At 30.1% G+C, this 60,948-nt stretch overlaps 1 protein-coding gene and 2 long non-coding RNA genes across 3 annotated transcripts; 1 reads left to right on the top strand and 2 right to left on the bottom strand.

Annotated features, from left to right (window-relative positions):
- Positions 1–2,150: 2,150 nt before the first annotated feature.
- LOC147806672 (uncharacterized) lies at positions 2,151–7,307 on the bottom strand. The gene is made up of 3 exons (XR_015428495.1): positions 7,034–7,307; positions 3,955–4,101; positions 2,151–2,254 (listed from the first exon to the last, which is right to left on the bottom strand). It is a non-coding gene; the product is annotated as an uncharacterized LOC147806672 (long non-coding RNA).
- A 7,565-nt stretch (positions 7,308–14,872) lies between these two features.
- Positions 14,873–37,346, top strand: LOC147806671 (uncharacterized). The gene is made up of 10 exons (XR_015428475.1): positions 14,873–15,000; positions 15,118–15,355; positions 18,444–18,690; positions 20,419–20,538; positions 21,042–21,112; positions 23,213–23,301; positions 23,378–23,554; positions 34,149–34,339; positions 34,426–34,499; positions 36,909–37,346. It is a non-coding gene; the product is annotated as an uncharacterized LOC147806671 (long non-coding RNA).
- An 8,863-nt stretch (positions 37,347–46,209) lies between these two features.
- LOC147806670 (uncharacterized) lies at positions 46,210–46,758 on the bottom strand. Its single transcript, XM_087149700.1, has one exon. The coding sequence runs from the start codon at positions 46,756–46,758 to the stop codon at positions 46,210–46,212; it is 549 nt and encodes a 182-aa protein (XP_087005826.1).
- Between the last annotated feature and the right edge of the window lie 14,190 nt (positions 46,759–60,948).

Genomic DNA, 60,948 nt, shown 5'->3' with positions numbered 1-60,948 from the left:
CGAAAGTATTCGGCCACGAAAAGACGGAGGGCATCGTTAAAAATATTCAGTTGGCAGATCCTGAAGTCCTAAATAACAAGCGAAAATTCTCACGAAAAAGTAAACTCGTTATTTTAATGGTCTTTTAGACAGACTTCGGAACCCTTTGATGTACTTACTAAGTTTACCTGGTAGTTTTTTAGAACAAAGTTCACTTGAACTAATAAATATAACTTAATTTGCCTGAGGTGCAAAAAAAATAGTATTCATTATTATTTATTTCTTATGCTTTCAAATTTTATGTATGAGTTCCTAAGTAAGATTTTACTCTGTTTTTCTCTTTTAGTCCTTGTTGGAGGAAATTTCGGCCCTGCAAAGTAACTTATCTACCGTTGAGTCCCAAAATGTAAGATTTTTTTACTGCTTCTTGAAACTAGAAACTTTGTTAACTGTCAGGACAAAAGTATTCGGGCACCCCAACTAAGTCATTATTTCGTGGTGCTGGTATTTCTTATGCCATTTGCCAATACACCAGCAAGCCTGGTTGATGAAACCAAGGGAATTTGAGGCAGTTGTGGAATTTCTTGTTTTTCAGTGGCGCCATCTATGGCCGAGAATACGACTTCAGCCACACATACAGCCTGGTTTAGAAGGCTTCATCCACAGACCGTAATTCTGACCTGAACCAGAGATATCTTCAATTCATTTGTCATGGAAACTTGTGGACGATCTACCATCAACCAGGCTATTTTTAGTGGTATACTATTTCGCGGTTCGGCCACTGATATTATTTGTTAACTGCATGATGGAACAATGTAGGCCTATTTCTCTTAAAGCAGTCTACATTAAAACATCAAGACATGAGGTTTGACGAAAGGGTTGCTGGAGTAGTTTTCTGTTGGACTAACTTTTTTAGAGTGCTCGGATACTTTTGGCCAGATATATTTTAAACAATTATTTTTGTATCATATCTTGAAAGAAGGTAATATATTGTTTTATAAATGAATTATTTTGAAGTGATGTATTAAATATTTTGTCATTATGCGGAATTTTTCCATTGTGTTGAAACATTTAAGTTAAACATTCAGTTTTATATTCCCAAGTAGCACAATTCACAAAAACGATATCGTAAAAACTTAGCTTTGAACATTGTACAATATCGTAACGAAATATTGTACTATATAAAAATGGACCCCTTTTATAACGTATATTCAATATTGCAAAACAATATTGTTCGATATTGTAAAAACGTTGGGGAACGTCGATCGACATCTCTCTGCATTTACAAACGTTGTACTATGCCGCCCGACATCGTCAACACGATATTCAAAAAACAAATGCTGCGGAATGCCGACTATCGCCAAAATTACGTTATTTTAGAAAATAAAAATTAGTTTTTGAAATTATTCATGCCTGCTTGTAACCTGAAAAAAGCTGATAACAAAACCGTTCTAGCTTGTTTAAAATTAAATTATTTGTTATTACCAAAACTTATAGAATTTTAAAATCTGCAGCTTAGTTATTAATATTTAATAAGTTTCGGTAGGCAGGTATATTTTATTATTATTCTAGAAAATAAACTAGAAAGTAAATAGTTTTGTTAAGATATTTTTTCTCTTTTTCAGGGTACAAGCAGCCATTTATACTGTGAAATAATTTTAATATTTTAAGTGATTTGTGCAATAATTTTTACAGCATCTATATTTTACTATGTAGATTAAAATTACAATATGTTTAATTTAAAACTATAAACTTTTTTGCTGTGACGTTTTAGTATTATATAATCTGTATTTTACTAAAATAGTATGTATGGAAAACAAAATTCCTTATCTTCACAGCATCATGTTCGATTTTAAGAAATCTGATTAAAAAGATTAAAAAAAAAGCAATATTTACACTGATGTTGTCATAATAAAATAACAGGAGTCACTTCCTCAGATTTCTGATTTAAAAAAGGGTAAGCATGGTAGAATAAGCTGCGATTTATTTACTTATAGCCTTTGTCCATTAAAGTGTAGCCAAAATATCTATTAGGGCATGAACGGTTGTCAAATGAGTAAATGAAATATAATTTTTATTAAACAGTAAAGAATAATATACTAATTTCTATAATTTATTGTTTTCTTTAATACAACCAATTGTTTCTAAAACAAAACTGCGTCAGTAGAGGCAAACTTAGTCTTCTTGCCTTCCCGGTCGTTGACGGTGGCAAGAACTTCAAATTTTTCAGCTTTTTCTAGTTTGCAAGTTTCTTTAAACAGTCTGAAGGTAGTAGCTGAAAAAAAATAACACATGAACTGTGGTTAATTTTAATATTTTTAAATTAAAAGACAAATAGTTATATTGAAAACATTACATGAACTAAAGTAGACATAAGTATAACCCAAGTACTACTAGCAGCGTTTATGCTAATCCCTAGGTTGATAATTCTTTTGTATACAATCAGAGCAGTTTTCATGTTTTCAGGAGCACTGGGCCTGTTTTTATATGGGAGCCCTTTACGAGTAAGTTTATAACATATGGAAAATATTATATTTTATAATATAATAGATGGAAAAAAAATTTTCCTTGAATAATTTTTAAAAATTATTTGGTCACCTTTCGATGCCGGGTTCCAATCCCAGTATCGGCTGGGATTGGAACCCAGCTAGTCAATACAAATTCCACATCTAACATGTGCTTACCACAGTGCTGATTCAGATAGAGTGAAGTATTTTGTAAAGGTACTGCTAAGTGGTAATAAATTTGACTTGGACACAGATCCCTGTTCTTTAACTATTAAAACAAAGTTTCAATTAGCAAACCATAATTTTAATGAAAAAGTGAGATTTTTTTCTCTTGATTTTTAATAAGACAAAATAAATGCAACAGACTGTGTTTATAAATGTAGTCATTCATCAATAAATAAATAAATATTTAATCTATATATTTTTATATTAAAATATTCATTTTTAATCTTATATCAAAATAAATAAGTTAAGCTAAAAAATTTTTTTAAAAAATCTATGTACTTATTGGAACTTTTTTGCCACAAAATTTCCTAATAGAAAATATGATAACGTCAAAGATAGTATAAACATATTATGAGAGAAAAAATTCCAGTTACCAGTTAAGAACTCTCTACTGCCTCAAATAGACTTTGAAAGGGAAGAATGACACTATATCAGGAAAAAAACATCTGAATTCATCAGCCCCCCTTTTTCCCCTTCTATTTTTGACATATTAGGGTAATTTCCTTCTAATATAACCTCAAGCTTTAGAAATATTTTTCCACTAATAAAATATAATGTAGATTTTAATTTCATGCTTTTTCAATCAAAAGGAAGAATTTAAATTAACATTATTTGAATTTTTTTTTTGAAAAAATTCATATTTATTAATTACTTTCTACAGCTATGCAAGTCTATATTAAGACAGCATTAAATGTGTACTTTAATCTGTACACATTTAATGCTATCCAATCAATCTCAAGAATCAAAAAGATTGTTATAAATGTAATTTCAAATGTGTTGGAATTTAACACACACCAAGAAAGAAAGTAATTTCAATAACTGAAATTAATTAATGCAGCAGTTTATTTAAAATAAATTTTAGAACTAAGAAAAGAAAACAATAAAGTATCAATAATTTAAAGCACCGTTTAATTTTCAAAATCAATGATTTTTTAAAAAAAAAATCATTTGATTTAAATCATGTATTAAATTATGATTTAAATCAACAAACCCTGATAGCTAGTAGTTGAGAAAAGACGCCATGAAAAACATTACAAAACTTTAAGAGTGGCTAACTTTTGTACTTTGAAACATACAATGCTGTAAAATGTAAAAGTATTAGAGTTTAGAATACAAACTAAGCAAAATAAAACAGGAAGGACCAGGGTAATTAATTTAAGGAATAACTGATCCATTTCAGTGCAAGATAATGAAAAAGTAAAGTCTTTATACAAATTTTAAAATTCTATGTCTATAAAATTACCCAAGATGGCGTTTGTAACAGCTGAGAGGCTTTCAAAACACTGTTTCCCTTTTCATTCTAATTTACAATACGTCATCGCCAATTCCAAGATGGTGCTGAAGTAAAAGAGCATAGATAACCTTTACAGATGGTTTCAAAATAACATATCTGAAAGAAGGGAAAAAAAAAATATATATATGCTTTTATAACCATTACAAAATGTATCTCATATTTTATCCTCAATTAAGACCATACAAGTAACACGGGCATGGGATTGCTGAAGGAAGGAATTATCTAAATTTTTCATTTTTATAATATATTATTTATGACTTCAGTCACTTTTCACTAAAAGAGTTCTTGCATTAGTTCTTTACTTTGTATATGAGAAGCTTTCAAAGCAATTGCCTTTGAATAAATATATTAAACATTGCAGTATCAGCATGTTTACAAATCCAATTATCACAAATTCTAAGTATAAATTGTGTGCGGAGAAATACCTATACCATCAAAACACTTCTCACAGTCATATTTGACTTAAGAATCACATAAGTTAAAATATGTTGCAAAGTTGGGACATATTCAGCTATGGATTGCTTTTCATTATGTACGGGGTATCTGCGACATTTAAGATTTTCAAATCCCTGACTTTCCATCAATAATTCCAAGAAGCTGTCATGACTTACCGAAGTTACTATTTTCTCCGACAAAATCACAACAATAAATTTAAAAAGGCAATATAATAACATTAATTGAAATGATAGGTATAACCAAAGCTGTTATACTCTGAATCCCTGAGGCAGAATTTTTTCGAGCTATCTGCGACAAAACTCTCTACAGTGTTCTCATCTCAGAAAAAAAATGGGTGAGAATTTCTCACCCTTTCTCAAAAAAAGGGTGAGATTTCAAAAAGTTAAGTGAGATTTCAAAAATTAAAAAAAAAAAAAAAAAAAAAAACACCAAGAGACTCGAAAAAAAATCATTTCTTTAATTATAATGCATTTTTAACATCGTCTAATTTTTAAAGCATTGAATATTTTTGCTGCATCATCATATGCAAAATGTTCTACATCTACTTTTTCATCAGCTATTCTCATTATGTTGCTCAAATGCGTATTTGTTTCGTTTTGATCGTTTCTATCCACATTTGTTTCATTTTCATTTATCCGTTTCGAAGTAGAAGATATTGGCTTTACAAGGTATTTGTCCATCTTGCATTAACGAGCAAAAAATTTGAACATCTTACATTAGGAAATGGTAAACACGTGATTGCAGAGAAATGCGTTCTGAAAGAGGTTCCGTGGGATGGTGTTCTGTTGTTCTTATAGGTTCTGAACAATACTGGTAAATAGGGAAGCTAGATAACGGGGCAGATGTTGAAAATAATAAAAGATCCAGGAAGAAAAGTGAAACGGATTTTATTCTAAATGGCGCAAATGAGAAATTTTTTACAAAATGCGAGAAATTCGCGAATTTTGAAATTGGTTTATAGAATGCGCGAATTTCTCGCGGTAATCATTTTTTTAATGCGAGAATATAAAAAAAAATATGCGAGATTCTCTCGTTCTCGCGCTGTAGTGAAAACACTGCTAGCACTAATATCCTTCTGCAAGATACCTTTCATAATGATAAACATGTATGCTGCTAATTTAAAATAACAAAAGCTAATTTAGAAAAAAAAAAAAAACTACATATAACTTTTTTTAAATTGAATGTGTAATTTTGATTATAACATTACATGTAACATTTCTGCATTTTGTTGGGAGGCGGGGGACACAGAAATTATTTCCTTCACCTTTTATAACTAATAATCACAATAAAAAAAATTGCAAATCATTAAATACGCGGTAGTACTTGGCAAAAAAAAAAATATTGACGAAAATTCACACGAATCGGTCGCCTCAAATGAGTGTTTCGTTTCTAGATTAGGCTGTTGTATAAAAATATCGTATAAAATATATCAGATTTAAAAACTATGGAGAAATCAGCAGCAATAACTGATAAAATTCAACACAATTATTGACTTAGAAAGTAAATACCCAAATACAAGATTCCAATTTTTCAGGTTGTTTATCGGGATATTTAAAATCAACGTGAAAATCAACATCAATAACTGACGAAAATACAACAGAAAAAATACATCAATTTACGCTACTATCAGCGTATATTGAGCATGTCAAAAAGTTATTATTTAAAGGCATGATTAAAATATAACTGGTAAATTTCTGTCAAAAAATAAATAAAGGTAATTTTAGTCATTTTTCAAGTCTTTTAGACATTTTTTTAGTCCGAGAGGAGCAGACAAATTGTTATAGTGCACAGAACCAATAAAAGTAAACAAGATCTTTGGGAATATCAGAATTGAATAATGTGATATAATTTAATAGTTAACAAACCTGGACTAAAAAAAAAAGAAGAGGAAATTGGCGTAATTCTAGCAAATATATATACACATATCAAAACCCCGTCCGAAATTATTCATTACTTGATTAATGAGCTATTCGGTTTGGTAAGTAAGATGTAGACACATAGAATTTTCATGATTCAATTCTTATTTTTGTAATTTAAACATTACATATATATATATATATTAATTTAATACATTAAACATAATAATAATTAAACATATATATATAGCTGAAAACTTGTACGGTTGAGAAAAAAACTTCTTACTAGCAGCAATATTAGAGATCTTATTAAATCTTCAGTAGACATATTAAATCAATCTAGTAGACATACTAAATCATCAATTTAAAATTTCGAAAAAAAAAACATTTCAATCTACCATGACAAATTAATAATTAAAAAATATGCAAATATGATCTATTTGTTAGCTCGCCTGGCTCTTACATTTTTAATTAGTTTAAGTATTAAAAAATATTTTTCATCGAACGTACAAGTTGCAGGTGTGAAAAAATATAAACATAAGCATGTCAGAAGGCTTAACACCTCCAAACATACTATAAAATTTCGCCACTGTTTGTGAATATGAGAATTGAATAATGTGATATAATTAAATAGTTAAGCAGCCTGGACATGAAAAAGGAGGAAATCAATGTAATTCTTGCAATATATAATTATACATATTAAAAACAGAACATACCTGCCAAGATCAGAGAATTCGCTCACTTCAACAAGGTGCATTAATTCTCCTTCATCTTCAACTGGTTTGAGTTTTCGGGCTCGCTAAATCGAAATCATTTTAATTCCACTTACATTATGCGCTAAGATATAAATCTTATGAGACGAAATTAGATTTAAATATAAGAAGACAAAGATAAATAGACGGCAGGTGTAGCGGAAAATGATAAACAGCATCTTAACGGGTTACGGTTCCGAGTGGTGAATATCACAGATTTCAGTATTTAGTGAAAACGATCGATGACGCGACAAAAACACGATTACAATATTGATATCAAATATTGTCCGTTTTTGTTCGGATATCTCTAAATTTATATTTTAAATTTATTTTTTGGAATTATAACAATTTGACGTCATTTTTTGTCTTTTAAATGATTAATTTTGATTTAAGAACACAATAAAGTTTTAAATGAAAATTTTACAAACAGATTTTTAATGTGAAATCGACGGGAATCGTACAATATCGTACACACAATTTCGGTTTTCGCCAATATTGACAATGTCGGTTGATGTAGACCAAAGCTGTTACAATATCCCTGTGCTACTTGGGTTATGATACAATTCTACTTACCAGAAATGTATCTATTCAAATAATGAGGAAAGTATTTCATAATTTATTTGTGATTAGCGTAGTCACTGCCATGTATTTAAGGATGTTTTTCAACTCCAAAGACTATTTTAAATACATAATTTAGATGCGACATAAGGGAAAAAAACCTTCATTTTAAACTCAATAAGACACATAAAACTTTCCTTTTTTGAATGAACACTTTTTACACCGCAAAATGTGGCAACTATGGTTCTAGTAAGGAAAACAGTAAAAAATACCTTAATCGTTATAATCGTTGTCTCTAAAAATATTAAAAGTGAATTAAGCAACTTTTGTACTTTTTATTATTTAATTTGTTTTGAAAAAGAAGTAAGATAGAAAATTTATTTCTTTATTTCAAATTATGTTATTCTAAATGTTCAAAATTTAAAAGATATTGGTTAGACAAAAGAAATTAAGCGTTTTGAATTGTTTCTTCCAAAGCTAAAATTAATGCATGAATTAAACCTTTTAACCTGTTTCATTACCATTCCTCTCAGTCAAAAATTCAATGAAATCGATTTGCGAACCCAAATCGCTTTTTTCATTCACTACTCTTCGACTACTTTGGCCTTAATAATTGGCCTTAAATAACTCGAATGAGAAATTTCAGCAGTTTTAATCATTTACATTTTGCAATGTAATAGGATTTGCATATTGATTAGACACAGAATAATGTATTAAAATGTATCTGTAACATAACTACACTATAAACTTTGCGTATTATTGATATAATATTTCCGTTATTATGACAAATTTTTCAAAACACCCTCAAAAGACAGAAATGAAAGATAAAATTTTATTTATTTATAAATAGGAAAAAAAATTGCTGGTCTTCCTCTATTGTGAAAATGTTTCGGAGCAAATTAATATTTATACTGTATAAATTAGCAATGCTCAACGAAGAATTATAACTTTTTTACGTCTGTTATTAATACAGAATTATAGTGAAGAGAATTGCATTACTTCATCTTATCCTTTGTTGATTGTAAAGCAAACCGGTCACCTCCTGTTAAGTTATTCTTCGTGTTTACTAAAGAAAAAAAATCCTCTATATTTTTATTATTATTACCCATGTATCAAAAGACATTTGATGACTACTTTCGGAATGGTACATTCGAGATTTTAATTAATTACTATATGCATTATACGTGTTTATGCCAATCATCCTGCCCGTCAATTGTTACAACAGATTGTCAAACAGTTTAAGAACAACAAATGCTATTAAATAATTTGATGGCTGTTGAACATGATGCCTTTTGATGTAGTTTTTGAAATTGTTTACTACTCATTTTTACTTTAAGTGTTTTCTATTTTTATGTCACGCAGCAAGACTTAACTAACCGGTTGAGTGAATCTCAGCAAGAAAATCAAAGGCTGGCTGAAGAGAATGCCAGGCTACGAGCGATGCTTGCAGATGAAAATGAGCAGGTAGGCTAATGTTTTACACTATTATACACTATTTAAACATGATGTATGGCATTTAAAAATAGTGGAAGCTCTTTTTTAATATTTTTACCTGATAAATAATAGTTTTAAATTTATTTTTGCTGGCTACGAATATTTTTTTCCTTACTCAATTGTGTCAATGTTTTTGACTTCCGTCATATTAATGCACTTAGAGAACTTTTCACTGGATTTAATTATAGGTTTAAAAAAAATAATATTTTTCGTAATCAACTCTATTTAAATATTTTTTTATTTTGATTTTGGATCAAAAAGACCCATTCTGCGGTTCTAGTGTTAAATCAATAGTCAAATAATCACACAAAAATTATGAACAAATAGCAAACGTAATTTCTTTAGGTTCCCGCTACTTCACCGCCTGCTCCTGCTACTCTACCGCCTGCTCCTGCTACACCACCGCCGGCTCCTGCTACACCACCGCTGGCTCCTGCTTCACCACCGCTGGCTCCTGCTTCACCACCGCTGGCTCCTGCTTCACCACCGCTGGCTCCTGCTTCACCACCGCTGGCTCCTGCTACACCACCGCTGGCTCCTGCTACACCACCGCTGGCTCCTGCTACACCACCGCTGGCTCCTGCTACACCACCGCTGGCTCCTGCTACTCCACCACCTGCTGCCAGGGCACGTAAGTGTCACTATTTTATATATGCCGATTGACATCGCCGTAAGGGCGCTTTTTCATTACACGACACGATAACGACAAAACGGATCCGATTGTCGGTGAACGACATAGGGTCAAGTAAAATACATGGTCAGCAACGGCGCGTTTTTTCATTCACCGATACGATAACGATTATGTCGTATCCGACAAGGCGATATCTTTTGTCGGAATCAAATATTGGTTAGGCAAGTAAGTTTCTCCTCAAATCGTGGCGATTTTATTTGTTGTTGCTCATCTTTCCTGTTTTATCTTCTCTCTCTATCTTTCTCTTCTCTTATTTTATTCTTTTAATCAATTTTAATCGTTTATTTGATCATGTCAAATATAAAATTTGAAAATAAAAGATTTATATAATTTATTCTCATGTCTGGTTATAAATTTTTAATTTTATGATGCAGCATTTTTTACATTATAATGAGGTTGAAAGACTTAAACAATCACAAAAGTTTTATTGAAAATTTTTATAAATTCATTATATGCTTTAATGAAGAGATAGTATTTTTTATAATAGAGAAGATGGCAAATAAAGATCCTTATGTATTTCAAACAGAACTCTATCTAACTACTGGTTTCTGCTTGATTGAATAATAAAAAGTCTGTTCACTGATTCAACTGAAACATTTTTTTGAAACGTGATAGAGCGGCTTCATAAGATAAATTTGATAAAACTCATTTAAAAAATCATCTAAAAAGATTATTCTAAATTAAACTAATATTTTAATATGATTAAAAAAAACGTTAATACTTTAAAACATTTAAAGAACTTAAGTAATGTTAAGTGATTACAGACATAAATTAGCGAGCAGACGCCAACTCAAAAGCCATGTAAAAATTATTCCTCATTAACATCACTCTTGTTCTTGGTTTCTCTCATTCAGACGTAATTAAAAAATTTATTTGACTTTTTGTAGCTTATGGAAAAGCACATAAAAATCTCATTCAACATATCTTGCCTCATTTATTTTGTGAGTACTTCAGCACACACGAAATAAATGTTGCAGAAGTTGTGCTAATGCGCCAATAAAGAGCAATCCTGTTATTCGCACACAGCAACCCCGTTTTCGCACGCAGTTATCTTTTGGACTCCTTGTTGCCTTGTTTGCTGATTTCTGACGCCATTTTTTAGTGCTACGAAAATGCATCTTTGGGATTTTCCAAAAACAGAACAAGATGTAATTTTATTTTTTCAATTGCAAAATATTTTACCCCAAAAAAGCGAAAATGTACCAATTCCCATGACATGAAACTTTATTTTGGTAAGCGTACGTTTTGGAAATGTAATTTAAGACAGTCTGATCAGCAAGTGGTGCTTAGATGGTAGCACAATTTATTCCGATAGTTGGAAAGGTTATCAGACAAAGAGAATAGAAGGATTCCTACTTGCTAAGGTTTATCATAAATACGAATACCTTAGCAAGTAGGTATTTGTATACATTTTATTAATCCTGATACAAGAGTTCATAATACGCAAACAGTTGAGAGAATAAGGGGCAGTGCTAAATGGTGGAACAAAAACATAGGGGGACAGCGGGACATCATTTGGAATCTTATTTATCAGAGCTCATATCGTCACTTTGAAACTAAACCATGGTAACTCAAAAAAGCAAGTTTCTCAGGAGAGCGATTTCTAACTTTTCAGGAACTTCCTCCGCAGGTTGACTCAAAGCTATGGCGACTATTACAAAATAGTTTACTTTAAAAAAACCCTGTTTCTTTACATTTTTCAATGAACCAGGGCAGATTCTTGTAGCCTTTCTAATTTTGTGGTATTTTCGAAATAAGTTAAGGTACTTTGAGTTGCAACACATTTCTCTTAAACTTTTATTAAATGTGGAGAGTTATTTCAAAATACAACGATATTCTTCAAAATATCCTCTCGAATATTAGACATATTTTATTTCAAATTTTGACATACAACAGTGTAGGGAAAGAAATCGCTCTCCAGAAAAGCTTGCTTTTTTGAGTTACCACGGTTTAGTTTCAAAGCGACGTTATCTCCTCCAAGGTTTTGTTGCAATTGGCACACTGCTACACTATTCCCTAAAACTAAGATGGCGAATCGCCCCAATGCGATTACGATCTATGTGCTCTCTAAATTAATTTTATGGAACTATGAAGATAACACGTTGTTTCTCTAAAGGGGTGATTTTTTTTACACAAAATGACTTAAATAATTCATTTTTCGATTTTTTTGAGTAACTACGGTTTAGTTTCAAAGCGACGATATGGCGGCAGCATCTGATGAAAGAAAAGAGACTGTTTTGAATATATGTAAAACACTATATCGGCCCATTTTCCATCGAAATTCGATTGACTACTTTGATTTTTAAAGTGCTTTGAATTTTTAGATTTTAAATAAAGTATTTTATTTCATGATTCGTCTCAAAAATTTTAGGTGTAGATTGGCGGCACTTAAAAGCCGCCAAATCTGTAGCTGCTGTAGCGTTAATACGTAAGTACCATTTCGTGCACCCGAAAACATTTCCGTACTGCTAGCTTTTTTCTTCTAAAATTAAGTAAGAAGTTTGAGACGACGATTATCATCCGACATATTTAAAGTTTGCAGAGAAAAATCACAACAGAACACAAGCAACTGCTCACTCGAGTGAGCAATTGCTTGCTCAAAACATTTAATGAACAAGAATTTCTACTTCTCGGACGAACGATATCGGACAAGTGAAAAAACAATTGCTTGAACGATCCGGTAACGACATTGTAGTTCACACATTTGTCGTCCGATTTTGTCGGTATCGTGTCGTGTAATGAAAAAGCGCCCTAAGACTACCGAGTTACTACTTCCAACTGACTCTTAAGCCTGAGCTTAAAAAAACTCAAAACATGGCAAACCTTTATTTATGCTGCGTTTCATTTGACTCTGTAAGAATTTATAAATTACATCTTATGAATGGGTAAAATTTTACGCGTAAATTTAAACACAAAAAATACAATGAATCACAGATCGCCTCGTTAAGCATATTGTAAGCGGATGGACTTTAGGAAGCTTATTCATCCATGTCTTAAAGCTCTGGATACTTAATTGATCGTCAATACTGAGTGTGGTAGAAAATATTCTTATGAATAGAAAAATTTCGCACAAATTTAGAAAGATTGATTCCTGGAATATCACTCGTATCGTAACATAGGCGGATTGATAAATCGGAAGTTATCTTTATTTCGTATGGTTTATATTCCCATCGATTGCTTGTTCGTAGGGTCTTTACAGTCTTATGTCACTTTCTTGAACTTACCAAAGTAGCACCTAATATTAGATAACATCTTCTAATATTAGAGAATAACTTCTAATATTAGAAAGTAACAAAAGAGTAGTGCTGCTTTTTGTATTTGGAGTAAGCAAGAGGAAGATTTGGATGACAAAAGAATAATTCGGCCAGATAATTTTACTTAATTTTATGTATTGCTGTAAAGCAGTAAAATATAGAACAAAAGTTTTATAACGTCATTCAATGCATTATTTACTTAGCAATACAGAAATACTAAATAAAATTATGTTAGGGAATTCTGCTACCATCCATTTTCCTCCTTCTTACTCCAAAGTATTTATTATGTTCTGTTAAATTTTTGAATATTTCTGACCTATTTCAGAAATAATGTTATATTGTAATTTTTATTGATATGGATATTTTTTTCTTTTCTGTATACAATGGGTTTCCTGACTAATTTTCTCACATTAATACATTTCAAGTCTTTTAGTTTCAAAATGTATAAATTTTTTTAGATATTTACCTATTTTATTAAAATTTTAATTTAATTTGTTAGTTTGTAAGACATGCTTTTTAAAGGTCGTAATTTAAGCTATTTGCAATTTCACAATTATCATTCATTATTTATATTCTGAAACTTTATGATAAGAAACCACACTATTTAATTACTAAGTTAAATTTACATTTGAATTGAGTTAAATGTTTTCCTTAGAAATTTTTTTAAATAGAACTGTCATTAATTTCCAAAAATATTAAAATAAAATTATATCTCGAATTATTAAATTGTTATTTTTTGTAATAATTAAGACGATGTAGAAATTTCAAAAGTATTCAAATTATTTACTTGCATAAATCTCTTGCATATTTTTTCCCTCTAATTTCACTGAAAATAAATGAAAAAAAACTTAAGTATATTTATTCTTTTAAAATCTGAAATTTTACTTAACACTGAAAGATAAAACCCTAAGGCACACGTAGAAATATTTTCAGGGACTGAAACCAGGAAAGCCTTTATGAATTTTAATTAAAAAATTTGCCAATAATTTTTTGTACTGTAAAAATGTTACATTGGTGCATCAGAAATTTTTAAAAATTCGTTCATTAAAGGTACTATGTACTAACCAACATCTAACGAAATCCAAAAAAAAAAAAAAAAGAAAGAAAGAAAAGCAGAAAATATTGTATTTTATCAAAATTAACTAAATTTGCACAAACATTTATCTACTTACAAGAATGAAACGGAAAAACATAAAATATTTTTTAACTTTCCTTTAGTATTAATGACCCGAATTTGACTACCATCAGTATTTTGTTCAAAATTATTTTTTGTTCAATCACAAAATTTGCCTCAAATCACAAAACGTTTGTTCAAAATTTATCAATTCCATTGTTTGTCTTTCGTTGATAAGATATTATGCATTACAAGCATAGTAAAAACAAACATTACATGGCAGGTATACGTCTTAAACGGGACTCTCTAAAAAAAAATCAAATTTCAAGCGAATATTCATGGGAAAATTTCCAAAATTGAAGTAATAAGCACAATGTTATAATAAGCTGATCTTAAAATAATTATTTTTATTGTAATGTCCCATAGTAAAGGATAATTTAAAAACAATGGATAGTTGGCAAAGTAAAATATCTGCACAGACTCCATGAAATAATCGACAACAACTCACTTCACTAGTTAAGTACAATTCAGAAATGTGGTCCACTTAAAAACGGAACTAATTTCAACACCCTCTTATGTCATCTCGCTTAATTTTGTATTTTTCTCTTATAGGCAGACCTTCCACTGGATCTTCGCCAGCTTATCAAAGCCCGGTAAAGAGAAAGAAAGGCGAAAGAACAACGGAGGCCTCACGGCTGAGGGAGTATTCGCAAAATATAGGTCGACCTCTCTCCATGAAACATTTTCTCGAGCCAAAAATGAGACTGCGAGATAGGAAAAAATTCAAAGTCTGTTATAAAGGAATGTGCTAGTGCTTCTGGTGAGTAAGTTTCTTTTATCCTGCTTTTGGTTTATCAAATAAATCTTTATGCAGTTACCTGTAATATAGAAGTAATTGAGTTACAGAATAAAAATGTCTGTATCTTTTGTTTTTCAGATCGGTTTTGAAAAAGTGTTCTAGTTCTACTGTTCCAGTTCTTTAATTATTGTTAAATTTTACTGAAAAAATTGTTTTGAAAGTTTTTTGATGCCCCTGTTGTGTTCATTTTGTTCAAGGTCAAACATTTCATTAATCAAAAAATTTTATGCAGTTGATTTGACTGCTTTTTGGAATCCAGGCTGCTTTTTGGATTGTTGTGATGCTCTGACGTAGGAAGATGATGAGTCATGTTATGGTGAGTTCTATTTCATTCAGTTTCTTATAGAATTCAATTATGAGTAAAGAAAAGACACATCATTTTCCCCCTCTAAGGTTAAACTCTAAATGTAAAATAAATATGTTTAATAGTTAGCGCTACCTATAATTTAAGTTATGGAATCAATATTTTCATGTAGATTATAATTTTTTTTAAATAAATATCCAATAAAAAATTCATCCGATTTCATTTCGAACTGAAATTTTACTGCTAAAACTTAAAATATTTTCTATTCTCGATGACTGTCTTAAAAATTTATTTCTTATATTTTGATATGTGTGTCTAGTGATGGGATATAAAATGGCAAAAGTTAATAATTGGGTTCTTATTTTTAGAGATTCTTTTTCATATGTGATATTTATAAAAATAAACTAAGAACCAATCACTTTATAATATGCAAAAGAACGAAATTTGTCGCTACATCAAGCGGAACTAGATTGTAAACTGTTTAATAAACAATTGTAAACTGTTAATTGCGCACTTAAAATTCTTTTAAATGAAAAAAAACTAAATGAAATATGTAATATTAATGTACTTCATTCAATATATATATATATATATATATATATATATATATATATATATATATATATATATATATATATATATATATATATATATATATATATATATATATATATATATATATATATATATATATATATATATATATATATATATATATATATATATATATATATATATATATATATATATATATAATAGTGCGTATTGCTACATACAGGCTGAAACTTATCTTTGCCATTACGGAAATATTGAAACATTACTTTAAAATTATTTGATTTCGGTCGTTACAAATTTTAAATATGCATTGGTATTGTGGTGACCCGGACGTGATATGATCACGTCCGGGTCACCAATGTGGGCCAGTTGCTATCGACAATGTCGACCTTCATCTATGAAATGGTACACCACCATAGAATCGAGTTAACATGTCTTGTATACTAGTGAATTGGAGTAGTATTTTTGTAGTTTTAGATACGCTATAGTATAATGAGATATTAGCAAATTGAAGCTGGTTATTTTTTAAGGCAGCAGTACCATAAAAACTTGACTTGTTCAGTTGCTGTTCTAAGCAAACTTGCAAAAGAACTTGCTGTTTTAAGCAAAGTTATTCTGATATAAAAAAATAATATAGTTTATTATTTTTTGCTAATATTTGCCTTTGTTATAGTAGAGCACCAGTTTTAAATTCTTTCCTTTTCATTACTAATTTAAAAGGTAGAGTGTGTTCTGGGAAACCTAGAGTAATCCATGAAGTTTCAATCTCTGAAAAAAGTTACAAATATCAATGCAAACAAATTATTGAAAGATAATTTCGTCATTGCGTAAGTCTATATTATTTTCTCCTTTATTTTTACTCTGATATTTTAAGAATTTCTTTTCAGTATTCGAAGCTTCATGTCTTACTCCAGATTAGTCTGTCTGAATTCACTTTTTCTGCCCATTAAATTTTAAATTAGTCATGGTTAATCAATGAGAATTTATGATGAAAAGTTTCTCCCATGCTATATAGCGTTCTCTTAATGCCAAATATACTTTCTTCTTAATTCGCAATATCACGAGAACTTAAAGAAATGAAAAACATTTTTTTTCCAATTATTAAATTAATTTATCCATTGATAATTCCATACAAAAGAAAATTTTTAATAAATATATATTTTCATTGTTTTATTTAAAAATTGTCAAAAGTCAACAATATGCAAATTTTTACATCATTTTAAGGGATATAATACCTAAATACGAAAATTGAATGAAATTGATTAAATAATTCCTAAGAATTACCCTAAACTATGCTAGCCTTATTCTTGAAATCAAGGTTCGACATCTTTTTTTTTGGTAATAAAATAAATTTCTTTTAAAATTATTTTTTTTGAAAATTTAAAGCTTTCAATTTGTAAGTAGTTAAATTTTAAAATTGCAATTGTAGATTAAATGTTGTTATAAATAAATCATAACAATTTTAAATTGAAACTAATACTGCATTAAAAAACTGATTTAATGTATTGTAAATGCAAATACGTAAAAATTATTAAATATAGAATTGTGTATTAACAACTGAAAAAGAGGTTAAAATAAATAAATATTTATTTTAATTTTTTTTTTTTGTATTTAATATATTTGCAATGAAATGTAGTTTTTAAGATTGTATTTTAGAGCTGGGGATAAATAGCATATTCCTTACTATCATGTTTATAGAAAAAAATAATAATCCATATTAAATAAGTATTCTTTACAGATGATGCAAGTGCAAAGATTCCACTTTCTTTTCTTACATTTTGAAAAATCCAAATGAAATATAAGATTTTTAAAAGGACATTTTAAAAGTACTGGAAGTATTAATGCAATCTTACTAATTAAAATTCATCAACACAGCAATAATAAGAATCAATTTAAAAAAAAACATTGTAGCGATTACGTCTTATTTTTTGGGAGTGATCCCTTAAATCCCTATAGGGAAGTTTTATTAAAATGTATAATTCGTAATATTTTTAAAATTTTTTAAGATGCAATTTTAATGAGAATTTTGATTTATTTTGTGGTCGAAAGCTCCTAAAAGTAATTATTTCAAAGTATGTGGTTGGTTTACAATAAACAGTCTTTTGTTAAAAATACTTAAAAGTGTTGAATTCAAGAGCTTGGTTTGTAAGCAATATTAATGAGTGGGTATATCGTAATATAAGTATAACTCACTGATGGTTCTGCGTGTAAGAAATCGTATTTTGACCTTCTTGCATAGCAAAACCTGTTTTTTTCCCCTTGTTATAAGGCATATTGTGGAGAAGCTTCCTTTGGATATTAAGATAATTTTTTTGTATGAATAATGTGTAAATCTTGTAAATGAATCCCAATGGTTTAAAATATTTCATTCCTATTGAATTAGGTTTTGTAATGTATAAAAATAAAGTTTTAACTTTTTTGAAGACTTTATTGAAATACGATGCTAATAAAATGAATAAATAAAATGCAATGAATAAATAAAATGCATGTAATTTATGCGAATATACATACATATATCTATGTATACATATATTTTTATTTTTAGAAAGGAGTTCAGAAAAAAAAATCCCGAGGAAGGAGGAGGCAACCAGACTTTGAACTTTTTAAAAAGTTTGGATACAACAAATAGTTTTCTGGAGGATTTCAATTAGAAAGAAAGTAGTTTTTTTTACAGATATTCTGGTTTGTAAGATAAACACCAGTTTCTGGGATACAGGCTGATTGTGCTATACGTGCCACTTTTCTAATGTTATATGCTCCTGGATGGAAATAATGCTGCAGAAGCCATGAAGGTACAAAATTAGTTTAAATTTTTTGTCTTGATTCACACTCTGCATTTTTTAAGTTCGTTCTGTTGATATGTTATTTTCTATAAAGTTTAATTGCTAGGCGTGTTAGTTTCGTAGAAGTTGAGTTGCAGTTAAACTTGTTAGAATTTTAAGACATTATGCTTATAGATTGAATTGAAATTCTATTGAAATTTAATTTTTGTGATAGACTCATTTAAACTCACTTTATTAACTTTTTTTTTGTTAACAAAAATTCAAATAGTTGTATGTAAGTGTGTTGTACCACAGTAAATGCGTACGTTATATCTTTTAGTGACTAGTTTGTAGAGACTGATAGATAAATCTTCTATCTAACCATGCATTGCAGTAAGATAACTTTGAATTGTAGATTTATAATGAAGGAATGTTAAAACATCTCCATGACAGAATAGTGCTTATCCACATGCGTTGGAATAAACCAAATTGTTCAGGGACGAAGTCCGATATTGTTATAAGTTGAGTTGAGGTTTATAGTTAAAGGGTTAAAAATCCTGAAAAGAAACCAGTCGCTCTTGATGAGTGCTTATGCAGGGCTAATGTAATCATTACTGAAAACTCTACTGAATTTTCAGTAGATACTGGATTTTGGCAGTTTCTTCTGGTCTACTGGTTTAAATAAAATTGTTAAAATCCTGGTTTTTGGACATTTTAGAAAATTCCCTAAAATTGAGTAAATTTCCTAAAAAAATCCCTACTGAAGTAGAATTTTTGAACAGATTATTGCTTGATTGTTTAAATATTAAAATAAGTATTACTAATACATAATGAAGTGAACCTCATTTATAGAAATCAGTTCAAAACTTTTTTTTTTTTAAATTTTCTGTATATTTTTATTTAGAACTCTTTTTAAATTAAAAAAAAATCTTTTGACTATCTTTGATATATTATATGCCTATTAATATTCAAAATTAGGAGTAAACTTAATACATAACATTTCAAGTATGTTTAATGTCAATCATAAGTGGAAAATATTTCAGTTTTTCCATTCTGATGCCTATAAAACTCCCTAAAACTCCCAATGTGTATTTAGTTCATTATGCAACAATTATCATGAAATTTATATTTCGTAAAATCTACAGGAATTTTTCCTATCCATGATGACAGTTATGTATAAGCCACAAATTTAAAATTTTCCTGCAGAGCATTTTCGGTGAAAAACACCACGATTTTCATGTTGACAATAAGATGCTTCTGCTTATTTTGCTACCATTTAGTGAAAATAACTGAGTTGTAAATTGCTTGTTTAGGAATAGTACTCAAGAAAAAAAATGAGGTTATAACTATTTTACTCTTTGTCTATACTGCCACATTAACATAGTTGCTTTTAAAAATTTAAATTTTTTTAAAAATATATGTAACAACAATCTATCTCAAAAATCGCAAATATGTAACTAAATTTTCAAACTCCCCATAAGTTGAAGAAAAAATTTGAAAATTTTGTTTGACACGGCAACGAAGCTACTTGCTTTAAGTCTTGATAAAAATTATAACTAACATTTTAAGAGTAAATAAACAGTGGTGTATTTTAGAAATTTCATTTTCAAAGTTAAAAATAAGCAAATATTACAGATTTTAAAAAAAATTTTTTTTTTTAGGAATTTTGTTTCAAAATTTGATTTTATTCTGAATGAATTATTATAACACATGATTTTGCATTATTTATTTGTTTGATCTTTATTATTTTCGGAATAGGGATTCGGATATTTTAAGAGCCTAAATATTAGGATGTAATAATGATGGAAATAAGTACTGGCACTTTTATGGAACAAGATTATACAAAGAACAACCAGCCCTGGAAAAAAAATTAAATTGGTAAGCTTAATTTCATGAATACCAGTTTTTATTTTAAATATTTCCTATTTCTCTTTTCAAAGCTTCGTTTTTAAATTTTCTTAAGTTGGTTCATAAAATTTAAAAAAGCTATTCCAGCTTTTTTAAATGATTTATTTTTTGTTGTATTGTAATTCGTGTATGCAATTTTTTTTTAAAAAAAAGGAGTCAAAAGTTTTTTTTTTTAACTCTTAATTTGGTACTTATTAAATCTTTATTTTTTTTAGAAAATATTAAGTATGCATAGACACATTTTAAACCTCAAATCATTAAAAAAAATGTTCGTTGTTTTTATGTGGGGATATTTAAAGGGTAAAATAAATGTGGTAAAAAAATAGACGATTTATGAAATTAATTAATAAAATCGATGAAATAATATATTATCAAATTTTACTGCATAAAATTTCTGGTATAGTTATTTATATATTGTTTAAAGTTTTTTTTTTAATGCAATTACTTATAGCTAAAGAATGTTTTATTTTAAGGACAGCAGAAAGTGAGGAGGTACAAAGCGAGATCGTCCTCGAAGAATCCCTTGAAAGTCTGAAGGAGAAAGGTAATTATAAATTTACTAAAATGAAAGTCAAAATTTTAGTATCATTATGAAATGAGATAAAATTACTTGTTTTTTTATTATAATTACACTGTCATGTTCCTTTTTGTAAAACACTTTATTGTTTCACTTTATTACAATATTAAAGTTTGATTTCGAAAACTCTTTATAAATTATTTTTATTGATTTTCTGAATTTTGTAAAAACAAGTACCTTTTGTTAAATTTTAATAAAAATCAAAAAAAACTATCTGTTAGTCATTTGTGTGTGTTCATAAAGCCTACATATTAAGCATAACTGAATAAACTCAGTTGAAGTATTAGTTGATTTCTTTCCTCCATGCTTCCAAATAAAATTACACCCATAGTGTAAAATGATTTTTTTTTTATCATATTAATCGGCATTGCTTTTTTAATGAAAGAATATTATTGATATGCCAGTCATTAGATTCTTTTCCAAATGTTGAAAAAAAGGTGCAATTAAAAGTATGATTATAATATAATTGATTTCAGTACTTTTATTGTTATTTATTGAGCAATTTTCTTCATAATTTATTTTCTAACCGAAGCTGCTCACATTTCGAAATTTTTTCAACTAATTTTAAGTGAAGTCCCTAATAAATTGTTAGATTTTCCTAATTTTTCCTTTTTCTGGTTTATTCAAGTTTACTAACTAGTTCAATGAACTTTTAAAAAAATCCCTAAAACTAGTGATCAATTTGAAGCTATATGCATTTTTAGAATATTTTGAATTTTTATTGTTTTAAGATATTTTTTATTTTAAAGTCAGAACTCTTAAATTCAATATCTATCACTATTTAAAAGTAAGATAATATTCAAGATTAAAATTCAAGTCTATTATTTATATCAATTATGAATAGATAATATTGTAGTCATTTTAACTTTATTAATAAGTGCAATAGTTTTTCACTTTATTGACTGTGAAAGTTCTTAAAATTATTCACTGTGCGTAGAATCTACTAGTATGTTATGAAACAGATCTTGTGATGTTGATTTTAATGGTTTATTTGCAAAATGATTAAAATATGTCACCTGCATATTTTTTTAATAAATCATTTCAATTAATATTGGATATATTTTAAATGAAATATATTGGATACATTTTAAATGAAATTGGATATATTTAAAATATTTTTAATTTCAACTCATACACACTGTTTTAATATTTTTATAATATTTTCCTTTGTAGTCTTAATAAACTATCAGAGTCCTCCGTGGTAGAATCGTTGCGACATTGTTGCAGAACGTTCTTGAAAAAAGATTTTTCCTTCGGGAAGTAAAAAAAAAATTAGGTTGTCTTTTCTGTAGAAATTTTTATTCTATTTTTTTATGCAGTTATTACTATTGATTTCCTCACAGCTTTTAAAACCCGATAATTGTAATACGATACTATTAATTACAACTGAATCTCGAAACGAAAACAAGCATTTAGTTACCCCTTTTTGAAGAGTCTGCTTAATTCGCTTGTTTTTTGTAATTTTTTTTTCGTCATTTAATGCTTCGGATTTCAAGATTTTTTTTTAATGTTATAATATTTTGCAAAAGGCGAAAAAGGAAACAATAATTGTGTTTTCCCCCCTACTATATATGAGAATATTGCCCATATTATTAGAATAAAAAATATTACATATTCAATTTAAAATAATTACTTTATTTGATCGCAAAAGTTTTTTTTTCTTTTTGAACTTGACTCTTCTGTTACTTTAAATTAGTAACATGTATATTTGTTATTGTTAAAATTATCTTTCAGAACGACATTAGTATTAAAGAGGTATGTCGCAGAAAACACGAAAAATTCTGCCACAGGGGGACGCAGTACTGTTGATTGATGGTACGCTGTAATTTTTCTGAAAAGATTAATTTTTGACTTCAAAAAGTATTCGATATAACAAAGGTTTCCGAAATATGAAAAGTATATTGTATTTTATGATTAAGAATAAGACAGAATTAAAATGTACGATCCTTTTCAAAAAATTGATATTTTTTTTGTTTCTTAATTGTTTGCAGCTACCCTGAATTTTCAACGTATAATTAAAAATTAATATCCTTGTTCTTTATTTGTCAATTTAAATACTCTTTGCAGAGCCAAATTTTGGTGCATTTTATGAAATTGAAGTTTACACTTATTATTTCTTCCGAGAAGAATCTGTGGAATACATAAACTGTGGAAAAGTGAGGCACATCTTTGTTTTTTATTTTTTTATTTTTTCCACTTTTTCACTTTCTGATTGCAATTTCATAATTACAGACAATTTATTCACGAGTTGACAGGATTTGTCAGAATGACCCAGGAGAAGTTTTTTTTTCGAAACGAAAATTTACCACTTTTGTGAAATGCCGGTTGACCTGTTTTCCAAGAAATTATCCCCTTTACTTTAACGAACTTCAAAGAGAAAAGGAAGAAGTATTAATTTACCACACTTGAGTAAGTATTTGCTGTACCATTATTCTTCATTGCATATAAAGAGTCAATATTAAATCATTTAGACACCCTAAAAGTGGCTCTATTTTGTAAACCTATAAAAGGTCCTACTAAATAAAAATAAATATTTGACCAGAATATAAAATCATTCTACAACCTATTATTACGAAACTTAAACACCTCAGTCTCGGCCTGATATCGAAAGCCCTTCTAAGACCATTGTCTAAAAATATATGGACCATTATAAACTTGCAATCAAGGACCGTATTTAAATCTATTGAACCTGGAAAGATTTTAATAATATACATTTCTGTATCTAGTTTCCTAATGAGGGATTTACAATACAAACAAATCTACCATTTATAGATCTTTCCTCCTTTGCTCATTTTTGTTTTCTGTTTTTCAAAATAGTTCAAGTACAATATAAGCCTTCACGTTTTGAAAAAAATAATTTTCTTTGTCTATTAAACTTCTGATAGTTCATATAACATTTTGGTAAAATTGTACAGGATTGAAATAAATTTTTTGCTTAGGATTATTTATCATGAAATAAGAAAACCACTGCGTAAATGCTTTGTCTTAAAATCTGAGCTGATCCAAATAATTTGAAAATTAATTACTTAATAGAAGATTTAGGCACACATTGCTTAAAAAGGGAAAATTGCTTCTGCTTTTTGGGGTAATACGGTATCCAGCTTTTTGGGTTAATACGGTGTGATTGGGCTAGAAAATTAAGCGACGTAAAGGGCCTTGAAAATTTATTTCTTATTCTTGATATTGCAGGATGTTAGATTGCAAAAGCGACACTATCAGCTACATTTTAGAGTTGGCTTAGAAGATGCACAATCCACTTAAACACTCAGTCCTTACCCAGGAAATGATAACTACAAACATTTTCACCTTGGTGGCTTAGACGATAGAACGTTCGCCTACCAATGAGGTGAACCGGGTTCGAATCCCAGCAACGGGTGTTCGATACGAATTCCGCACCCAGGTTGTACCGAGTGCGAGCTAGCATTAAATGTCCTCAGTGATAGAGGCATGTTGAATTCTATGCCAACTGAAACCAGTAGGGAATCTTTAAGCAATGTCCTTGTATTTGGTATCATTTTAAAGGAAATTTGCTGTAATTTATGAATTAAAAAGTTATTTCTTAGAGCTATGCATTTTTATAGTAAAATGCATCATAAATAGAGAGCATTCATGCTTTTGACTCATTCTACGAAAAAAAACTGTCTATTTTAAACAAAAATAAGTTATTAAAAATATTGCGATTTTACATGTAGTTTGATTTATATTGCATAATAAATTGTTCTTGAGTCTAATTATGCAGTAATTACCGTCAAAAAAAATTTTTTTTCTAATTTTTTAAATCAGAAATTATTTTAAATATATACTGTCCTCTTTGTTGCAATTATTCTTTAAAGTTTATTTTATTCATTACACAAAATTTTTTTTAGCATAATATTTGGTTTTTACAATTAAGTCTCTTAGTACAATCATGTTATGTTATATTTTTGAAGAAAAAAAAATTAAATTTTTTTAAGTTTCTCATATAACAGAGTGGACAAAACTAAATGTCCCCTCAGTTACACAAAATTGATAGGTTGACCATTAAAAAGGAACTCCAGGAATGTAAACAAGTGCTAATGCATCTCGGTTCAACTAGTTGAAACCAGTTCCTCCACTGTTAGAGTACACCTTTTTATAACAAAGTTGTGCCATTTTCATTTAAAAGTGTCTTTAGTTTGTAGTCAAAAGTTTTTTTAAGCGAGTAGTCAATATGGGGAAAACAGCATCTGAAAGAATGAGAGAATATAGAACTAGAATGTTCTATATTCTCTCAGATAAATAAAGATATTTGTAAGGAAGAAGATAAAGAATATTAAACAAAAATTTATGATAACAAAAATATTTTGAAAAAAAAAATCTTAACCGAGATATAGATAAATTGAAAAAAAGAAGACAAAGAAAAAAATAAAAAGGTACTGATACAAGTAGTAGAAATTCAGTAAGGAAATTCTCTTTATAATATTACTTAAGCATAGGGGAAAGCTATTAAAAAAGCAAACAGTGCATTACCTGTATCTCCAAGAAAATGCTGCACTGTTCTTTGCATACACTGAAACCTTACTACCAAAACAAAAGAAATAGCCTAGTAACAAAGTTTCAGGTAAAACAAAAAAAAATTTTTAATCAATTTTTACTCATCTGATTAACTTTCTTGCCAGACTTCCGGTAGTGCATGGCTGTCAAAGAAAATTGAGAGAAAGCCCACAATGCGCACCATGATGAAAGCATATCAAGTATCAAAGCAGATACATCGAAACATAAAAATTAGCAAACCTAAGTTTTACTGTACTACGACCTATCCATATTTTATGCGTAGGTAAAACACTATATAAAATGTGTTTGTACTATCCACGAAAATGTGAATATTTTCTATTAAAATCAAATTGCTAATTTCTCCCAATACTTGATCCAGGAGTTCCCTTGTCTTCTGGACTAGGTTCAAAATTACAAGTCTACGGAGTTGAACATTGGTAGTCGTAAACCCAGAATTGGATCGGCTGTTCAACAGCAGTTATAAAATAAAACATTTAGCTTGTTCAAAATGACAAGTTCTGATAGTAGAAAATCGAATTACCAAGAAGCATTAGATGCTTTGGTCACATTATAGAAGTAGCTCTAGAATTATATTGATAGCTATCCTCCCACGAGATTTGAAAACCAAGTATTATTTTAGAGAAAAGCGTTTATTATTTTACCTTTTAGGTTTTTTTATCGGCTATAAAATATCCGGTTTATAGGTCAATTTCAAATAGTGTTTACATTGGTTGAGTAACGGCTAAAAAATATCGGGTCAATCGTCCAATTTTAAGTAGGGTTTATATTGCCTAAGTAACTGCTATAAAACACTTCTATATCGAACCGACATGCAACAAATTTAATGTACTAACATAGTAATAGTGACTTAACAAATCTGTGTAGGGCCGATATTGGCGAAATAAGGGCAATAAAATATCGAACAAATTGGACAATTCTACATAGCGTAAACTTTGGCTGAAAAGTGACTATAAAATATCGGGTGAATTGAACAATTCTATATATAGCCTATATTGGTTGAGTAATGGCTATAAAATATCTGGTCAATTTCACAAATGGGGTCTATTTTGGCTGAATAACTGCTAAAAAAATTGGATGAATCGAACTATTCTATATAGGACGCCGCGTTGACTGGCTTTAAGATATCAGGTGAATCATCCATATTGGCTGAATAATGGCTATAAAATAACGGTTGAGTCAAAATCTTCCACATCGAATCGAATAACGGCTTTAAAATACTGGATGCACAAATCTGAATAGAGCCGATATTGGGTAAATAAGGGAAATAAAATATCTGGTGAATTAGACAATTTATATAGGGTAAACATCGGCTGAATAGTGGCTATAAAATGTCGGATGAATCGAGCATTTCTATATCGGTCAAATATTGGCAAAATAATGGCCCTTTAAAACATTGTTGAGCCAAGATTGGTAAATATTGGCCGAATGAGTTCCCAAGATATTTTGCTGCTAGGGCTATGTTTAACATTAATGTGTACGATATAATCTTTTAAATTTTTAGAATTAATAAATTAATAAATAGACATATTTAAAGCCATTACCAGTTACTTTATGTAGGAAAAAAAATGAATGAATGTATTGATTTCTTACTCCTTTGTTTTCCAGAAAAATACTTTTATCTCATTTATTATTGTGAAAATTTTATGTCTTTATCATAGTTCTTACAAACTACACTGGTTATCATAAATTAAGGAAAAATCACAAAAATAGCGATAACTCTTTCAAAAGTAAGCCAAACCGTGCAAAATTTGCATATGTTGTCCACTAAGAGTAGCTGAGTAAAATTGCAATATGCAAATTAGTGGCGCTGCACTCGGCTTACGTCATCTGCCTGGAGCATAAAAGTCCAAGTTTGAGAGAAAGCACACAAATTTTACTGTGATTGCGACATTGAAAATCTGAGATAGCCAATTCGTAATAATGACCTCTAGGCATCATTTGCCTGAAGAACTACGATGGAGAGCCATCGGGAGACTAGAGGCAGGGCAGAGTCAATCAGAAGTGGCCAGATGGCTAAATGTGAGTCCATCTGTGGTTCATAGACTTTGGAGGCAATTTCAAACCACAGATTCGGCATCTAGGAGGTTCAGTCAAGGACGGCCAACTGTTACGACCAGTGCCGATGACCGATATTTGACATTAAGTGCACGCAGGAATAGAACCGCTACTCCGACACATCTTAGATCCTCTCTTGCTGCAGCCACCGGAAGGTTGGTGTCAACGTCAACTGTGCGCAGAAGGCTCCACGAAGGTGGTCTGTATGCGAGACGACCAGCCATTTGCGTGCCGCTCACATCACGCCATAGGAGAGACCGTTTGCAGTGGGCCCGACAACATGTCCACTGGACGTCAGATCAATGGAGGCCTGTTCTCTTTACGGATGAGTCCAGGTTTAGTCTAGAAAGTGACAGTAGACGTTATTTGATATGGAGAGAACCTGGGACCCGTTATCATCCATCAAACATCCGTGAAAGAGATGCATACGGAAGAGGCAGTGTCTGTGTTTGGGGAGGCATATCCTTAGGAGGGCGCACATACCTCCATGTCTTTCCAAGGGGAACCGTGAATGCTCAGGTTTATCGAGACAACATCCTTGATGCTTATGTGCGCCCATATGCCGGGGCAATTGGTGATTGCTTCCTGTTACAGGACGATAATGCAAGACCACACAGAGCTCGCATTGTTGATGATTATCTTCAACAGGAAACAATTACTCGCATGGAGTGGCCAGCTCGATCCCCGGACTTGAATCCTATCGAGCACGTTTGGGATGCTCTAGGGAGGCGTGTATCTGCCATCAATCCGCCCCCTCAGACCCTTGCAACTGCTTTACAAGAGCAATGGCTCTCACTTCCTATTGAACTGATAGACCGCATAATTGAAAGCATCACACATCGCTGTTTGTGCTGTATTGCTTCTAGAGGCAATCATATTCCATATTAAAGGTACTTTTTCTATTGCAAACCGATACTTCCAATTTGTTTATTTTATACATGTGCTAATTTCTATACTACTATTAATGTCTGATAATTTCTTTTTATGTTGTTTAATACCTTACTATGTGTTGTATATTGTGGGTAAGTTTCATAAAATTCCATGTGTAATTTCTTGAGTTATCGCGATTTTTGTGAATTTTCCTTAATTTATGATAACCAGTGTATTTGACGTAATCAAAATTTCATGTGTTATATAAATTTGTATTATAATAATAAATTTTACATAGCATCTATAAAAATTAATGGTTTTTCACTTTAGTTCTTGAAAAATAGTTCAAAAAAGTAACTAAGTGAACTTAAATTGCTCTACATACTCTTGAAGTGTCATATTGTAAGATAATTTATAAATCCCAATTAAAACAATTGATCCAACTTTGAAGTTATAAATGTTTAAAGTTGTCAATTTGAAAGTTATAAATGTTGTCTAAGTTATAATAAATTTTTAAAATGAATTTTATCACAAATAAATTTAAGCCTGAACCATTGTTTCAACTCTTTATTTCATAAATATAATGTTCTGGTGCTAAAGTATATTGATAATTATTTTTGTTTAAGTCAATCTTTTTATCTGTTTAAAAATATTTTTTTATTGATGTTTAATCTCCTAACTTAAAAAATACATATAATATATATATATATATATATATATATATATATATATATATATATAGGAATAATATTTATGGAACTTTAATTTGTGTGTACAATTTATCAAATTGAAAATTCCTTCTCTCGGTGTTTTTAAATACCCTTAATATAGGAATCTCAAGCATAAGCACTGAAGCACCACCAAGAAATTATAAAATGGTTTTAATACTTTAAAAAAAATGTTTCCTTCTTACGTGTGCAAAATAATTCACTCCAAGTTTCCTCCTGAACTTTTCCAAAAATAGAATTTTCTTTTCTGTTCAATTTTCTAAATATTTGTTTTATAAGTAGTTGCTTACTGTTTTTTATTTTACTATATTTGCTTATATTTTACTATCAAAAAGCTAAAAGATGAATTTTGTAATACAGTGGGTGATCGGTTAACGAACATAATCCGTTCCAAGACTATGTTCGCTATCCGAATTGTTCGTTAACCGATCAGCGATTCACCACAGACTTCTATGTGAAATCGATTAATTCGTTCAGGAGAACCTAAAAATTACATTTTAAAAAATGTGTGATTTCTTAGTAAGTTTTTTAGAAATAAAACATACATATAAACTTGCATATTAATCAGTCCTTTTCAATTTTTGCTTATGGGGCATTGAAGAACATGTCCAATGTCGATTGCTTTTCTCTCTTTTTCAGGATTTTCCGGAAGTAATTAATAGCATTGTCGTTGTAAAGATCCCCAACCCTACTGACATCAGATTGGTTTGGGTGCCATTCTAAGACCATTACTCTGACATCCTCCCACTATTTCAAAAGATCTTCAATGGCAGATGTCGGCATTGGTCCTCTTTCATCTTCCTCTTGTTCAGATGGAGACACATTTCGCTGTTTCTTGGTGTTCTTCATTCAAAATTTCTTAGAGTTTTTCTGTCGTCAGTTCATCTTCATGTCCCATTATGAGCTCTTCTATATCATCCTCGTTCACCTCCACTTCCAGATCACTAGCAGTTGTCAAAATTTCATCCATAATTTCAGGGGCGTCTCCCTGATCACCTCCGTTTCCTTGAACGAAGGATGGACACAGCTTCCGCCAAGCAGAAATCAACTGTCGCTGTGTAACTTCTGACCACGCCTTTTGAATGATACGAATAGCTTCAAGAATGTCAAATTTTTCTTTCCAAAACTTTTTTAAAGTCATTGTTGAGGAGAATTAGCTTGCTTCAAAACACCAATGAAACAGCGCACGAGTGTACAATTTCTTGAAAGCCGCAATAACCTCCTGATCCATCGGCTGAAGAAGTCGTATTCGGAGGTAAAAACTGAACTGTCAGCCAGGGAAAGTCTGTCAACAAATTATTTTCAAGATCCTTTGGGTGTCCTGGTGCATTGTCCAATAGTAGCAGTGCTTTCAACGGCAAGTCATCGGCATCAAGGTAGTCCTTGATGCTCAGGGTACAAACTTTAAATAGCCATTCTTTGAAAAGATACTGCATGGCCCATGCCCTCTGATTCGATCTCCACATTACTGGCAATTTGCTCTTAATTATGAAATTTGACCCACCACGCATTAATGCATGTTTAATTCCAGACCTTCTTTTAAACTTTGTAAACCAGCCAGTGGTAGCCTTGAATTCTAACTCCTCGGATGACGAACCTGGAGTTTGTTCTTTCAATTTCTCAAAAAATTTTCTAGCCTTTTCTTGAGTGATAGGCATACTAGTTACATCTCGTTTCATTTTCCGTTCATTTATCCAAACTAAAAGCAACCTCTCCATTTTATCATGGATAGCATTTCTTAGTTTCGCAGATGTGATTTTTGTTACTCCTTCAGCTCCTCATAATAATAATTTTTGAATGACTTTTAAATTCATTGTTAATTCAAGTTTCATTAAGTAATTATTAATACTAAGCATGCTTTAACCATTTCTCCTTTCAGTGATCTTATTTTGGATGCAAAATAATAACAAATGTTTAATATTAATTTTTCTTCAGGGCGAAACGTGTTCGTTAGAATTCGTTTTGTTCATTATCCGAATATGTGTTCGTTGTCCGAACTCAAAAAATCTTCTTTGAAAGTGTTCGTTATCCGAATATGTGTTCGTTATCCGAACACAAAAAACTTTCGTGAAAGTGTTCGTTAACCGATTTGTTCGTTAACCGATCTGTTCGTTAACCGATCACCCACTGTAGTTTAAAAAGTTAATTGCCACGATGATTCCGTAGTTGATTCTTTTAAATAATTTCTAAATTAATCATTTTAAATTGGATTTGTTTAATTATTTCGACTTTTCTCATTTGGTATAAGCACTTAATTTTAGGTTCAATCAGGTTTATTTGATTTCTGCCTATATTAAGTTTTTATTTGAATAGCAGTTCCGGTCCATTTTTGTTCAATATGAGATTTTAATCCTGTACCTCTAATAAAGTAATGCTGCAAGAAACAACACAAACATTTTTTTTAATATGACTTAATAATAAATAGATTAAAAATTTTTTGTGTGGTTTAGTGCAGAGTCTAGACTTGCCATAAACTGAAGAACCTAGAACTGGCCATACACTGAAATCTATGGGATTGAGATCCGGCAGTTAGTGTGGCCATTCAATCATGTCCAGAAAATGTACCACTCTTTTTGGCCTTCTGAGCTAGTGTGGAGCGTTGTTGAAGCATCCAGTTTACAACACTGAATGCCTACAAGAGAACTTTTCGAATGTCTGGCATATACACCTTTTGATTTATTTTAACACCTTCATCGACAAAAATCCGAGGTGTTATGCCGCTTTCGGAAATTCCGCCCCAGGTCATGACTAACTTTGTATCTTGGTGAGGATGATCAATTTCCATCATTGATCGTAGGGTAAACAGACTCTGGGATTTAAAAATTCGTTTAATGATTAAAGTGCGTCTCTCCCAGCATTGATTTGCGACCCATATCTGAAAAGTTAAATAACTGTTCATGCATCTGCATCACGGCCACCATTCTTATTATTGTTTGTTTATTTTTAATGAAATTACGTAAAAAAATTTTTGCTTTTTTTTTTATCTCCGTCGTATACTGTAAATGAATGACTTTCTTTTCTATTTTGTTTTGCATCTGAAATAGGCTATAATTTACTGATCTTAAAATAGCAATGACTTACGTGAATATGGAAGTGACGCTAACTCCATATTTTAATGTGTGGGATCAGACCACAATTCAGATAAGCCTTTATTTAGTTAATTTGAATAACTATTGTATTGTATCATTAGTTTATTTCGTTTATGCTAACATTTTGTAAACATTTTATGTACTTTAATTTTTTTTTTTTTGAAAATTGGACCATTCTTCTTAAACTACACTTTGATTTTGTTCTACTTTTTCCTGAATTGAGGAAGGCAGTTTCTAGATTCACATCGTTTCTTTCTTTATACTGTTTCTAAATTTCACAGAAATGTGCTTTCAATGTGACTACACAAGTATTTAAATTTTTCAAGTTTTTTATGAAATGTAATTCTAGAAAATGATAATTCTTGAAAAATTCCTTGTAAACTGCAAAATTTTTCAAGTTTTTTATGAAATGTAATTCTAGAAAATGATAATTCTTGAAAAAATTACTTTTTCACTAAAATTTTACTTATATTAAATAGATACTAAATACATTTTACTAAATATTAAACAGATAATGGATTGTTTATTGGATTTAAATATAATTACAGATTTCAAAAATTTAAAAGGTTTTAAGGAAGCGCTTATTATTCGTACGGAGACATCATCTATGTCTGTTACTGTTCAAAGATATTTGAATATGACCATATGTATGATAGCTACGTAAAATGTTTTGTATTTCACATATCATAATAAATAAATACTGTAATTTTTCCCTTGTTTGTTCCACATTTTGAACTTATATATCTATATATAATACACACATGCATAACATGATGTTCATGAGACAGAGGAGTACTAAGAAAATGCACAAGTTTCTTTGATGAAAGGTTATGGTTACAAATTGAGTTCAATGATTCCCTCTAGTGGTGGTTTCTGATTTTTTCACGTATTCTAACGCATTTTGGAGAAGATTTTATTTTTATGTTTAATGTTGTTGTTGACGTATGCCATTTAGACAGATGGGGTGCGGTTGTTCTTGTTTTCTAGTGGTGCCATCTATGGCCAAGAATTCGACTTCTGCTACACCCATACGTCACACCCGTTTATGGGTCGGAGCCATTCATACATCCATTCATTCATCCACAGATCGTAATTTTGACCTAAATCAGATAACGATCAATCTCCAATTCAGTTTCCCCAGATGTATTGATTTGTTATGGGAACATGGAGGACTTTGAGGTTCGACAGATTTAACGAGCATCAGTCACCATTTACTTACGGCACGGGGAGTCTTCGGCCGACAGGGATCAGACCCACTACTTCTTGGACATGGGCCCAGTGCCCTACCAACCAGGCTATTATGTTTAATGTGGTATAATTATTTGTAAGACTTGTAGAGGGTCAGGAGAAAGAGCGTGCGACTTCCAATGAGGTAATTCGGGTTCGAATCCCAGCGATGGCTGATTGGTTTCAATTCCACTCCCGGCTTGCGCTGACCGCAGTACTGACTTAAAATATCCTCATTGGTAGACGTCCCCTTGCTGTCCATTTCCGTAGCTATTCTCTCAATGTAATGCAAATGCGTTCCTTCGAAAAGTCCTCCTCGAAGACGAAATTTCTCTACATTGGTTTCGAAATAACGAGGATATATATATATATATATATATATATATATATATATATATATATATATATATATATATATATATATATATATATATATATATATATATAATATGAAATTCATAAATACATAATGATTTAATAGATAATTATCTTTTATTTTAGGTTCAATCATATTGTGATAGACACGGTGCCTGCAAAATAATTAGTCAGTGTTCCCGTAGCATCAGTGGGAGGAATTATTTGGAGATATGTGGTTACACCTTACACTAAAGAGACCTGCTTAACTGAGAAAATTAAAGTATTTCCATAAGGCAGTAATAATAATATTAAAGTTTTGAAACATCTTAGATACTGTAAGCAATCAAGTAAAAACATCATATTTTTGAATTATTGCAATCTTAAGTTTTTATACTATATTAAAATTTAATATTTATTTTAGAGTTTGTATATTGGAACTGAAGAAACTGTTTCAAGGAAAATTACACATAGTTGTGAAAAATTACGTTGTGAAAGGTAAATTTTTTTTAAATCTAATTATTGTTATGTATAATAGTCATTTAGTGTACTAATGTGATGTTCAGTGTATTTGATGTTGTGATTTTTTTTGTGTCAGTTAACAACCACCCATTTACATAGTTAATGTATGTTCTGTTTTTCCAAAAAAAAAAAAGAAAATTACAGAGAATGTCTGTTATGGATCCTTATTGTGGCGGGAATAAATACAAACTAGCATGTACTTGTAACCCTAGACGGAATCCTCTTGTCAATTAATGGCATCAAGAAAGAACTGCTTGCCCAAATAAAAGCATGCCAGGCTTGCATTTTCTAACCTAATATTCCATGTGCGGAATTTTGACATATATTTATGATTAATTTTCCTAAAAACACGTAATTGAGAAAAGCTTCTGTACAAATTCAACCTGAAATGATAAATAAGTTGGTTAAAGTGAATAATTTCTGAGAATTTATCATATTAACTAGTTATTATTAAAAACTCATTATTAATAGCTGTTGTCTATTTATTGCCGAAGTTTATCCGTAATCATAATTAATGACTTGTTAATGCCATAGTATCACAATATAGAATTTTAACTATTTATAATTAATTATAAACCAGATTTAATACTTAAATTGTCGCAATAAATTTTTTTGTTTGTGTTTTAAATTCTTCATTTTCGTATCTTAAGTATGTATGCAACACACATAATTAGGCAAAATATTTTATTATTGAAATCATTTTATTAATATCGATTCTTAGAAGTATTTGCTACTTTTTCAAGTAAATTAAAATTTTACTCTTTTCTTCCAGAATGATAAAACCTTATAAAAATAATTTGATTTTTAATTTTTTTTTAAAAAAAAGCTATCCTTTATTTAAATTTAATCCATAAAATATAGATTTAGTTGAACTTCAAAAAATGAAATGTTCTTCATTCATTAAAATGTATTTCATTTATTTTAGTCACGGGATAAGGATTTTAAGTATTAATGAACCTAATATATTCCTTAAAAATTATATTTCACCAATAGTAGCTTTGAAAATATATTTAGTTCCATAATATGTATTTTAGTGATTGACAAAATATTTAAAAAAATGCTCCAAAATATTAGCTTAATCGATAAAAATCCATTTAATTCTCCTTAGATTTTACTACCATTAAATTATTTTAACTCCAGAGCATCTTTAAGTTACTGAAATGCCAAACTCACCTTGTCATGAAAAGACCTGCATCAGTTTATAAGAATTAGGTGAAATCTTTAAAAAATAAATGTAGAATTAATAAAAATCAACATATTTAATTAAACTAAGAAAATGATAGTTAAAAACATAAATTCTGATTACGTATTAAGACTTAAACTCGGAAGCTTCTCAGATTGCTTCTTAAGCATGAGGTGAGCATATAACAACAATAGTAGCTGTGCCGACCGGACAGCGTAGGGATCAAGGCTTTGCATCGGAAAGGTTCTGGGTTTGAATTCTGGGCAAGGCATGGATGCTTTTTCCTTCTCTGTGCTATATGTCATTACCATGGGAGCAATGTTGGCGCACCTAATACGGCGAGTGTCTAACAAATCTGCCTTGTAAATGCCTAATGATTGCATGCGTCATTATTTTTTGACATAAGTCTAAGGTTTTTAAAAGTTTATGTTTGAATAATATTGGAAAGAGTAATCAATTTATGTGATTTTTGAACACTATTATTTAATGAAACATCAGATATGATAATCTCAATCTAAATAAACTACTTTTTTAGCTCGAAATAGATTCGAAAAATAAGGTTCAAATGCTTTGTAAATTCTTAAATCTCTTCTTTTTAAAAATTATTAAGAAAAAGATTTAAAAGAATCTGTTTAAAACAACGAACGAAACGTTTTTCTCGTGAAACTGATTACTATTAAGAGATTAATATTAGACTTGAAGTAATGGAAACCTTGTTGTGTTTCACTCTATGGCTCGTAATCATGATCGTAATCATCATCATCGTAACCAAATTACAAAAATGTATTACTTTTTATGAAGGTTCCCTGTAAGTTTGGTTTTTGTTAAAACTAGAATGGTAGTATTTAAAAACTATAAATAGTAATATATAGGAAGTTTTTATAGAAAAAAAATAAAATCTATACAAATAATTAAAAAGTTTGAAACTGGCCGCTGGCTGAGAATTAAAAAGAAGTGTTTCACATTTTTTTAGTCATTTTATGGTCCTGTGGATTGGGTCCAGATAGAATAATAAACAGTTATGAAAAAATTGTAGTTTTGTGCTGAGGAAAAAATCCTTGTATTCTTTTATTATTTAATTTGAGAGCTCTCATATTCTCAAGAAATGTTTAAATAAACTTAATGAATATAATTTTTTAATTACTTTAAAATTTATTTCTCGGACTTCTTTTATTATAACTAAAAATATTTTCTTTTTTCAGTGTTTTCCATTATTTGTGATGCAGTCTGAACAAGTTTGTTACTTTTTGTCCATTTCTTTTGTAATTATTCGATATCAATTATCTGTTCTTGAATTTTTAAAAAAATATTAATCTAGTAGGCAGTTAACTTAATTGTGAAAGAGTTTGTTAATAACTATCTTTTAAATGGCTACATACTAATCTAATGTTACTAGACCAAAATTAATAAGTTCATGCGCACATTTTAATTCAAATTTTAGCATATAATTTGCTGGCAAATTTATCTCAATTTGTTGAGAGGAGTTAAAGGGAAAACAATTTAGAGAGAAATGAAATATTAAAGAAGGTACCGTGATTTTTTTCAACAAATGATATTTGAATTAGAAAGGGCATCTGGCACAAGAACTGAATTATAAGAATCGCCTGCTTTAAAAAAAAAAAAAAAAAAAAAAAAAAAAACGCTAGTAGGCAACGAATTTTCTAAAACAGGAAAACTCAGCCTGCATAGATTTGTCTAGATCTGTTTATCTGTGGAACTTATTTCGATCATCTTAAAAGAAATCTCTCTCTATATATTTTTTAGGACCTTGGTTGAACTAATTTTGAGCTAAGATCATCTTCAAAAACTATAACCTGTTCGAAGTCTAGACTATTATCTTTTACAATTTTTGAATCCATGAACTACAAAAGTTTACAAACTTGCGCGGAGGAAAAATTTCAAGATCTATGAAACTGTAGGAATTTGAGACTGAATTTTGTGTTCAAGTAATAGGTTCTAGATGTTCCTGCTGTAATTTGGCTTGTCTGATCCATGTTGATCAACATATGAATGCAAAACCATTCCATCCTATTGTTACTAAACTGTTTCTTCCTACTTTGTGCATGTTTTCTCCTATTACGGTCGATGACCTCCAACAAGAAGACACACCATGCCCTAGTGCTGTACATGATAGGTTTGAAAGAGTACGAGAGATCTTCTCAAATCTCTCCTTCTCCAGTTGAACACGTATGTGATGCACTTGGAAGACACAGTACCTTAGAATCCTGATGATTCCATTCGTGGTGCCTGTTCTAGTAATGAAACAAGCAATTATTCAATATTATTCCCATGCCAATTTGAATTGCCATAGTTTAAAAGAAGACGCAGAATGGTATTTTGGTCTATGCTTAGTTAAAAATCATTTTCTCATACCCACATTTTTCGTAATTGTTCTAATTCTTTGTAGTTAATCATGGTAACTCACGGAGGGATTTAAGACGCGCGAATTGTCATAGCTTTTTATTGAGATCGGGCATTTTTCAAAAATTTTATAATTACTTTAAAGTTTTTTGCCACAAACAATTTTAGATCTTTCTGTTATTTTAGAGTGCCTATTTTGGGAAAGGGATGTTTTTTTAAATAATTTTTTACTGAAGGATATTTTTAACCCGAATTTGTCTTCAGTTCACAATTATGTACATTAACTTCAATAGTTATTAATGCTGTTGCTTTTCCCCAATTTCCAATTGCGTTTCCCAAATATCAAGTATAAATCTTTTAAAAATGCGTAAGTATTTTTAACAGTAAATTATTTGGAATAAAATGTATAAAACACTGTTTAGGATTTTTTTCATTTTATGACGGATGTCCGCATCAGTCTTAGGGGATAGAAGGGGTGTAGCGGGAAAGCCATTGGGAACATGCCAAGGAATAACAAACTTTTAATATTTTTTTGATGAGATGAGTTTTGCAGTTTTCTTTTATAGGAAATACTTTAATCGTATTAGTTATTTTAACTTTTTTTTATATATAGAGCAAAAAAGTGTCTGTTGGCTAAAAAATAAAAAAAACTTTTTGGTGCAGACCTGTTTAATTTCTTGTTGGCATTGAAGGCAAGTTTAATATGAAATTCTGATACCAACTGCCGAGTATTTGAAATTTCCAATCATCTTTTCCCATCTCAAATAATGAAGTAAATTCAAAATTATTACTTAACAAAAAGGCAAAATGTTCATAAACAAAACAAAATTCATTAAATTCAAATGTTCATTAAACAAAAATTGCCACTATATAAATAGACAGCTAACCATGACCTAAATATTTCATATATTCTCAACCCATCAATAAAATAGCATACCAATTAACTTAATGCTAAATTAAAGACTAATTAAATAGAAAAAACTCATTCAAATTGCTTTTTGATTAGAATTAACATTTTTATGCTGGTTCAATTCAGCCTGTAATAACATTGAATCGACTTTATTGATTGTTGTGAGACAAATTGGGAATACATTAGATAGAAAAAAAAGTACCATGCATAAAATTATGGCAATTGTTCGTTTTATCAGTCACACATTTTAAAAAGAAAAATATTTTTGAATCTAAAATACATTTTGTATACAGCTTTTGTATGAGATACAGAGTAGATTTAGAAATTTAATCTGAATTTTCAAATGAGTATTTAAAATTTTCGATGCTTATGAAAAGAAAAAAAAAATTACTCCCTAAAGAAAAACCGAAGCAAAAACTGCTAAAAGCTAGTAAAACTCTCTTTTTCAAAATTATTTATTAATATTACTTTCTGATTTTCTAATCATTAGGAAGCAGTTTTTTTACTTGTTTAAAGTTATTAAGGAAGACAATTAAGTAAAACTATTTTCATTAGTTTCACTATAATATTTTGCTAAAGTAACGAAGTAAACAAGAATAACTTTGCTTAACTGAATAAATTTCAAATAAATAACTAAAATAGTAAGACAGTTGTTGAAAGCTTTCTTAACTTCACAAATACTAAAAAATCTTACACTGCAAAATTAGAAAAATGTAATATCTATTTCTCAATCATGCAACTTTTACACTATGCGAACCAAAATCAGTGGTTTCCACCTTTATTGCTTGTAACTGTTTTTAAATTCTTGCTTTTGCCTTGTCTCGCTCAGTGTTAAATATTTTTAAAATTAGGAGGATCAGTTTTTCGAAAACTTACGGTTAAACTTTTACTTCTTATTCTGTGTTTTAAACCACCCATCCCATAGACTTTTCCATATTATCATGAACTTTTTCAAGATACTTATCATGGTCAGCTTGTTTCCTTCGATCCAATGCACATGACTGCCTTTTAGAGCTTGTTGTCTTGTCTCTTTCAACACTAAATATTTCGAAAAATTTTGAGGATATGTCATGCAAGTTAAGACATTATCAGATTAAGCCTTATGCTTTTGAAATCGTATTCTGTGTTTTGTCACCCACTCCTTGAAAATAACCTCCCGAAGACTAACCGATGAGCTTTTACTTCATATTCTGAGTTAAACCTCCCATCCCATGAACATAGATACTTCCACCTGATCAAAGGGACTCTGTAAGCATGGAATTCCTTGTCTCCAACCTACTAAAAGTCAGTTTAGGAGTTTGGTTGCATTTTATCCCGTATTCCCTGTGTTTTTTTTCCCAGCTGTCTCGTCTCTTTCAAAGCTAAATATTTCCAAAATTGGACCTTTCGGCAAGTTAAGGTACTATGAGACTAAGCCTCATGCTTTTACATCTTATTCTGTACTTTATGCCCCCCCACCAATTGAACATAAATGTATCCGACTGTTGAATGAGACTGCTTAAACATGTGACTGCTTGCTTACTCCCTATCACTAAGACAGTTTAGGAGCGCAGTTGCATTTATTCATGCTTCTTCGTGCGTTCTTCATGCTTAATTTCACTACCATACATTTTGATTGTTTCGTATTTAATATCATTGAGTTTAAATGTTTCAACCGTTCTGCTGAGATGGTTTAGGATTTTGGTCGCCCTTTTCCATATTATGTGTTGAGTGCTTTTCCATGTATTTTGAAGGTTTCGTATTTTCTTTAATTTGGATATGAATGTTTCCACCGAAACAGTTCTGAATTGTGGTTGTATTTTACCCCATATTCTATTTTGATTGATTTTTCATACATTTTGGGATGTTTCAACTTTTTATCATATCTGTATCATTGTTTCCACCTTTCTTTGTGCTTTATTTTTTCTCTAACATTTTGATTGTTTCGTGCTTCTATTTCTTGGGTATGAATGTTTTCACTCTTCCACTGAGACATGTTTCATATTTTTCCAGCTATTTTTGATGTTTCCACCTTTCTACTGAGATTATTTTAGATTTAGGGTGCATTTTCCACATTTTATGTGATGAGTATTTTTCCCATACATTTTATACATTTCGTATTTTCTATCCCTTATGTATGAGTGTTAACTAAGATCGTTAAAGATTTTGGTTGTATTATATTTCATATTCTGTGTTTAATGTTTTTCCTTACATTTTGACTGTTTCGTTTTTTCCATACGTTGTCAATGTTTCGTTTTTTTTCCATACGTTTTCAATGTTTCGTATTTTTTCCATACATTTTCAATTTTTTCGTATTTTTTTCTCTACACATTATGAATGCTTCGTATTTTTTCCATACATTTTGAAGGTTTCGTATTTCTTCCATACATTTTGAAGGTTTCGTATTTCTTCCATACATTTTGAAGGTTTCGTATTTTTTCCATACATTTTGAAGGTTTCGTATTTTTTCCATACATTTTGAAGGTTTCGTTTTTTTCCATACATTTGAATATTTCGTATTTTTTCCATACATTTTGAAGGTTTCGTATTTCTTCCATACATTTTGAAGGTTTTGTATTTCTTCCATACATTTTGTAGGTTTTGTATTTCTTCCATACATTTTGAAGGTTTCGTATTTCTTCCATACATTTTGAAGGTTTCGTATTTCTTCCATACATTTTGAATTTTTCTCCATGAATTTTGAATGTTTCGTTTTTTTCCATACATTTTGAAGGTTTCGTATTTTTTTCCATACATTTTGAAGGTTTCGTATTTTTTTCCATACATTTTGAAGGTTTCGTATTTTTTTCCGTATATTTTGAATGTTTCGTATTTTTTTCCATGCGCTCTAAATGTTTCCTATTTCTATCCCTTGTGTATGAATGCTTTCCTATTTCTATCCCTTGTGTATGAATGCATTTCCATTCCAATTAAATAATTTAGGACTTTGGTTGCATTTTATTCTATATTCTGAGTTGATTTGTTTTGTTTTCCTTTACATTTTGGGTGTTTCGTATATTTGTTCTTTGATTATGAAAGTTTCCTTCTTTCAATTATTTTTTTCCTTCTGTTTTTGGATTCTGGTTGTATTTTATTCCACGTTCTGTTTTAAGCAATTTTTTTTATACAATTTGAATTACTCTTATTTTTATTCTTACAATTTAAGTGCTGAATGTTTCAACACATAATATGAAAAAGGGCAACAAAAATCCTAAACCATCACAGCATATAACGCTGGAATCAAACTCAATGGATATAAAATACGAAACAATCGAAATATACGGTAATGGAACTGAACATGAAAAATGGGATAAATGCAACTGCACTCCTAAACTGTCTTAGTGATAGGGAGTAAGCAAGCAGTCACATGTTTAGGCAGTCTCATTCAACAGTCGGATACATTTATATTCACCTGGTGGGAGGGGCATAAAGTTCAGAATAAGATGTAAAAGCGTGAGGCTTAGTCTCATAGTACCTTAATTTGCCGAAAGATCCAAATTTTGGAAATATTTAGCTTTGAAAGAGACAAGACAACTGAAAAACGGAGAATACGGGATGAAATGCAACCAAACTCCTAAACTGACTTTTGGTAGGTTGGAAACAAGGAATTCCATGCTTACAGAGTCCCTTTGATCAGGTGGAAGTATCTATGTTCATGGGATGGGAGGTTTAACTCAGAATAAGAAGTAAAAGCTCATCGGTTGGTCTTCGGGAGGTTATTTTCAAGGGGTGGGTGACATAAAACACAGGATAAGATTTGAAAGCATCAGGCTAGTCTGATAATGCCTTAACTTGCAGAACACATCCTCAAAAATTTTGAAAATATTTAGTGTTGAAAGAGACAAGGCCACAGGCGTTAAAAAGCAGTTATATGCATTGGATTTAAGGAAACAAGCTCTAGGTAAGTACTTTGAAAAAGTCTATGTTTGAAATATTAATATTAGTAACATTTTTCTAAGTTTTCGTTGTAAGATTTTATAGAGTTAATATTTTACACATCACTGTAGGATGTTTTAAGAAAACACCAATAACTTTTGACTATGTATTAATTTTTTTACAAAAGTACCTAATGGAAGAATAGTTATCTTTTTTCTATGTTTTAAAATTTTGTTATATTAATATATAAAAAATTATTTTTAAACTATGTGCGAAGATTATTAAATGTATTTTTCAAATCGCTTTTGATAATTATTATACGTACGTCACAAAAAATTATTTAGAAATAAATTCGTATTAAAGTTAGGACAATGTATCCCATTTTACATCTGCTAATAATTTTTTTCTCCATAAAATAGCTTGTAGACATTTCAAAAGCTTTTTTACCATACTGCATGCGGCTTGAAATTCTTTTAATTTCATTATTTTAAAATAAATTTTGTCTTCTTTACTTGCAATATAATTTGATTATAGTAGTATTCAAAAAGTTGCGATGAAGAAAAAAAAATCCTTCGCGATCATTAAAGTGACTTAAAGATTGATTAGGCTGTTCCAATTAATTCCAAAAAATAATACTGCACATAGAATTTTCAGTTTCAGGGCAACTTTAAAAAAAAAACAGTAATATTTTACAATACATGAAATTAATTTTACAATTGATAAATGAAAATATGTAAATTACATCAGAAACTAAAACAAATGAAATCTCATCTTATCAAAAAACCAGTAATTGCGCGTTGTTCCTACGCATATCCAAATTCATGGCAACCCATGTAACTACTTTTTTAATTAAAGGAAAAGTCGTCTATGTTTTGGAAAAAGCCTTTAATGTTTGGGGGATTAAGAAGACTAGAAATTGTAGTAGAAAATAAGCAGAAGAGAAGGTCATACATGAAACATGTAGCCGTAAAAACAGCCTTTAATACAACAAAATTCCTAAACTATCTAATAAAATATAACTTTATGTAAAGAATACCGGGAAATGAGAACTATGCACTGGGCAGCCAAAATACTACGATCACCCATTCCGTTTATTCTTCTTTTAGCTTTTATTCAGTACGATTGATTTTAGTATGGGCTTCTCGAAATGTTGAATCATTTTTTGTACCGTCTAAGACCATGCATTGTGAATGGGATGTTCCAGTTCATCAAAATTCATTGGCACTGCATCTTTCAAGCTCATCCCATACATATTCACCGGATAGAAATTAGGCGGCTGTAAGAGGGGCGATCTAGGTTGATTGTGTTCCTCGAACTACTCCTGTGCAATACAAGCTCACTGTGACTTGGTGCGTTTTCCTACTGGATGCCATTATCTGTGGTTCGGAAACCATGCATGGAAAAGGAAGAATGAGCTTAATGGCGATAGTTTGGAATATCTAGTGCATTCACATGCTAATCAACAGAGATCAGAGGAACTAAATGAAGGTAGGAATAACTATGAGTGATATATAATAGTAAATTATTTATTTAATTAGTTTTAAAGTATGTTTTAATAAACTTTTTAATTGTGTGAAGAATATCCCCTAAGTTTTAACAATTAATGTATTCCATACAATTAAATGAACAACAAACACTGCTTTTTTATCCGAAGGAATCGATGGACACCATAAAGCATAATTATCTAAACAACTTAAATTATTAATAAGTGTCGTCATTATGAGAGTTTGAATGCTTGCTTAAGCCTTTCAGCATTTCAAGAGTGCTGCAACTACTGAGACAGCTTATCCTTTAGTTGTTGGTCTGAGAAAAGAGCAATCTTTACCAAAAAAGTTCAAAAGAACTAAAAATAGAATTTTTCTATTAAATAGTTTTTATTGAAATGAATAATTTGAGTAAATTATACAATAAACCACAGTTAAAGGCTTGTACATTATGAAAAGTAAATTAAATATAATTGAATCAGTAACTAAAATGTGCACATTTGTTAAATTTATTCTGTATTGCAATGTAAAGCTAGTAAAAAAATTTAAGTACACAATTATATATAATTTTTATAATTTTTAGCAAATTTCCAGCAAATTTTATAATCTTTTTTTTTCTATTTAAAAAGAACAGTAATTGGTATCTGATAATACAACTGATTTTGTGACAAATCAGGAAGTTAAAATCCTATGGGAGCTAACTAATTACTAAACCAACTGGAAGGAATAAGTACAGAGATTGTTTAACAAGGACATCAAGGACGCTACTGAGAAACACTAGATAGGATTGGAATTCTCAAGAGGTGGAACCTTACACAAAATAAAACAGGATGGGGAGAAATAGATTGAAAGTTATGGAGGAACACTGTAAAAGGCATAACACCAAAGAGTATTTCAGCTTTAGTCAGACTTTTTTCTTTCACCCCGAAACCCTTACATATTCGAAGCATTCCACAGAGAAGAAATGCTCAGTAAAGAAGAAAATGCAAGCGATATGAATTCGACTAAGCAAAGATTGTCTCCGTTTTACAAAACCTTTAAAAAATAAAAAGACATTTTTATTTAATCTCGTCACTGAAAAAGTACAGAAATAGGCAAACAACAGAATAAATCACAAGCATCGGAAACAAAACATATAAAAAATATTAAGGAAGCCAAGCAAGCATTTAAAGCATTTAAGCGAAGTATTCCAGCTATAAATGATGTTAATTCCCGTAAACGTAATTAAAACACAACTTCAGTATATTTTGAAAGAACACCATCTACCTTTATTTACAAACGACTACTAAACAAAAGTGTTGCCATGTAGAGACAACTAAGTCCTTTTATTTAATCTCGTTACTAAGTTAATTACCGGCGTGCAACATCCTCCCCGAATAGGCTATACACAAAAGACTTCAACACAGAAGTATCGCAGCAATAGAGTAGAAGTATCGCTAGCAGTTCCAAACGGGGCAAGGTGACTTTCTTGATAGGTGCAAGTCTGTTGCGACTGCACACAAAATGCACGTTTGCTTGATCACCTTGAGAACTGATTATGTATAGAACTGCTTCATAGGCTCGTTCAGTACAGCTCGTTCAGACATGACTAGTAAAAGGAACGTGCAATGAAACGCCTATAAATCGAGGAATTTGAAAGTAGCAAACGAAATCAAGTTCTCGAACAGCAGCATTCCATGAAGTTGCCAAGTTAGAGGGCAGTATTTCATCCCATTTGATTCCTAGAATCCATGTATCTTGAAACAGAATTTTTCCAAAGATTACAAATGGTGAAAACAGTCCTAAAGGATCGTAAAAGCTAGCAATACGGTGGAGTAGCCATCTCTTTGTTAGTGGTTTGTCTTGAACAGCGCAGAGACAGGTTTTGAAAGTATTTCCTAGGGTTTCTGTATTCTACTCTATGCCTAAAACTTTAACAGTTGTTTTGAATCCTTCATCTTGATCTCGTAATTGACTCTGAAGCATTGTGGAATTTGTAACCCATTTTTTCATTGGAATTTCAATCAATTGCATCAGTTCTTTGACTTCTTTATGTAGTGTGGGGATTTCAAATTCTGTTTCAACACTAGCAACAATATCGTCCATGTAAAGATGTTTATCCATCATTGGAGCAGCAATCGGGAATTCATGTATGTGCTTAGAAGCTACTTCGCGTGTTGCTGCACAAAACAAAAAGGGGCTGCATGCTAGTCCGAAAGGTAGACGAGTAAATATGTAAGTAATTATTTCGTCCGTGAAAGCTGGGTTAGTTTTGCCCTGTGATAGTCTGTACCAGAAAAATCTTGTGGAATCTCTATCTCTTTCGTGTAGGCTTAGTTGTAGAAAGGCCTTTTTTCCGTCACCTGTGATTGAAAATTTGTGCATTCGCAGTCTGAGTAGACAACCAATTGTCTCAGGTAAACGATTTGGACCGATTTCTAAAGTATCATTCAGTGAGGGCATTCCTGGATCGTGTGATGAGGTATCGAACACAATCCTCTATTTGGTCTCGTCAAGTTTCACTTTTTTGAAAGCATGATGGGGTAGGTGAAATACAGCGTTTAAATTCGAAGGTTCTAGCTCCTAAACTTCAACGTGTCCTTGCACAATGTACTTTAGCATACAACTATCGTATTCTTTCTTCATAGCATCATTGTATGCAAGTCGCTTCTGGAGAAACTTCAAACGTTTTACGGTAGTAGCTATGTTGGTAGACAAAATTGATGTTGTATGCTTCCTAGGCAGAGATGAAACTCTACGATTTCCCTCAGTTTTGTAGGTTTCGTGAAATTCTCTCATAATTTCATTCTCTCGAACAGTCTTGTTCCGTATATGAGTGTCTTTGATACCAATACAATCCAACTCGCACAAGCAACGCACTTCGTCCAAACAATCACCAAAAATTTGAACAGAAACATGGTGACATTATGAATCATGTTTGATGGAGGTATGTGTTCGTGACCCATTAAGGATCCATCCAAAAATAGAGGGTACTATGACAAGAGATTCTGTAAGTTTAATCGGAGATTCCGTAGTGACCACATGCTAATAATAATCGCCACCAATGAGCAATTTGATGGGTAAGTTGTCGTTTCCTGGAGGGTCTGTAAGTGTAAGTTTTCGGCTTCGAGTAAATCGAACAACGTCCGCAGGGGCAGCAGGGTGTGGGGTATATCTGTTGGAACTTTCGAAAGCTGCTACAGAAACAGTGTTTTTGTTCCACAAACTTGAAAGTGAAAGTTGCACACATCATCGCAAGTTTCGTGAAGTACTGGGAGATTCAAAAACATGTACGTTTAGTTTCTCAGTGCTTACAATTGGAAGTTTCAGTTTGTGAATGAGGTTTGCATCGACGAAGCTTGCTTGGTTGCCTCCATCCAAAATGCATCGGGTTAACTACGTAAGACCCGTGGGGCCAGTAACATGCACGCGTGCAATTTGTAAATGGGTAAAGCTAGACTTAGGTATGTTAATGTGATGAACCTCGCTATTTTGGATTGCAGTGTTCAGTGCAGATGAACAAATGGATACGTGGTGTTTCTTCTTGCATTTCCTACAGCTAGCAGTGTCTTTACGAGGACAATTTGCCATTCTGTGTCCTTTATTAGTACACAAGAAACAACGGTTAGAGCCTTTTAACTTTTGTATGCGAGTGTCATAGTCAGTTATGGTTTTGCATTTCTGAGCCCAATGACCTGTTTACAAGTGTCGTCTGGAAACGCTCGTAGAAATTTTAGAGCTAATACACGACCGTGGCTTCCAATGTCTTCACCAAGTGCGCGTAAGGCCTCCAATCTTCTATTACATTCAATGTAGGTTTCATTTAGGTCTGTTGCCGTACTGGTGTTAGAATTTCCAAATGTTCTTGGATAATTCTATTTTTTTCCCCATATCTATTCATTAGTAGCTTTTTAGTGGTTTCATATGAGGCAGCAACAATACTGATACCATCAACTAAAAGTCTTGGTTCGTCTTGCAAATAATCTCTTAGGAGCACATGTTTATCAATAGTTGAAAGGTTTGGATTGGTGTCCACTAAAGACTGGAATTGTTCTCTAAAACTTTACCAATTTTCAATTTCACCGCTAAATGGTTCTGACTTAATCGTCGGCAGTTTCACTGTGTACGTTGTCTAACCGTTGTTATCTGACCAGCAAGTGATGGATTAGTAACCGAATTAGTCGAATTTTAAGGGCACAAATAAAGATTGTAGCTGATGTTAATAGTCGGCGATAATTAATTTTGGATGATTCTTCGGGCTATAAAAATTGCGAGGCTGAGCACTTTCTGTATAAGTTTCACATTGGGTAATATCATTTTCGTATTCGTCATCCGTGAAAAGAACATGGATTTCATTATCAACCGTTTTCATTTCATTTAAGATAGTTGTTAAACGAATTATCGCATATTCCATATAACTTCCGAAGTAACTTCTGTCATGTTGTGAATCTCAGTTGAGAAACGAGTTATGCTACTTCGAATAGTTTCTCGTCTACGCTTCAATTGCGGCACTTGTCCTTCTTTCGTCGCCATTTTTCTTTCGCGGACATCAAAGCTAGCAAAAGTAAAAGTTCGCAATAGTAATAGGTTCGTAAATAACTTTTGGAGTAATTCGTAATAACTTTTGGCGTAGTAACAAGTCGCTGATTCTTATGAGAATTTCGGCGCCATATGAGAGACCAACTTTGATGTAGAAGCTATTATCAGAGGAAATGGAATTTTACTGGCGAAATCAAAGTGCTGGGAAAGCAAATACTGGAAGCAAAATAGTGCTAATTTGTATTGGTTATACAAACCATGAAAGTAAAGAATAGCCATAGGGAAATTGCCGAGGGAAATATAACTTCTCTAATAATTGACTAAAAGGTGTCAAAATACCTTAAAACTATGCATAATTTATTTTCAAAATTACAAAGAAATAAACTAGAAAACTACTAATTGACGGCAGCTCTAGCGATGAAAATGTTTGATTTCATTCAAAAATAGTGATATAGAATTTTAAAAAGGAGAATTCAGTGATTATCTATTAACTTAAATATTTCACTGTTTTAATGATCTCATTTAATTATTGAATAATAAACAAAAAAAAATTTTATGAAAAGAGGAAGACATGAAAGAGCTCATGTCTTTGATTTGAATTTATTATACTGATCTGCTATTAATTGTAAATTGTTTCCAATTATAATTTTAAAAACATTAAATAAGTAAAAAATTAATTATTTTCCGTCTGAAGTTCTTAATTATGATCTAAATAATTTCTCAGGGGGTTTACTTTTGAGTAAACACGGGTGTCACAATCCCGAGGTACCCCAGTGATTATTGCTATATTTAGATAATGGCTAGCACATTATGATTTTAAAATAATGAGTGTACGCATGCAGACTGAGTTTAGTATAAGCTCTGAAAAACAGAACTGTTTTTCTTTACGCAACCAGACTGCTTGATAATAAGATCATATAATACCTGAGCTTATAGATTTTACATGAAGCGAAAATTAAGAGAATTTTGATGTAGAAGCTATTAGCTGGTGTTTAGGAATTTTACTGGCGAAATCAAAGTGCTGGAAAAGCAAATACTGGAAGCAAAATAGTGCTAATTTGTATTGGTTATACAAATCATGAAAGTAAAGAATAGCCATAGGGAAATTGCCGAGGGAAATATTACTTCTCTAATAATTGACTAAAAGGTGTAAAAATATCTTAAAACTATGCATAATTTATTTTCAAAATTACAAAGAAATAAATTAGAAAACTATTAATTGACGGTAGCTCTAGCGATGAAAATGTTTGATTTCATTCAAAAATAGTGATATAGAATTTTAAAAAGGAGAATTCAGTGATTATCTATTAACTTAAATATTTCACTGTTTTAATGATCTCATTTAATTATTGAATAATAAATTTAAAAAAAATTTATGAAAAGAGGAAGACATGAAAGAGCTCATGTCTTTGATTTGAATTTATTATACTGATCTGCTATTAATTGTAAATTGTTTCCAATTATAATTTTAAAAACATTAAATAAGTAAAAAAGTAATTATTTTCCGTCTGAAGTTGTTAATTATGATCTAATTAATTTCTCAGGGGGTTTACTTTTGAGTAAACACGGGTGTCACAATCCCGAGGTACCCCAGTGATTATTGCTGTATTTAGATAATGGCTAGCACATTATGATTTTAAAATAATGAGTGTACGCATGCAATCCGAGTTTAGTATAAGCTCTGAAAAACAGAACTGTTTTTCTTTACGCAACCAGACTGCTTGATAATAAGAGCATATAATACCTGAGCTTATAGAATTTACATGAGGCAAAAAGTAAGCGAATTTTGAGGTAGAAGCTATTATCTGGTGTTTAGGAATTTTACTGGCGAAATCAAAGTGCTGGAAAAGCAAATACTGGAAGCAAAATAGTGCTAATTTGTATTGGTTATACAAATCATGAAAGTAAAGAATAGCCATAGGGAAATTGCCGAGGGAAATATAACTTCTCCAATAATTGACTAATAGGTGTCAAAATATCTTAAAACTATGCATAATTTATTTTCAAAATTACAAAGAAATAAACTAGAAAACTACTAATTGACGGTAGCTCTAGCGATGAAAATGTTTGATTTCATTCAAAAATAGTGATATAGAATTTTAAAAAGGAGAATTCAGAGATTATCTATTAACTTAAATATTTCACTGTTTTAATGATCTAATTTAATTATCGAATAATAAATAAAAAAAAATTTTATGAAAAGAGGAAGACATGAAAGAGCTCATATGTCTTTGATTTGAATTTATTATACTGATCTGCTATTAATTATAAATTGTTTCCAATTATAATTTTTAAAAATATTAAATAAGTAAAAAAGTAATTATTTTCCGTCTGAAGTTGTTAATTATGATCTAAATAATTTCTCAGGGGGTTTACTTTTGAGTAAACACGGGTGTCACAATTCCGAGGTACCCCAGTGATTATTTCTGTATTTAGATAATGGCTAGCACATTATGATTTTAAAATAATGAGTGTACGCATGCAGTCCGAGTTTAGTATAAGCTCTGAAAAACAGAACTGTTTTTCTTTACGCAACCAGACTGCTTGATAATAAGAACATATAATACCTGAGCTTATAGAATTTACATGAGGCAAAAATTAAGCGAATTTTGAGGTAGAAGCTATTATCTGGTGTTTAGGAATTTTACTGGCGAAATCAAAGTGCTGGAAAAGCAAATACTGGAAGCAAAATAGTGCTAATTTGTATTGGTTATACAAATCATGAAAGTAAAGAATAGCCATAGGGAAATTGCCGAGGGAAATATAACTTCTCCAATAATTGACTAATAGGTGTCAAAATATCTTAAAACTATGCATAATTTATTTTCAAAATTACAAAGAAATAAACTAGAAAACTACTAATTGACGGTAGCTCTAGCGATGAAAATGTTTGATTTCATTCAAAAATAGTGATATAGAATTTTAAAAAGGAGAATTCATTGATTATCTATTAACTGAAATATTTCACTGTTTAAATGATCTCATTTAATTATTGAATAATAAATAAAATAAAAATGTATGAAAAGAGGAAGACATGAAAGAGCTCATGTCTTTGATTTGAATTTATTATACTGACCTGCTATTAATTGTAAATTGTTTCCAATTATAATTTTTAAAAATATTAAATAAGTAAAAAAGTAATTATTTTCCGTCTGAAGTTGTTAATTGTGATCTAAATAATTTCTCAGGGGGTTTACTTTTGAGTAAACACGGGTGTCACAATCCCGAGGTACCCCAGTGATTATTTCTGTATTTAGATAATGGCTAGCACATTATGATTTTAAAATAATGAGTGTACGCATGCAGTCCGAGTTTAGTATAAGCTCTGAAAAACAGAACTGTTTTTCTTTACGCAACCAGACTGCTTGATAATAAGAACATATAATACCTGAGCTTATAGAATTTACATGAAGCGAAAACTAAGAGAATTTTGATGTAGAAGGCATTATCAGGTGTTTAGGAATTTTACTGGCGAAATCAAAGTGCTGGAAAAGCAAATACTGGAAGCAAAATAGTGCTAATTTGTATTAGTTATACAAATCATGAAAGTAAAGAATAGCCATAGGGAAATTGCCGAGGGAAATATAACTTCACAAATAATTGACTAAAAGGTGTCAAAATATCTTAAAACTATGCATAATTTATTTTCAAAATTACAAAGAAATAATCTAGAAAACTACTAATTGACGGTAGCTCTAGCGATGAAAATGTTTGATTTCATTCAAAAATAGTGATATAGAATTTTAAAAAGGAGAATTCAGAGATTATCTATTAACTTAAATATTTCACTGTTTTAATGATCTCATTTAATTATCGAATAATAAATAAAAAAAAATTTTATGAAAAGAGGAAGACATGAAAGAGCTCATATGTCTTTGATTTGAATTTATTATACTGATCTGCTATTAATTATAAATTGTTTCCAATTATAATTTTTAAAAATATTAAATAAGTAAAAAAGTAATTATTTTCCGTCTGAAGTAGTTAATTATGATCTAAATATTTTCTCAGGGGGTTTACTTTTGAGTAAACACGGGTGTCACAATCCCGAGGTACCCCAGTGATTATTGCTGTATTTAGATAATGGCTAGCACATTATGATTTTAAAATAATGAGTGTACGCATGCAATCCGAGTTTAGTATAAGCTCTGAAAAACAGAACTGTTTTTCTTTACGCAACCAGACTGCTTGATAATAAGAGCATATAATACCTGAGCTTATAGAATTTACATGAAGCGAAAACTAAGAGAATTTTGATGTCGAAGGTATTATCAGGTGTTTAGGAATTTTACTGGCGAAATATAAGTGCTGGAAAAGCAAATACTGGATGCAAAATAGTGCTAATTTGTATTGGTTATACAAATCATGAAAGTAAAGAATAGCCATAGGGAAATTGCCGAGGGAAATATAACTTCACAAATAATTGACTAAAAGGTGTCAAAATATCTTAAAACTATGCATAATTTATTTTCAAAATTACAAAGAAATAAACTAGAAAACTACTAATTGACGGTAGCTCTAGCGATGAAAATGTTTGATTTCATTCAAAAATAGTGATATAGAATTTTAAAAAGGAGAATTCAGTGATTATCTATTAACTTAAATATTTCACTGTTTTAATGATCTCATTTAATTATTGAATAATAAATAAAATAAAAATTTATGAAAAGAGGAAGACATGAAAGAGCTCATGTCTTTGATTTGAATTTATTATACTGACCTGCTATTAATTGTAAATTGTTTCCAATTATAATTTTTAAAAATATTAAATAAGTAAAAAAGTAATTATTTTCCGTCTGAAGTTGTTAATTATGATCTAAATAATTTCTCAGGGGGTTTACTTTTGAGTAAACACGGGTGTCACAATCCCGAGGTACCCCAGTGATTATTTCTGTATTTAGATAATGGCTAGCACATTATGATTTTAAAATAATGAGTGTACGCATGCAGTCCGAGTTTAGTATAAGCTCTGAAAAACAGAACTGTTTTTCTTTACGCAACCAGACTGCTTGATAATAAGAACATATAATACCTGAGCTTATAGAATTTACATGAAGCGAAAACTAAGAGAATTTTGATGTAGAAGGTATTATCAGGTGTTTAGGAATTTTACTGGCGAAATCAAAGTGCTGGAAAAGCAAATACTGGAAGCAAAATAGTGCTAATTTGTATTGGTTATACAAATCATGAAAGTAAAGAATAGCCATAGGGAAATTGCCGAGGGAAATATAACTTCTCCAATAATTGACTAATAGGTGTCAAAATATCTTAAAACTATGCATAATTTATTTTCAAAATTACAAAGAAATAAACTAGAAAACTACTAATTGACGGTAGCTCTAGCGATGAAAATGTTTGATTTCATTCAAAAATAGTGATATAGAATTTTAAAAAGGAGAATTCAGTGATTATCTATTAACTTAAATATTTCATTGTTTTAATGATCTCATTTAATTATTGAATAATAAATAAAATAAAAATTTATGAAAAGAGGAAGACATGAAAGAGCTCATGTCTTTGATTTGAATTTATTATACTGACCTGCTATTAATTGTAAATTGTTTCCAATTATAATTTTTAAAAATATTAAATAAGTAAAAAAGTAATTATTTTCCGTCTGAAGTTGTTAATTATGATCTAAATAATTTCTCAGGGGGTTTACTTTTGAGTAAACACGGGTGTCACAATCCCGAGGTACCCCAGTGATTATTGCTGTATTTAGATAATGGCTAGCACATTATGATTTTAAAATAATGAGTGCACGCATGCAGACTGAGTTTAGTATAAGTTCTGAAAAACAGAACTGTTTTTCTTTACACAACCAGACTGCTTGATAATAAGAACATATAATACCTGAGCTTAAAGAGTTTACATGAAGCGAAAATTAAGAGAATTTTGATGTAGAAGCTATTATCAGGTGTTTAGGAATTTTACTGGCGAAATCAAAGTGCTGGAAAAGCAAATACTGGAATCAAAATAGTGCTAATTTGAATTGGTTATACAAATCATGAAAGTAAAGAATAGCCATAGGGAAATTGCCGAGGGAAATATAACTTCTCTAATATTTGACTAAAAGGTGTCAAAATACCTTAAAACTATGCATAATTTATTTTCAAAATTACAAAGAAATAAACTAGAAAACTACTAATTGCTCTAGCGATGAAAATGTTTGATTTCATTCAAAAATAGTGATATAGAATTTTAAAAAGGAGAATTCAGTGATTATCTATTAACTTAAATATTTCACTGTTTTAATGATCTCATTTAATTATTGAATAATAAATAAAAAAAAATTTATGAAAAGAAGAAGACATGAAAGAGCTCATGTCTTTGATTTGAATTTATTATACTGATCTGCTATTAATTATAAATTGTTTCCAATTATAATTTTTAAAAATATTAAATAAGTAAAAAAGTAATTATTTTCCGTCTGAAGTAGTTAATTATGATCTAAATATTTTCTCAGGGGGTTTACTTTTGAGTAAACACGGGTGTCACAATCCCGAGGTACCCCAGTGATTATTGCTGTATTTAGATAATGGCTAGCACATTATGATTTTAAAATAATGAGTGTACGCATGCAATCCGAGTTTAGTATAAGCTCTGAAAAACAGAACTGTTTTTCTTTACGCAACCAGACTGCTTGATAATAAGAGCATATAATACCTGAGCTTATAGAATTTACATGAAGCGAAAACTAAGAGAATTTTGATGTAGAAGGTATTATCAGGTGTTTAGGAATTTTACTGGCGAAATCAAAGTGCTGGAAAAGCAAATACTGGATGCAAAATAGTGCTAATTTGTATTGGTTATACAAATCATGAAAGTAAAGAATAGCCATAGGGAAATTGCCGAGGGAAATATAACTTCACAAATAATTGACTAAAAGGTGTCAAAATATCTTAAAACTATGCATAATTTATTTTCAAAATTACAAAGAAATAAACTAGAAAACTACTAATTGACGGTAGCTCTAGCGATGAAAATGTTTGATTTCATTCAAAAATAGTGATATAGAATTTTAAAAAGGAGAATTCAGTGATTATCTATTAACTTAAATATTTCACTGTTTTAATGATCTCATTTAATTATTGAATAATAAATAAAATAAAAATTTATGAAAAGAGGAAGACATGAAAGAGCTCATGTCTTTGATTTGAATTTATTATACTGACCTGCTATTAATTGTAAATTGTTTCCAATTTTAATTTTTAAAAATATTAAATAAGTAAAAAAGTAATTATTTTCCGTCTGAAGTTGTTAATTATGATCTAAATAATTTCTCAGGGGGTTTACTTTTGAGTAAACACGGGTGTCACAATCCCGAGGTACCCCAGTGATTATTTCTGTATTTAGATAATGGCTAGCACATTATGATTTTAAAATAATGAGTGTACGCATGCAGTCCGAGTTTAGTATAAGCTCTGAAAAACAGAACTGTTTTTCTTTACGCAACCAGACTGCTTGATAATAAGAACATATAATACCTGAGCTTATAGAATTTACATGAAGCGAAAACTAAGAGAATTTTGATGTAGAAGGTATTATCAGGTGTTTAGGAATTTTACTGGCGAAATCAAAGTGCTGGAAAAGCAAATACTGGAAGCAAAATAGTGCTAATTTGTATTGGTTATACAAATCATGAAAGTAAAGAATAGCCATAGGGAAATTGCCGAGGGAAATATAACTTCACAAATAATTGACTAAAAGGTGTCAAAATATCTTAAAACTATGCATAATTTATTTTCAAAATTACAAAGAAATAAACTAGAAAACTACTAATTGACGGTAGCTCTAGCGATGAAAATGTTTGATTTCATTCAAAAATAGTGATATAGAATTTTAAAAAGGAGAATTCAGAGATTATCTATTAACTTAAATATTTCACTGTTTTAATGATCTCATTTAATTATCGAATAATAAATAAAAAAAAATTTTATGAAAAGAGGAAGACATGAAAGAGCTCATATGTCTTTGATTTGAATTTATTATACTGATCTGCTATTAATTATAAATTGTTTCCAATTATAATTTTTAAAAATATTAAATAAGTAAAAAAGTAATTATTTTCCGTCTGAAGTAGTTAATTATGATCTAAATATTTTCTCAGGGGGTTTACTTTTGAGTAAACACGGGTGTCACAATCCCGAGGTACCCCAGTGATTATTGCTGTATTTAGATAATGGCTAGCACATTATGATTTTAAAATAATGAGTGTACGCATGCAATCCGAGTTTAGTATAAGCTCTGAAAAACAGAACTGTTTTTCTTTACGCAACCAGACTGCTTGATAATAAGAGCATATAATACCTGAGCTTATAGAATTTACATGAGGCAAAAAGTAAGCGAATTTTGAGGTAGAAGCTATTATCTGGTGTTTAGGAATTTTACTGGCGAAATCAAAGTGCTGGAAAAGCAAATACTGGAAGCAAAATAGTGCTAATTTGTATTGGTTATACAAATCATGAAAGTAAAGAATAGCCATAGGGAAATTGCCGAGGGAAATATAACTTCTCCAATAATTGACTAATAGGTGTCAAAATATCTTAAAACTATGCATAATTTATTTTCAAAATTACAAAGAAATAAACTAGAAAACTACTAATTGACGGTAGCTCTAGCGATGAAAATGTTTGATTTCATTCAAAAATAGTGATATAGAATTTTAAAAAGGAGAATTCAGAGATTATCTATTAACTTAAATATTTCACTGTTTTAATGATCTCATTTAATTATCGAATAATAAATAAAAAAAAAAATTTATGAAAAGAGGAAGACATGAAAGAGCTCATATGTCTTTGATTTGAATTTATTATACTGATCTGCTATTAATTATAAATTGTTTCCAATTATAATTTTTAAAAATATTAAATAAGTAAAAAAGTAATTATTTTCCGTCTGAAGTAGTTAATTATGATCTAAATATTTTCTCAGGGGGTTTACTTTTGAGTAAACACGGGTGTCACAATCCCGAGGTACCCCAGTGATTATTGCTGTATTTAGATAATGGCTAGCACATTATGATTTTAAAATAATGAGTGTACGCATGCAATCCGAGTTTAGTATAAGCTCTGAAAAACAGAACTGTTTTTCTTTACGCAACCAGACTGCTTGATAATAAGAACATATAATACCTGAGCTTATAGAATTTACATGAAGCGAAAACTAAGAGAATTTTGATGTAGAAGGTATTATCAGGTGTTTAGGAATTTTACTGGCGAAATCAAAGTGCTGGAAAAGCAAATACTGGAAGCAAAATAGTGCTAATTTGTATTGGTTATACAAATCATGAAAGTAAAGAATAGCCATAGGGAAATTGCCGAGGGAAATATAACTTCACAAATAATTGACTAAAAGGTGTCAAAATATCTTAAAACTATGCATAATTTATTTTCAAAATTACAAAGAAATAAACTAGAAAACTACTAATTGACGGTAGCTCTAGCGATGAAAATGTTTGATTTCATTCAAAAATAGTGATATAGAATTTTAAAAAGGAGAATTCAGAGATTATCTATTAACTTAAATATTTCACTGTTTTAATGATCTCATTTAATTATCGAATAATAAATAAAAAAAAAATTTTATGAAAAGAGGAAGACATGAAAGAGCTCATATGTCTTTGATTTGAATTTATTATACTGATCTGCTATTAATTATAAATTGTTTCCAATTATAATTTTTAAAAATATTAAATAAGTAAAAAAGTAATTATTTTCCGTCTGAAGTAGTTAATTATGATCTAAATATTTTCTCAGGGGGTTTACTTTTGAGTAAACACGGGTGTCACAATCCCGAGGTACCCCAGTGATTATTGCTGTATTTAGATAATGGCTAGCACATTATGATTTTAAAATAATGAGTGTACGCATGCAATCCGAGTTTAGTATAAGCTCTGAAAAACAGAACTGTTTTTCTTTACGCAACCAGACTGCTTGATAATAAGAGCATATAATACCTGAGCTTATAGAATTTACATGAGGCAAAAAGTAAGCGAATTTTGAGGTAGAAGCTATTATCTGGTGTTTAGGAATTTTACTGGCGAAATCAAAGTGCTGGAAAAGCAAATACTGGAAGCAAAATAGTGCTAATTTGTATTGGTTATACAAATCATGAAAGTAAAGAATAGCCATAGGGAAATTGCCGAGGGAAATATAACTTCTCCAATAATTGACTAATAGGTGTCAAAATATCTTAAAACTATGCATAATTTATTTTCAAAATTACAAAGAAATAAACTAGAAAACTACTAATTGACGGTAGCTCTAGCGATGAAAATGTTTGATTTCATTCAAAAATAGTGATATAGAATTTTAAAAAGGAGAATTCAGAGATTATCTATTAACTTAAATATTTCACTGTTTTAATGATCTCATTTAATTATCGAATAATAAATAAAAAAAAAATTTATGAAAAGAGGAAGACATGAAAGAGCTCATATGTCTTTGATTTGAATTTATTATACTGATCTGCTATTAATTATAAATTGTTTCCAATTATAATTTATAAAAATATTAAATAAGTAAAAAAGTAATTATTTCCCGTCTGAAGTAGTTAATTATGATCTAAATATTTTCTCAGGGGGTTTACTTTTGAGTAAACACGGGTGTCACAATCCCGAGGTACCCCAGTGATTATTGCTGTATTTAGATAATGGCTAGCACATTATGATTTTAAAATAATGAGTGTACGCATGCAATCCGAGTTTAGTATAAGCTCTGAAAAACAGAACTGTTTTTCTTTACGCAACCAGACTGCTTGATAATAAGAGCATATAATACCTGAGCTTATAGAATTTACATGAGGCAAAAATTAAGCTAATTTTGAGGTAGAAGCTATTATCTGGTGTTTAGGAATTTTACTGGCGAAATCAAAGTGCTGGAAAAGCAAATACTGGAAGCAAAATAGTGCTAATTTGTATTGGTTATACAAATCATGAAAGTAAAGAATAGCCATAGGGAAATTGCCGAGGGAAATATAACTTCTCCAATAATTGACTAATAGGTGTCAAAATATCTTAAAACTATGCATAATTTATTTTCAAAATTACAAAGAAATAAACTAGAAAACTACTAATTGACGGTAGCTCTAGCGATGAAAATGTTTGATTTCATTCAAAAATAGTGATATAGAATTTTAAAAAGGAGAATTCAGTGATTATCTATTAACTTAAATATTTCACAGTTTTAATGATCTCATTTAATTATTGAATAATAAATAAAATAAAAATTTATGAAAAGAGGAAGACATGAAAGAGCTCATGTCTTTGATTTGAATTTATTATACTGATCTGCTATTAATTGTAAATTGTTTCCAATTATAATTTTTAAGAACATTAAATAAGTAAAAAAGTAATTATTTTCCGTCTGAAGTTGTTAATTGTGATCTAAATTTCTCAGGGGGTTTACTTTTGAGTAAACACGGGTGTCACAATCCCGAGGTACCCCAGTGATTATTGCTATATTTAGATAATGGCTAGCACATTATGATTTTAAAATAATGAGTGTACGCATGCAATCCGAGTTTAGTATAAGCTCTGAAAAACAGAACTGTTTTTCTTTACGCAACCAGACTGCTTGATAATAAGAACATATAATACCTGAGCTTATAGATTTTACATGAAGCGAAAATTAAGAGAATTTTGATGTAGAAGGTATTATCAGGTGTTTAGGAATTTTACTGGCGAAATCAAAGTGCTGGAAAAGCAAATACTGGAATCAAAATAGTGCTAATTTGAATTGGTTATACAAATCATGAAAGTAAAGAATAGCCATAGGGAAATTGCCGAGGGACATATAACTTCTCTAATATTTGACTAAAAGGTGTCAAAATACCTTAAAACTATGCATAATTTATTTTCAAAATTACAAAGAAATAAACTAGAAAACTACTAATTGCTCTAGCGATGAAAATGTTTGATTTCTTTCAAAAATAGTGATATAGAATTTTAAAAAGGAGAATTCAGAGATTATCTATTAACTTAAATATTTCACTGTTTTAATGATCTCATTTAATTATCGAATAATAAATAAAAAAAAATTTTATGAAAAGAGGAAGACATGAAAGAGCTCATATGTCTTTGATTTGAATTTATTATACTGATCTGCTATTAAT

Source organism: Parasteatoda tepidariorum, chromosome 8, assembly GCF_982258835.1.
Source record: "Parasteatoda tepidariorum strain Cologne lab strain chromosome 8, Ptep-v5.0, whole genome shotgun sequence".
NCBI lineage: Eukaryota > Metazoa > Arthropoda > Arachnida > Araneae > Theridiidae > Parasteatoda > Parasteatoda tepidariorum.
This window is presented reverse-complemented; position numbering and strand designations above follow the sequence as displayed.

What these genes read in the sequence shown, in the direction of transcription:
- LOC147806670 (XM_087149700.1), bottom strand. Translation starts at nt 46,758, where the DNA reads ATGCCCTCACTGAATGATACTTTAGAAATCGGTCCAAATCGTTTACCT.